Below are 69,769 nucleotides of genomic sequence, written 5' to 3' on the forward strand. Positions count from 1 at the left end.
CCATCGTTCCAAAACATCGGCCCTCTCTCCTACAGGGAGTTCCCCTTTGAGAAAAAGAGAGGTCTGTAGATGACAGAGGAGAGAGGAGGAAAGGGCAGAGGTGAGGCGGGTGAGGAGGTGAAGAGGAGGCTGGGAGAATGGGTGGAGGTGAGGTGGAGAGGATAAAGGATTTGATGGAAAGGAAGAATGAAGGAGGAATAGAGCCTTGGTTAGACAAATAGAGCCTTTGTTGCTTACTTAGTAAATATAAAAAATATATACACGTGTACACAGAGTATTAAGGAAAGTGGGATTATGGGAAAAAGGAATGGAGAATGGAGTAAAGACGGACCAAACCAATGGTTGAGATATGACTATTATTTACAGATTAGGTCTTAAATCATTTTATTGCCACTGAATTACACCAGGAAACTGCTCTGCTACAGTTAGCATCCAACATAAAACAAAGCCATGTGTGTACTTGTGTCACAAGTACACACATGTATACACACACACACGCGCACACACACACAAACAGAATTTCCTAAATGTCTGGACAGCATTACGTGGTGCAGAGAGGAACCCCCCCACCACCACCACCACTTCCTAATTATAGTCTGCATCATTGGAGACTGAAGGCTCTTACAGGACACGGCTTATCACTGTAAACACACACACACAGCACTCCTCAAACACAGTAATAGAGGGACTGCATTAAAACTACCATATTCAACATAGAGGGGTCTTCTGTTGTGGCAAACACGGTACTCATTTACATGTGACCAGTAAAGAAATGCCACGAGAGAGAGGACAGAAGTGATAAGTAAAGAAAGGCGAGGTCTCTAACTGTCTTGTGGAATCATTCGATTTTGCTTGATGATGATAGACAACAGAAGGGCACTGTGGGAACTGTAAACAACACGCACCGCAAACGATGGTGAGCCGGGTATCATGTGATGGTGTCTGGAACTCTCTCCCTGTGAAGCAAAGCGAGCGGGGAAGTGTGGTGGAAAGGCAGAGGCCCAACTGATAAACAGAGCTGAGGGGTAATGTACATTAAGCCCTGCTGCATTGCTCTCAGGAGATGAATAATGAGCCAGGCTGCATGTAAACTGTGGTTGGAAAACAACAAAAGCTGCTGACTAACCGTAGTGGTGTGTGGCGAGGTGGGGACGTCCTGTCATTTGGGCTCTTGCCTGCACAGGGAGGCCTATCTCACCTAAACATGCTCCCTTTGTCTTAATAAAGCAGGGCCGTGGCTCAAAATGAAAAAACAAACAAATTTGTAAATCAAATCAGTCAATATAAAAGTCAGTCCAGGTCAATCTGGTACAATAAAGCTTGTAGTTGGCTAGTAGAATTGCGGTTATAATTTAGTATAGACTGTTACACTGTGGAAGATTTTAAGTGCCTAAATGAAAACTAATCAAACACAGAAAAAAAGTGAAATACAATATACATTGTTGCATTTGCTTTTTATGTATGCATTTACTGTCATTAAATGAAAATTATTCAGCCTTTTGTCTACAATAACTGAATTAACATTGTGACATTAAAGTTATGGAATATTCATACATTTTAACAGAGAGCCTGTGTTACAAACTGGGTGTGTGTAGCTTGAAAGACAGGCATAGAGGGAGCAATGCTATCAATTTGCATTATGGGAAGTTTAGGATGCATATATTCCTTACTAAGTCAGGATATCTCAGCCTCTGCTGCTTTGATTTTGACCTGTCCTCTTTTCAATCTGCCTCTCCTCCAACCTCTTTAACACTTCATACCGTGTGCCCATATAAAAGTTCTGTTGTAAAATATTATCAAAATATTAACAGGAAAGGACACTTGGATTTTATCCATTTATTTGCAAAGCAATAAGTACATAGGCATAAAAATAATCATAATTAAAATACGGTAGTGAGAAAGATTTTAAAAATTATAACTATAACAAATAAGTTATCAGTTTGTTTCCCTCTTTGAGTCCACTGACAACTATGTCCTGATTCTTGTGCTGGGTTTGCTCTAAAGACACTCAGAGATTTCCTCTGAGCTTCATCTTCGGCAATCAATTCGTTCACTCTCCATTGACATCAGATTTGTTGTCCTCCTTGCCACACCTCTTATTCAGTCCACTGAAATACTTCTCTCTGAAGGCGTTGTGTCCCTGGTAGGGGCTGATGCGTAGGTCTGCTAGATGCGCCAGGCTGTCTAATTCCTTAGACACAGACAAAATGTAGAGGTTATCGCACTGAACTCACTTGACCTGACTGCCTAGAAGGGCTGCCTGTTTTCTGCAAAATGAGAACAAACAAAGAGAACCTCTTACAGCATTTATCCACATTATAAACGGTGGAATACAAACTGGAATACATTTTTCACCCTCCACTGTTTTCAATAGTAAAAAACAAGATTTCATCCAGCTTCCTGATAAATCTTGCTATTCAAATTTTACAATGTGTTAAAGAATGTTATGGGAAAAATGAAATTAATAAAAAATAAATCAGGATGCTTTTTCCCCAAAAGGAGCATGTGTTGAGACTAAAAAAAATGTATAACACCATATTCATATAAAGGTAATTTGGATGTAAAAGTTGAAACAGCTCTAACTTTTTCCAGTCAATGAAGCAACTCCCACTATATATCAGTATAATACTGGCATCACAAGGTTTGCATACTTTTTCCATGTTTGTATTTAGGAACAGGACTGTGCTTGTGTATATTAACAATGTACTTATATGAACTGTTATGAATCCCTACAGTTAAACAGTTTGTCTTGGCTGTAAGGTAGCTGCTGGTCAACAGAGGGATGAAGGGAGGAAGAGAGATGCTGGGAAGAGGAATAATGAGGTGAGTTGAGTTGGAAGTGTTGACTCCAAGGCTGGGCCTGTAATCTGTCAGCGACACCTCTTTTTTGCTTGCTGATGCTGCCAAGCAACCTGGAAGCAGTTTCCATGACCACACTGAGGGAAAACTCCAACAAGACTGACAACATAATCTTGACCCCAAATAAATAAGGATAGAGGGACATAACTACAAACGACTGCCAACAACCATACAGGTGGAGGGTCACATACATTTAGTGTTAAATTGGGCAAATAAGTATTTTATGGCCACCAGACACATTGTTGTCACACCCCATAAATAAGAAAAAGTGAGGTTTCAGAGAGATTTTTCTGCACTAGTTTAACAGGAAACGTTTACAGCAATTAGGCTGGCCCCTTTGTCAAAACACACAAACAGTGCGGACACAAGCACATGCATCATAGGCATACAAACACATTTAAGTGTTGACACACACCAAGCTGTGAACCCTGGTGAATGAGTGCAGATAGGTGCGCATTGAGGCCTATTTGGAAAGGAAAAATTCTGCGACCCAAGATAGATACCAGTCAGATAAGATCAAACAACTGTGTTTGTGTGTGCGTGTCATACAAGGCCCTTTATGGGAGCAATTTGGGGTTTTGAAGTGGAATGGATGTCAGATCCAAAGATGGATTGTTTTTCATGGGATGTGTGATTATGCCATTTAGGGTTCCAGTATAAAAGAAATGAGCCAATCACCGCCAGATGGTGAGGATTTACCCCAGACAGACAGCGAGACACCATCACTTCCATTAGGGTGACATGTAAAAAACACACACATATGCACATACATGAACATGAGACACATACTTATGTGGTTATATATACAAACAATTCTATGAACTACACATTCAAAAACATGAAAGAACAGGCAGGCACACACATGCTTTCATTTTACATAAACTAAGTCATATCTGTGTTGCTGTTCATGCTCACACATACAAGTAAGTACAGTAAACAAATTATGCAGCACACACAGGTTGGTACTGTGCAGATTTGTTGTCATTCATAACTAACTAAAAACAATATATTTAAGAAGTTGTGCTTTCAATGAAAGGATGAATAAAAGTAGATTTTATGGTCAACTTTACAGCCATACACACACCGGAAGAAAAACGTATGTTTTAAATGCTGTAAAATAACTTATTGCACTGCACATTAACCTAATAACAATCCAAGCATACATTTGTGCTACTGTGTGTACAGAACAATGAAAATACCTGTAGGAAAAAATACAGTTGTGAAAACAAAAATGTAGTGCATAATTGCACAGTGTTCGTTAATGAAGCACCCAATTAAAAAAAAGGTCAAATCAAGTGTGCATCTTCCACACGTCCTCAAACTCTTGCAAGCTCAAACACAGGCCTTCATGAAAACTAGGGTGGCAGCTAACAATTACTTTCACTGTTGATTATTCTGCCAATTATTTTCTCAATTAATAGTTTTGTCTATGATATGTCGGAAAATAGTAGTTTTGTAATTTCTCAGAGCCCAAGGTGATTTATTCAAATTGCTTGTTTCATCCAAGCAACAGACCAAAACCAAGTCTGTTCTAAGATATTCAGTTTACTAACATATGACAAAGAAAAGCAACACATTCACATGGGAGAAACTGGCACCAGAGAATGTTTGGCATTTTTGTTTGAAAAATGAAACTATTTAATCAATGGTCAAAATAGTTAAAAAATAATACATTTTCTGTTAATTGACTAAATGTTTCAGCTCTAATGTAAACACATTTCGAAAGTATATGCACACACCTCAGGCTCCTTGATCTTCTCCATGGTGATCAGGCGTCGTGAGGTGTGGCTGGAGAGTGTCTGCTCACAGTTACTGATGAGCCGGAGACATGGATGAAGAGGCACCATCTCCTCACAGTACCTGAAAAGGGGACACATACACACACACACACACAGTTACACATCAGTTGCCATTAAGTAAGGAGCAGAGAGACATCTGGGCATAATACATTTCAACTGTACCACCTAAAGAACTACATGAGAGGAATGTTTAAGGCCCTTGTGAAAACAGTGTACTTCCTATTTTATCTGGAGGCCATAAAAAGGCTGCTGGGATACAGACAGACTAATCCTGTCAAAATTACTATCTAACTTTTGCCAACTCTCTTTGCCACCCATTCCAATGTCTTTCCTTTCTCCGCCCATGCCTCTTTCTGTTTCTCTCTCACCGATCAAATCACTAAACATTCGACCAGTGCAGTGTAACCACAGCTGGTAAAACTAAGGTAGCTCATTTTGTGCAAAGATGAAGGTGGAAAAAGTGACTATGACCTGACAGGTCAACTGCTGGCTGTCATCACTAGCCAGGCCAGGTTAGGGCGGATTATGTATGTGTTTGGATATTTGTGTCAGTAGCACTTTCTCCTAACCATCACAATAGCAACAGTCCCAACTCAAAGCCAGATTTGCCCGTCACTGTTTGTCAGCCCTGTTGCCATGGCCACATGTGCGCCTCTGTGACGACGGGATGTTCGGTCGTCATGGTGACTAGCGGTGATGCACCCAGGCAATAATTCTTTCCTGCCAATCAGGAGTCATAAGTGGAGAGCCCAACCTGTTGACCAAGTGTTAAGGTCTAAGCAGAGGCAGGGGTTGTCTTTCACCTTCAGAGCCCCCCCATTAGAGTCTATGACTTTGTGAAGGACACTTTCACACAAAATTCTACTGCTCACAGGCTTTATATGTCACACTAATTTAAAGTGGAGGGGTTTTTTGCCATGAGGAGGAATTCTGTGTAACCATTGTTTTGGAAATATAAAAATCTCCATATTCTTTATGACTCTTAAACCTGTGAAAATAACAACAGTGGTGAGGCGTAATTATTACACAGGACACAATATTTTAGGACGTAAACTGTATTTATACAAAACACATGATTTAAAATGCATCAAAACCCATTTTCAAATTATATTATTTGTCCCATAACATTGAACTGAAACAGGGGACAGTGGCCTCTAGTAATATGTTAAAATGTCCAGAAACCATTTTTACTGAAGTAAAAAAAATTGACCTGAAAATCAAAACATGGCTCATTTACACTCAATGACGCACGTATCACCTTACTTCTGACAATACAGCCACTTTGTTTCTTCGCTTCACTTGTTTATGTTGTAATTAGGTCACTTTATGGCTGTGATGACTGATTTTCCATCATCTGTCTTGATACTTTTTCTCCTTTCATTTATTTTTTAAGGGGAGAAAGGGAAGGGAGTTGAAGGGGTTTGACCTGGTCTAGACGCTGTCTTTTGCTGACAGGACTTTGTGTCACCTGTCATCACACACACACATACACACACACCCCATCCTCATGAAGCACACAAACTCCCGACTGTTTCTATCACAGCCATGGACGTAGATACACACATATGTGGGGGTGACAGAAACCCGATATCTCCCCTGTAGAGCCCCAGATTAGGCCCAGGAGACAGGCTACGTCTGGACTTATACACACAGAAAACACACATGCGAATGTGTAGAAACACACACGTGCACACACACAGGTCAGACTGCAGAGACAGATAGTTCACATATCTGACTTGCCTGGCCTCAGACGTTTATTTTGGCACGCTGCTCTGACAGGCAGAGTCAAGCACCGGTAGATGAGTAGCAAAGACAAATGTGTGAACATGATGACACACATGTATGCACGGGCTCATACATAAGACCACACGCATTCATGCATATTATGTACGGATGCATATACACACAGAGACAAACACACAGGGATATGAGCAAAGGTCCAAAGGTTTGCAAGGTGTGTTTGCACATGTGTTTGTTCTTTCTCTTGCACACATTCACATACACACAAACTAAAAACCAGAGGATGCATTATTATCTCATCTCCTTCCTGGTCTTATAATCAGTGACCAGAGGGAGTTCCAGCCCTGCAGGGTTTTTCTTCCCCAAACGGCCGCTGTCTGTTGTGGTTCATACCTTTACAGTCAAACACCTGCACTTCACTTTCTGCTAATGCACAGAATATTTAACAATGCACAACTTTGTTTCAGAAGAGCTGTCTTATAGAGCCAACGTATAAAAAGGAGCCGTCAGTTGTGGTTTACTGTAACCCAGGTGTTTTAGTGGGAAAGCCTCAACACACCTGTATACTACTCTGTATCAACACACAGGTGGTTACACACAAAGGACAATGTTTTATGGGAGCGGGAATGCTATAGTGCTACAGGGAAACGGTGGCAGGTAGAAAACTCAAGTAGAAAAGTCCTTTGTGTGCCAGTCTACTGGACTCAAACTGAAAGAGCTACAAACACATTGTAAACACGCATTTAGCAGCTCATTAACTAATTTGCCAAAACTGGTTAATAAACATACATTCACTCCTGTTTGTGTTACATTTACACTTCCCTCAATTAATTTACAAAGCCAAAATGAATTGTATGCAATAATTTTTTTTTTTTAAATGTATTCATGTTTACATTATAATCCCTCTTTGCTTCATGTTGTTTGGTTATTTGGGGAATTAACTAGTCCAAAAACAGACAAGTGTTGTGGTTGTACTCACGATAAACCTGCACTGTACAGTTCTGGATTATGGTATGAGCCTGCCCCCTATTGATGCAAATTATTATTTGGAGAAAGCACCATTTAAGCAAAAAGAGTTGTCAATCTAAGCCTATGAGGACAAAGTCCACTACAAATCTAGTATCAAAATATAAATCTCCATACACCAAGGCATGTTTTTAAACAACAACAATACATTTATCGTTTGACTGTTCAAATAACAGAAATCAGTAAACTTAAACACTAGAACCGACAGCGGGTACAATAAAATATTCAAGTCCTCAGTCTTTGACTTTTCCTAAAAGTGTGTTATGTAGCACCCCCTTTTGTTAAAAATTGTCAAGATAAAGCCAGATTTTAAAAAATTGGCATTTATACCTATAAAAGCGTCAGAGGATAAAATTTACACCTATAGAGAACGCAGTCATTTTTGCACTATTAATTTTGTGCATTTCGATAAACATTTTGCTATTGGCAACGCCTTCTGTCTACTACAGTGTGCATTAAGTCATGGGCTAACCTTCAATTTGGATAAGAGAAAGATAAAGCTTATAGTTAGGGCTGGCTTGGGTGAGTCCTGAACCATCCCTTAGTTATGCTTCTATAGGCCTAGACTGCTGGGAGACTTCCCATGATGCACCTCTCTCCTCTGTCCTTCTCTCCCTCTCCATCTGTATGCATTTTTATCCCATTATTGCATGTTACTAACTCGACATCTTCTCTCTCCCGTAGTTTTGTGCTTTCTCGTCTCTCTCCTCTCTCCTTCTGTCGCTTTCAGCAGGTATTTCTGCCTCCGGAGCTGCAGAGACTGGACCTTGTGGCCCACCTGCTGCCCCCGTGTTCCTGCTCAACAACTGCTACTACAGTTGTTGTTATTGGCTTTGTTACTATTATGTTCATTATTATTCCTATGACTATCCTTCCTATTATTATCATTTCGTTAATATTACCACCACCATTACATTATTATTATTTTAAAATTCTATATGGAATTTACATTGTGCAATGAGATAACTTCTGTAATGAGTTGGCACTATATAAATAAAATTGAATTGAATTGAGAAAGAGTTATGAATGCAAAATGGATATTAGACTTGCTCAATGCAATGAGTGAAAGAGAGTCTTATGGTGGAGAGGTTTCAGGACTGAGCAACGTGTCCTGGGTTGATTCTGCATCTGACGGATCATCATCTGACAGCGATCCAGAGCCTCCGCGATTGAAGATGTGTCACGGCCTAGGCCTACAACAGCACTTGCAGAAGGTATTTTCATTAGCCAACATAGCAAGGCTATATAAATAACTTTTGGTAACATGATCATCAAAACTAATGCTGCAATAGCTTTTTTATTAATTGTATGATGCACTTAAATTCAGACTGTGTTTAGAATAAAACTACAACATCTACAACAGCGCAGAGTGGATGGCTTCAAAAAAGCCCTTCACACATGCAGATCACAGGAGAATGACCTGCATGGTGAAGGCGCAATGCAAACAGAATAAAACATTCTGTAAATGCCTGAAGTGCAGGGATGCTTTTTGTGGGAACTGCACAGGCAAGGTGCTGAATGTTTGTGCAAAGTGCGTTTGAGCAACATGTAGCAGAAATAATCACAAAATCAATGCATTCTAATATCGAGTAAATTTTACCCATTGGCAGTTTTAGGTATACAGCGACCCCTGGCGGTTCTAGTGTTAAAGAGCTGGATGTTACTGAGAGGCTAAAGTTTGTCTTGATGTAAGTAGTTTGAAATGGTGACTGTAGCAGCAGGCTCATCCTTCTGAAGACCTTTATATTATCAGCTAATGACACCATACAATAAGTCTGTATACTCACTCTGGTCTATAGACAGGCAGCCAATAGACGAGCCTCCCGCCCATGACCAGGTGGTGGGCAGAGAAGTTTAGCAGATCTGAGAAGATGTCACTCAGGTGGTACGCCTGTGAGACAGGGACGTGTGACTCTACATAGCTGGGCAGAAGAAAGACCAGAGCAACAAAACATAAACACAACATTTCAAATTATTTTCTTAAGTGTTTCAATTTTTATAAGTTTACCAAAAAAATTACAATGATGCCAAGGAAAAGTTTAAAAGTAGCTGTAAGCGCTAATGGAAATTCAATCTTAGAACAGGGGTAGTCCACCACGTGCCATGGAGAGCAGTCTGCAGGTTTTCATTCCAACCAAAGACTCTGATTAGCGCTTGTCAGTGAAAAAACCTGCTGCAGTGATTGGCTGGAATGAAAATCTGCAGACTGTAGGCTGCCCAGACTATATTTGCTCTAGAGTAAAATATGGCCTTACTGTAGTTAGTAACCAATATTTCATGCCTCAGAACAAATTATGGTCTATTTTGTCATTAAGTCATAGAGTATCAGGTGAACTTACATGCCATCAGGGGGTCTAGCATTGTCTTTGTGGGAGCCTGTTCTCCTTGTGGACTCACGGATACCGTATGGAGCTGACATCAAAAGGACCACAAAGGAATCACAAACAAGAAAAACAAAAGACAAATTGATCTTATTATGAGAGGATTAAAATAGACTGCATAGATGTAGCTGGAGCACATGCTTACTGCAGTACTGCTTCAGTGTTGCTACAAACCCAAGTTTAATACAAAAGCAGGAATAACACAAAAGCTATCGACACATGTATCACAAGGTTTCACACTCAGCATGCCTAAATTGTTAATAGTGGTCTGTTAAGAATAAACTAAGGACCTACGATCAGTAATTATGGCATCAAACAGAGCAGCCTCCCTCCACACAGGCTTGGATGCATCAGACACCATTACATCTAAATACATCTTCTCTGTTCCATACTGCCGGAGATTGGCTCGGATATTCTCATCAGGTCCTCGCCACTTATGGTTTTTACGGCTCGACCTACCTGAAACACAAAAGCACTTTTAGGAAAAATGGATAATATCTGAAATCCAGAGCAGTCAGAGCAGGGCCCTGCCACAACACAGAAATGACCTGAGGCCGTATGTGCACGCTTGAATTAAAATATAACTTAAAACACCATGTAAGCTCTGAGTAGACAAAACTTACCTTTGCCATGAATAGTGTTGTAATCAATATCTGTTCCACAGACATAGGCTCTAAACTGAGAACATGCTACCAACAGGCTCCCTAAAAGAGATCAAGAGACAAAGAACTGAAACCATTTATTGACACAGATTTCCCAGAGTGTGTGAATGTCTATAGCATGCATGTGTGTGAGAGTCAGTGACAGGATTATCTGACCTGTGCCAACAAACGGGTCAAAGACGAGGTCATTCTCTTTGACCCTAGCGTGGTTGGCCATAATGAATGAGAGCCCAGCATCCATACTGGTGTTTCCTATGAAGTGTCTGTTCTTCACACTGTGAGAGCGGATCAGTTCACGCTGTCCATCTGCTATCTGGTGCCGGAGTGTATAAAGATGAAAAGTGTTCAGTTGCAGACCCCTTATTAGTCAAATGTCAACAATCAGTCAAATGTATCTCACCCATCGGCCAAAATAGATGTAGTGTGGATGCTCAGGGATGTTGTTGGGGTCCGTGCCGTAATCTTCCAACAAACAGAAGATGTGCTGAGGGCTCTTCAGGCTCACTGCGCCTTCAAACGGAAGATACTCCATAGCCTGAAGAGAGAATACAAAACATGACACACTGCACATACACACAGGCATTCAAACATGCATATACATACCCCCCCCCGCACACACACACACATCTAAATACTCACATCAATCCTTTTGATTCTGTCTGCAAACTCCAGAGTCTTGTTGAAAGTGTAGACATTGATTCTGTAAGTTGAGTCTTTGTGCATGAATGGTGACTGCGGGGGGATGTGGAGGAAGAGCACAAACAGAAATCAAACATATTAGGTTAGACTCTGTAAGGTTTTCCAAAAATGGCAGGGATTGGTTTGTCCAACACAACAGCACCGTAGCATCACGAACCATGTTCTCCGATGGGTAGTTCAAGAGGGATGTTCTGAGTTCACTGTGTGTTTGCCCGTGGCCCCATAGTTCAAAAGCAGACCTGCAAGGATAATGCAACATGAACTACAGCTACATCTCAGCCACTACAGTACAGAAAATACTGCCATGGGACAGATTCAGATGGATGGCAATATGTGCAGCATGTTAAATGTCATTCCATCTCTACCCTTCCCACAAAGCTAAAACACTTACTTTGCACAAACAGATCTAGCCATGATGCCGCGGACATCCTCCTCAGACAAACCATCCACACACCAGAAAGGAGACTAGAGAGAAGAAGCAAGAAGAGGAGTGACTGAGGGGAAATGGGGTCTACAGGACAGAAACCTTCTGATGTGGCAGCTGTCAAATCATCAACCATCGTATCTATTTATTCGAAACAGGGAAAACAACTGGGAAAACAAAAGGACAAGAATTAAAATAGATACATTTGACCTACAAACCTTTTCTTTGAAGTTTATACTAGGATGGAATGGTTTTCCTCTGAGAGCTAGCAAAGCCTTAATCTCCTGCAAGAATGAGCACATAAATCACAAATACTGACATATACATTACAATCTATTAGAAAACATTACACATATAGGCAGATTAAAGGGAAACAGTAGCAATTTGGTATTGCACTTTTATAAAGTTGGGGGTTTAAAGAAAGAATGGTCAAATTTGTTTCAGCAGAGGCCAAAATATCCTGAATTTTATTGTCTGGTACGAGTCACGCTTTAAAAATGCAAGATCCTACAATTCAGATAATACGATGCAATGGCATCGACCCTTTGTTCGTGCCCCCAGTTCGTACCGCAGGCTGTTATAAATGTGAAAATATTTTTTGCAGATTTTAGAAACCATGCACCTGTTTTTATAAACTGAGCAGTACTCCTTGTGACGAATAAACTGATCTTCATGTGTAAAATCAGTGAAATGCCCCTCTAAAGATCCCTGTGGGGGGAATAGGATATCACAGGAGTACAGTAGCATACATTTAAAAACAAGTAAGGACATCACTAAAACTGGACATGATTCTGCTTATTTACAAGCTGCATCACTGCAAATTAAGTCTATAATGTATATATAATGTATGTCCACTTGTCCAGGTGTGCTAACATGCACATTGGTCCTATTCACATCGTCAGATTTGCAGACTGGTATACATTTATGATTAGAAATAGTCTAGAGATCATGCAAGTGTGAACTACCAGTTTATCAGCACGTCGATAAGAGTTCACAGGTGGGGGTCAGGTGGGGAAACGTGTTAACGTGTTATTATCATGTGATTAAACATCGGGATCTTCTCACGTGAAACCAAAACCTAAATGTAAACCCACCGCACAGATGAGACTGTTTTCACAGTTAGCAAGTAGCTAACGCAGCACACGGAGGGAGGGACTCCTGTCTGTCAAATCCTGCTCTTTTCACGAGCAATTCAACTTAAACATTCACAGTAAGAGCTACATAGAAACTGAGAGTAGTTTATCGGGGTTACCGGCAACCTGAAGTCCAAATTATCTTGGGCCAGATGTAGTAGATACTGGAGGCATGATCGCTTGTTGGAGGTCGCCATATTTGTTGCGGATTCAAACACGTCCGGTTTAAAACCAGGCTCTAACACAAAGTACCGCTTGGGGACCAAATTGCCATAAATGGAAAAGAATGATATCTTCTCTTTCAGTTTAACGTAGCCTACTACATTGCCTGTGCAATGTGTTTGTTTTTTTATACATATCTACAGGCGGATGAATGACTTAGTGTTTCCATTAGCTGTTGTTAGTTTGAGATTTTTAATATAATTTGGTGACTTTGTCCAAATCTAACTAGCTATATTGTTTGTTTGTTGATTGTTTTGGTTTTTTTTTTTACCAAAATAATAACTTGTCACCTATAAGCAACTTTTTGTTATCAATAACTCGCTATTCTGCACTTGCGTGCCCGGATAAACTCCTCTCCCCTCTCAGGCTGTAATCTGGCTTTACTTCAGAGGCACCTTGTCTCCCTGTCTGATCAGTGATTGGCTGCCCGGATCTTCTCTAACAGGCCACTGGCCGAGACAGGTGTCCATCATAGTGGTTTTGCCTCGGGACAGAAAACCACTCTTGCTGCTGTCAGCAGTGTTGCAGTATTGTAAAATTGTACTACATAGTTACAGTGCAACCACAGGATTTGTTTGCACTTTGGCTGCAATGAAACATTATTGCAGGTGAAGTGAGGATCGAGTCAGTGTGTGACATGTAAGTTGGATCATGTTTGATAATTTATTTACTCTAAATCTCGTAAAGGTTATATAGACTTAGGTTACTGTGCAAAGCACTATGTTCACTTCTTCTAGTTTTGATGATGAACTGATATTGATTTAGTAAAATATGTTCACTTTTCTTTAGTTTTTTATGAATTGTCAATTACATTTGTTGTTTAGATTGTGTTAAAACTGCTAAGCATCACTGAACTCTCAGTCATCAGTTACCATAGAGTCATATACAGATATATACAAAAACACACCAGTACAACGATAATTAGGTCAAATATAACATTTAGTTTGAAATCCAAAGATTACTTAGACGATTGTAGGTGGTTGTTTTTTAAATAACAAAGCAATAAAAACAGTAAAGGGCTATAATTCATTGAGTGCAACATTGTATTCCTGTATGTAGAAATTACCAACTAAAGCTATGTAATCTGCAGCTCAGCAGAGCCTGTGATGGAGACAAACAGCCAGAGCACCATCGTCATGGAACCTGAAGATGACGTCCCAGCTCCTGCTCAGTTTAGCGACGACACTGCAGTGTGCATTGTTTCTGTGAAAGGCTTAAAGGAGAACTGGCAGAAGTGGTCTGATGAGCACCAGGAGTACCAGAAGCAGAACCCCTTCAGTCACGACACCAGGCCCAGTGTGATGGTCCCTCAGAAGGGGCAGGACGACTACGGGAGGCCCCTGCAGGGCTCCATGACGGAGCAGCGGGGCAAGGATGCTCACACACACATCAGCAGAGAGGTTCAGGAGCTGTGTGAGGTGATAAGGAACATTGGAGAACCTAAAAACAAAGATGGGGATGGAAGCGGCAGCGATGGGAAAGTGATCACTGTAGAATTTAGGAAACTGTTTGAGCATTATGTGACTATCTCTAATAAACTGGTGGGGATTCTTCTGCGAGCGAGGAAGCAGAAGCTGGTTGACTTTGAGGGGGAGATGCTGTGGCAGGGGCAGGATGACCATGTAGTTATCACTCTATTGCAGTGACCAGAAACTTGGACTAGTGTTTATGCCTTGATTCATGTTACATGCAGTGGCAAGTATAGAGCTACTTCATGGCAGCACTCACTGTAGTATTCAGATAGCAGGGGGATTGCACTAATTGTACTTTAGTCACATGATGGCAATTTTATTTAGAAAACAAAATGCTTTTTTTCTTGCTTACACAAGCAACCTCAGTGGCTAATAATTTACACCATCTCCCTGAGTAATGTACATTAGGCGTACTAATGCATTTTCTCCTCATGCTAAAAACACAAGATCTACTAAATCTACTGTCCGAAGTGCAGATACATGCAGAAGGTAGAAAAAGTCATGTAAAAACCAGAAAGAAATGGACTGACATGAGTTCATCACAATTACAAACACTGTTACGGTTTTGGGTCATACCAGGTGAAATGCCAATTAGCAGCATTTGTCAACAAAAAAGAAGTCATCAGCATGTTGATATGTGAGTTTTCAAAGCAATTAACTAAAACTTAAACGTAAATAAAGAGAAATATTGGTCATACGTTGAAACTTAACAGAGATATGACACATATACTGTATATATGCCTAATATTGGCCACCTTTGTAGTAGTGTTTGCTAGGTTACATTTTCATAAATTTACATTATTTCATATGCTAGATTTCACTCAGTGTTGCTATACCACCCCTGGTCTAAATAACAGTGGGGAAAGTTGCTGAACAAATCCCTTTTGCTATATTTCCTTCACAAGCTTCTCAATGTGGGGAAAGTGGAGAAGTGAGCTGCTGAAATGAAGTCAGAGTGGTTAATGAGACTGAACCAAAGCCAAAGAGAACATGAGGCTGCCTGTGACAGACAATATGGTGCTATAGGATGAACTTGATCCGACTTGCTTCAGAGCATGTATTTATTTAAGTGTGCTTTGTATTTTAGGCAACCACATTACAGTTTGTATACCTGCACCACAATAATTATAAAAAAAAACTAGTGAGAACTACATGGCAAACTATGCACTGACTGATACATGCCATAATATCTGCTATTAAAAGTAATGGCCATGCAAACTAATGAACGTTTTTTTAGCATAAGTCAGTAGTACATTGATCAATTTGCAAGTATTGCTTACAGTATTATAATAAAGAAATAAACAGCGTCCTGTTTGTTATTGTGTTACTGTAGTTGCTTTGTGAACTGTAAGCACTAACTGATGACTGGGAGAGAGAGCGTAAACTGATCTCTAGGACTCATTAAGAAACACACCGAGAAGCAATAACATATTTATTCTAAATTAAATTAATTCTTAAAGTGCATACACTTTTGTACAGTACAGAGTATGATTTTCTTTCTTTACGTGCCTTATTATACAGTAGTGTAGTATAGCATATTCACTTGATGCACCAACCAGTCAGCTTATATTATATTTCTTAACACAATCTTAAGACATTACATCAAATCAAAAATGAGCATGTCTTAACAAATTCCCCATTATATTTCAGTGCTTGTTGAGATCTTTAAGTGTACTTTACAGTGTCAGAGGATTACTTAGTTGCTTCCACTGTAAAAGAGCCTTGTAAATAGTTAATGAAGATGTTACTCTGTGCTTTGGCCCATGTCAGCTTGGCACAAAATGCCCATCAGTAAAGAGACAACTCAACGTAGCTGAGGAACTCATGGTTTACACAACTGTCCAATATGTTGTGTCATATTGAATCATACAAATTCATTTTTCTTACAGAATTTTAAATACATTTCAGTTATACATGCAGAAAATCAGATCTGCAAAGCACTAAGGCAGTCCTGCATGTCAGGAAATCAAACAACTTGTTAATTACATGGGCATTTCTGGCTGTGAAATGACGATAATGAAAATGATACACGTCATTTCAATACATCTATTGTTCTACTCAGCCCACCTTTCCATTCAGTGAAAAGAAAGAATGCCTTCAACATTTCCTCTGGTGATTAACAGATGTGAATCACACTGTATACAACTTGGTCCATTAACTATATACATTTTTATTACGGCAGATTAATGGAGATTTAATTAACTTCTGTAAAAACATTTAAAACACTTTAAGTACTTATGATCCTAGAGCACTTCATTCAAGCCTTTTATGCGGTCTCTTGTTACAAATATGTCACCAGTTTAAAATACTGTCATTAGCTCTGGCCAAACAGCAACTTAATGTGAGTGTGTGTCATCCAACATAACATCTGCAAGAAGGTGGACGTTTCAGTCACTTGATCACAGTCAAGTACTGTAAGAACTGGATCCAAAGCAAGTGGTCAGTTGGTCTCTCCTTTAGTGTTGAGAAGCTCAATCAGCTGGTCTGCCTGAAAGACATTAGCAAATGTGAACAGAACAGAAATTAGACTGACAGCACTTCTGCTTGACCTTAAAACTCCTCCTGGATAAACTAAAGTGTGGTGGCACCACAGGGTTGGTGTCACAAAGAGATTTACTGACCACCACTACCATACTTTTTATACACTCATGAATACTTTCAAATATTGCGAAGGGAAAGGGAACACACTCTTACTGTGTACTAGTTGAGTGGCGTAGAACTATTTATTTCAGAATGAGAGAGAGAAATGTGCAAGAACAGTAAAAACAATGGTGCTGTTCAATAATCAGACATTAAATAATTATGGTCTCACTACGCTTTTAAACCACACTGCCTGCAAGAGATTAATACTTTATGATAAGAGAAAAATACTTTCCATTACATTTCCATTTTCACATGGTAAGTTGACAGTGGACTTCTGTATGATTTAGCTTTCTTGTCACTCTGATGGTGCCACAAACTTGGGATTGAGAAGCAATTAATGTATCTTTATAAATCCTTAAATTGTGTTCAATTGCATTTTTAGTACAAATAACGAAGAGGGGGCTTACTGTGATAAACCAATAGGAGTTAAGTCTGAAGAAAAGGCGAGACATGAAGCCCATTTGACTAGCAGGTGCCAAGACATGAAGGTGTAGGTGTGTCACAGAACAGAATGGGGGCCAATGAAAACCAAACCTGCAGACAAAGAAAAAGGCTTTAATGCACATAGTCTCACTGCTCTACAGGAAGGATGTTGTTCAGTGCCAGTTGCCCAATTGTTACATCAACAAAACAACAGATATGTTATCAAATATAAACATTGAGTTAGTCAGTAACAATTAGACAAGATTATCGATTACAGTTTCCATTAGATTAAGTACTACTGTTCACTTGGTAAATACAGTTAATAGTTTACACTACATTAAAGTAGATACGGTGATAACATGTATCATTTCCTGCCATTACTGTGGATTGTTTGCTTGTTGTTCTGTCTAGACAGGCATAGTGTTGATCAGTAGTATTGATTGTTATTAAAGGGACAATTCACCTCAAATAATGCGTCAGTCACTATTGTAAACAGAAAAACTGAACTGACCCTTGACCTGTGGTTAATGTCATCAAATGACAAAAGCTGCTTCACTGAAAATGTTTGGGGATGTTCTCTTTGTAGTAGTAGCACACTGTGGCACGTACATTCACGAGACATTACTATCAGTGTGAAGAGCTGTGACCTACACAATGTACCACTGAATGTAGCCTACCTGACATCAGTGAGGTCTGTTATGTTGTTTTTCTGGAGGATCTCCTTCCCTGTCTCGACCATCCGCTTCACTGGATATGACAACAAAAACATATGTTCCTTTTTAAACATAATACAATTTGCCATTAAAAAGAAAACTTTTTTCTAAAAAAAGAGCAACTATATTTTATTCAGCTGCCAAATAGTTAACAAGATAAAAGTTTCAGTCCACAGCATTAGTCAGCAATGCAATGTATGTGAAATTGTCTGAGTTGCCATAAACTGAGGACAGCAACATGAAGAAGTCTACACATTTTACATACAGTGCAACCATTTCCGAAAGGCGTGTAGTTTAAACCTTACCCAAAGGCACATGATCTTTGCTGAGGGATTTACAGTTCCCAACATGTTTGTTAGGGACGACCAGGTAATGGTGGGGAGCTCCAGGTTTGATGTCTCTAAAACATGAAATCTCCTCATCCTGCAGTAGCGTTAAATAAATACGTCAGCAAATACAAATGAATAAATCAGCTTCCGGACTGGAACGGTGAAAGGGTACGAGCTGTACGGTTTACTTAAGTGCAACTAGTTTTTTAACTACATATTAAGTTGTCTTTTTTTGTTGGTTATTAAATCACCAACTGAATCACCTTACTGTAGGCTATGTTCAGCTCTTTATCATATCTCCTACGTGAAAACGTTTGGCAAATATGAGCTACGTAAAACAGGACCAAGCTAGCACATGCCTGCACGGGGTGGACACAATACACACGTATAAGAACACCTTGTATTTAAAGGCGAAAATATGAGGCGGACACACAGTAGACCAGCAGATCTATGAAACTAAATAAAAGTGTACAATTAACTTACATAATCTGAACGAAAATTAAATCAGCCACATCTTCCCAAAGCCAGTATTTGTTGAAGCTAATTACGCTGCGTCTACACACAGCTGTTTACAAAAGCAACAGGCTAACGCTAGCTAGCTTGGCACTCAATATTATTTAATTATTACAATAGTCTCACACTGTGAAGAAGGTCCGTGCCGATTTCATTGTTTACAATCTTGCAGAAAATACATTTCTTGTCATATCCTTCAGCTGGCACGCTGCTAGTTTTGGAAATATCAACCTGGGCAGGTTGTGTTGTCTCAACTCCTGCCATTGTTGTACAATGTAATGTCAAGAGTAAGACCTGGACAGTCGATCCCAGAGGTAATCGAGTTGAAAAGGCGAAACCGAAAGATTGTCGATCTAGATTGTTGAAGGAAGAAAACTGCCACCAGAGAGCAATGCGGTTCAACATATAATATTTGGAAACTAACTTACCTGTTGACCAACTGTATAACGTCAACAAAATCCTTCTAACTTTTCTATCTCCCTCTTCTGGCACACTGGTCCCTACCTGGATTCAGTTTATCAGTGTGCTTCATGAAAACATCAGGTTCCCTCAGTATTTTGTACAAACAGTGCTTAGAATTTGCCCTCCCTATGTTTTAATTCAAATTTCAGTCACATTGTAATGAGAGTTGATGACTCTGTGGACTGTTTCCTTACAGCAAAAAGGACCTAGGCTACATTTGAGCCTAGCCTAACTCCAGCAGAGACTTTTGGCCAAAAACAGTTGTTCCTGTGACTATGTGGTCCAGTTACAAAGGGGAGATTGAGAGCTAATTTGGCAAAGGCAGAGTACCTTAAAATAGACATGTGAATAGCAGTGGCCATAAAGATTCTGAGGTCTGAAGCGAACAGCATTAAGGATGGAAAATAGAAATAGGCTGAATAAATGTTTTTGACAGTGTAATGTTTTTGGCCTTTCTGTGGACTTTTAGCAGTTAGCAGACAGTTAGCCCTGGGTACAGACGTAAAAGGCTCCCTCCTACCTACCAGGGCACCCACACTACTGGGTGATTCGTTGTGGTTTTGCATCTTTTTCTATGGTATTTTGCAGGTCAACCTCTAAACTCTCTAAAGTTTTACTGTTGCTTGAAACTATTTTGTTTCTACAAACCTTCCTCAGAGACTTGAAGTGACACCTCATATCATACAAAATACTATAACATGCTATACAAAGCATCAAAGGAAACCTGTGATGCAGGTTCTGATATCTTTAAGTAGGACTATTCTGCTGTCAAACATACATTTAAATTGTTTTAATGACTCTAATGTGGTCTTTTTGTGGCCTACATATGCCCTGCGATTTAAATTGTCACTTCAAACAGAGGCTCTCGCTTAAAGCCCCGGGGCCCCTTGGCTCATCTAATAACTCCTCCCTGCCTGTGTCTTCATGGGTTTCATCTGGGCACGCAGGTCCAAGTCATGCAAGTCAGGTAACATGAAAATGCCCATAGGTGTCAATGTGTTTGACTGTGTGTAAGCCCTGTGATAGACTGGCAGCCTGTTAGAGTGTAGTCTGCCTTTCACTCAGTGCATGCTGTTATGGATGAAGAAACAGTAACGTGTAACAAAAGCACCAGCAATTCTGATTTGCTTTGTCTCAATATTTCTATTCAGATCGTTCGGTGGCTGAAGACTGAGTGCAGGCCATTGAACAGGATCGTTCCATGTATGGTGTCCCGTAAGCGTGTGACACTGCAAACTACACTCCCTTCGTTGGATGGGGAGTCCCTTTTCAGCTGCCTGCAGTTCCTAAAGTTGCAAAGACCTATTGTGTGGGAAACTGCAAGCTTGCAGTATTACAAATTTACTATTTACTTCTACTCTATTGTTCCCTCTTTTTGTGTGAATTTTCGACAAGAAAAAATATTTTGTGGTTGTTCTGTTTATCCTAATATATGCTTGTGTGTTTGTTCTGTCTGTACCTATGCCATATTACAGCACAAGTACAGCAGCAGTGAGACACGGACGCAGCTAGAGATTAGAGTCACACAAATATGACAATTCGTATATGTAGTCTATTCCGTAGCGTTATTTGTAGCATGAAAAACAGCTTCCTCAGTGGAAAAGCGATGTTGTTTTAAGGGGTTTATTCATAATAAAAAAAGGAATGCTCTGAAGTCTTTGTCTTTCACCAGGAAAGACAAAGTTTTAATGTGGTTCCACAAAACAACTTTGGCAGTGCCAGCACCGCCTGGTAGACTCTGGTTTACACACAAATATAAAGAAATGCAAAACAAACAGACAAACAGGAACAACACAAAATTTGGCTTAGCTTTCCTGTTACATTCTTTAAAATGCATTTAAATATATAAATAGTAAAAAGATGTAAAAGATTTTAAATGCTTCCATGAGTCTTGAGTCTAAAAACAGACATGACAGTTAACAGTTGAGGTCACTTCCTCCACAAACGGCACAAATTACAGATAATAAGCTGTTTATAGTGCAACTCTATACTTTTATTTTTTAGCCTGAGTGGATAGTTCTTCATCTGCCCTATAGTTTTCAAATAAAGAACTTTAAAACCAGACCTCATGTAAGAAAAAACTGTACGATTAGAGTCCAGATAGGCCATTGTGGGTCCTATCATGGTACAGTGTTTTTACCACGAATTAATTATTTAACCTTTTCTGTCTTAAAGATTTACATGGCCCTCTATGTGCTAAGTATGTTTCATAAACCTTGGGGCCATGAAAGCAAATAGAACACATGCACACTTATACACACAGAGATACATACTGTAAACATACATTTTAAAATTTCACAATCACATTCATGTTAGACAGAAATTAAGAAAACAATTTCCTTAAATCCTGAATGTGCTTACAGCAGTTCCAAACGTTTTATCCAACAGTGTTACTGTGAACAACCCAAGCTTCAGATGCCAGTTACTTACTGGGCTTAGCACACGGCTACTGATGAATAGCCAGTAGTTTAAAGCAGCAGGACCCTGAATCACAGGATTTCATCTTGCCACTTGTCTTCATCAGGCACAGACCAAACCAGCATGAACACAAAGTCCAGCCCAAGAACCACTAGAACAGGCTTCATACTGTATGTGGGCTTCTCTGAGCCGGGTGCACAGATGATAGCAGCCGCTCCACGTACAGATTTTGTACAGTAGTGGCTAAACCACACGAGCCCCTTGAAGTCTAGAAGTTTGTAACTCCAGACAGGATGGTGGCTCCTTCTTTGTTTTCATCTCGTCTTTTCAGATTTTCTCCCTCAGTTCTGCACAGTCCAAACTTCGAGGTCTTGTACAATGAAGTCTTCCTGTGTGGAGAGAGACTCGTTGTGGAAGGTGGGACAGGAAAAGCTTGAACCATGGTACAGATCAGCATCCAGCCACAGGCCAAATCCGCCCCTACAGACCAAGAAAAGAAAATAGCACTTTAATGTCAAATCTTTTAAAATGTGTTAATGTTCTATGCTCTCAGATAACAGGTACTGTAATCCCATATATCTCACAGGAAGCAGTTAAATAATTATTTTATGGTCTTGCTTTTTATTACTTTATGACACTAACGGACATAACTGCTGCCTTTTCCTTTGGTGAGCACGTCTATATTTTATAGGGGAAATCAATAACCCGATAACTTACCCTCCTCCACCAATCTGCAGAGATTCCAAGTTGCCGCTCACAAAGTAGTCGTTCTCGCCGCTCCACCTGTATGCCTGGGAAAACGCCAAATATGAGACATAAGAAACTTCTACTCAAACCCAGTGCACAAGTTTCAAAATATGTGAAATTCTTACATAACAAAAATGTCTTTTTTATCCTTCTCTGAAAGTTAGTACTTTCCTGAGATTGTATTTAGTTTCCTACGATAGAGAATTGCTCTTAAATGGTTGCAAACTTTACTGCAAATGAGTCTTTTCTTGTCATAAAAATACACCAGTTCTCAGACTTGCTGGTAGATATGATTTTGTAACCAGACTATAGGTAACAAAAACAATTCCATTCTTACCTGGAAGTCGGGGTTGAAGCTGAACAGGAAGGTTTCTCCTGTGCCATAGCAGTATTTACTGACTCTGAATGGATCGGAAGAAAAAGCCCCAAACACCTGAAAAGACCAAGACACCAGGTCATTAAAGGAGTACCCACAGATATACTGTTAATCAGTGTGACTACATTTGTGTATTGAAAAGTGTTGGAGAGTTAAGCTAAAGATGCAAACCTTTTTGTGCATGTCTTTGATGACCAGCAGCACGGGGCTGTCCAGGTCAGCCATATTCCTGTACAGAGTCTTCAGGCTGCTCCCATGGGTGGCTGTGCTGTAGACCAGTTGCCATGGATGGCCCTGGGTCCTTGCTGGCATGTGAGGAGCAAGCTGGTGGAAAAGGAGTTGTCAATCAAAGGATGTCGTACTAAAAAGGTATAAAAATAATTATCACAATTCATCAAGTCGGAACGTTTGTTGATGGCTGTAATCATTGCCAAATCGTTAGGTTAAGCCGCTTTTCCACCAAACACTCGGTTTAGTGGCCTACCCTTAAACCCGTACCTAAACCCTAGATCTGCTTTGCGTTTCCACCGCAGACACTATTCTTAAAATGCAAGCGGGGCGGTCGCCGGTGCTTCGGGGCTAACCCCCTTCACTTTTCCTGCAGTTGGAAAACAACAGACGAGACTTTGCTTGGTCTTGAGAAGCTGCAGCATTTATTAAGTGGCACACTGTAACCTACACTGTACATTTACTGCCAGATTGACAGCTTACTGCTAACCTTTGCCTCTGCTCCCTTCACCATCACTTCTCTGCAGCTCTCTCTCTCTCTCGCTCACTTGTACACACACTCGCTACGCACATATGTGTTTGTTTATTCGCCTACAACAAGGAGACAAGCTTTGTTTGACAAAAGGCTGCAGGCAGCCAGACAAAAACTGCTGGAAAACACAGGAGAGAAATCCTCATCAGAGCGCAGACGACGAGACGACTCTGGCTGCAGCCTCAGCAGAGCGCTAAGGAAAGAACGGGACGGAGTGGAGTGGTTCTGTTGGTGCCATCCACAACTTTTGCCAATGGAAACGCGAAATATCTCCGGGTATAACTTACTCTCTTTGGGTGGTGGTCATCCAACAGCTGGCTGTGGTCGCCCAGGACAGGGAGAACTTCGTCAACTTCGTCCTGGTACTCGGGCTCCTCTGCCTCAGAGTCCTCCGAGCTACACAGACTCAGGCGGCGCTTGGAGTCATTCACTGTGATAATCTGGAGGACACAACATGCAACAAATCGGTTAGGAAACACATATTATCAAACTTTTTCCTACTCTCACTTTTCACATGTCCTACTTTTGTTTTTCTGAAAAAGTGGGTGGTTGGAGGCTGACAAAACAAACATGTTTACCCCCAAAGTAAAGTTTATTTTACCCCGTAAATGCAGTATATCTCCTGACATGATAACATGCACCGTAGTAGTCCTACCTCAACATAGGGCTCCACACAGTCACAGGCAAAATAAAGAACCTTGATATTTTCTGACATCAGCTTCATAGCTCCTGATTTCTCTGTTAAGCTCTGCACTCTGCAGTACCACATCTTTGTTAACCAAATCCCTTTTATACCCTCTGGGCTTCTTTAACTCGCTGTGTTTGAAATGCCATTGGTTGGAAACTTGAGTGCAGGGGCTTCTCATTGCTTAGCCCCGACAATGAACAGCTTTTCTCAAGAAAATGAAACCGGTTCTTGGACGCTGGGGAGGGAGAGGATGTCCATATATAGAGGCGGTGGGATTTCCCATAACTGCCAAGTACTTTAGTGCCTCAGTTACTGTAAATCAGGATAGGTTTTTCTTCACATGTTTAAACTGTAGAGAGTGCTTCTGTCTTGCCCTAATGTTAACCTGTAGTTAAAGAGCCACAAAGGGCTTTTGTTTCATCTTAAATCACGTGTGTGTGTGTTCGTGCAAACCTTACCTCCCAGTTTTTAGCAGTGGGGTTGACAGGGTTACTGAGGAGCTTGTTGATCACAGCCACCTTGTTCTTCTCCACTACCAGATAGCGGTTCTGATGTTTCTCTCTAATTAGGAAGCGGGGCTGGCAGTGCTTCTTGTTTCCCTTAGTGTAGATTTCTGGTGACCACTGTACAAAGAAGGTGTAGAGGTGGTCAACCCTGTAAACAAAGGACAAAGTGCACGTTTCAGAATCAGCTTTATTGCCAAGTTTTAGATTTAGCATAGCCTATAAGGAATTTGCTTTGGTATTTTGGTATCCCAGCCTTACAGTAACTGAGGCACTAAAGTACTTGGCAGTTATGGAAAATCCCACCTGCCTCAGTTACTGTAAGGCTGGGATACCAAAATACCAAAGCAAATTCCTTATAGGCTATGCTAAATCTAAAACTTGGCAATAAAGCTGATTCTGAAACGTGCACTTTGTCCTTTTGCTTCTACAGGGTTGACCACCTCTACACCTTCTTTGTACAGTGGTCACCAGAAATCTACACTAAGGGAAACAAGAAGCACTGCCAGCCCCGCTTCCTAATTAGAGAGAAACATCAGAACCGCTATCTGGTAGTGGAGAAGAACAAGGTGGCTGTGATCAACAAGCTCCTCAGTAACCCTGTCAACCCCACTGCTAAAAACTGGGAGGTAAGGTTTGCACGAACACACACACACGTGATTTAAGATGAAACAAAAGCCCTTTGTGGCTCTTTAACTACAGGTTAACATTAGGGCAAGACAGAAGCACTCTACAGTTTAAACATGTGAAGAGAAAAACCTATCCCGATTTACAGTAACTGAGGCACTAAAGTACTTGGCAGTTATGGGAAATCCCACCGCCTCTATATATGGACATCCTCTCCCCTCCCAGCGTCCAAGAACCAGTTTCATTTTCTTGAGAAAAGCTGTTCATTGTCGGGGCTAAGCAATGAGAAGCCCCTGCACTCAAGTTTCCAACCAATGGCATTTCAAACACAGCGAGTTAAAGAAGCCCAGAGGGTATAAAAGGGATTTGGTTAACAAAGATGTGGTACTGCAGAGTGCAGAGCTTGACAGAGAAATCAGGAGCTATGAAGCTGATGTCAGAAAATATCAAGGTGCTATATTTTGCCTGTGACTGTGTGGAGCCCTATGTTGACTGTTAACTGTCATGTCTGTTTTTAGAAAGTAACACACCTGCTTGCCTATTTGCATAAATGGACAATATTTTCAGGAAGACTCAAGGAAGCATTTAAAATCTTTTACATCTTTTTACTATTTATATATTTAAATGCATTTTAAAGAATGTAACAATCCAAATTTTGTGTTGTTCCTGTTTGTCTGTTTGTTTTGCATTTCTTTATATTTGTGTGTAAACCAGAGTCTACCAGGCGGTGCTGGCACTGCCAAAGTTGTTTTGTGGAACCACATTAAAACTTTGTCTTTCCTGGTGAAAGACAAAGACTTCAGAGCATTCCTTTTTTTATTATGAATAAACCCCTTAAAACAACATCGCTTTTCCACTGAGGAAGCTGTTTTTCATGCTACAAATAACGCTACGGAATAGACTACATATACGAATTGTCATATTTGTGTGACTCTAATCTCTAGCTGCATCCGTGTCTCACTGCTGCTGTACTTGTGCTGTAATATGGCATAGGTACAGACAGAACAAACACACAAGCATATATTAGGATAAACAGAACAACCACAAAATATATTTTCCTGTCGAAAATTCACACAAAAAGAGGGAATAATAGAGTAGAAGTAAATGGTAAATTTGTAATACTGCAAGCTTGCAGTTTCCCACACAATAGGTCTTTACAACTTTAGGAACTGCAGGCAGCTGAAAAGGGACTCCCCATCCAACGAAGGGAGTGTAGTTTGCAGTGTCACACGCTTACGGGACACCATACATGGAACGATCCTGTTCAATGGCCTGCACTCAGTCTTCAGCCACCGAACGATCTGAATAGAAATATTGAGACAAATATTCAAACCCTCCATACATTTAAACCTACTTTGACAATACACACAAAAACCATCTTCAGCTTCCAGATCAAGATGCGCTGCAACAATATCTTTCTACAATGGAAATAAAATAAAAATAACGCCCACTTGCTTCCATGCACATATAAATTTAGAAGATTGGATTTAGAAATCTGACAATCAAACTTTAGTTAGGTGTCGTTATTGATCACAAACAGCAGCCAGTCAGTAATGACGAAAAACAAGAAGCATTCTTTGTTCCAATGGAAAACAAGAGCAGTCTACCAAGGATAATGCCTGAGGCTACTGGAAAAAGCAGGATTTATCTTAACTTTCAAAGGAAATAAGCTTAATTTCTTTGAAAATTAGTGTGTGTTAGTGTGAGCCCTGCACTTGGTGGTTCTCTGCCAGTTTCTTCACTGCAGGTTGCAGAGAGGTTAGCCATTAACTGTAGTGGCTTGAGGCCACTTGTCCAAGTCTAAGCGTAGGCTACTTGAACTGGATGACCTGGCTGAAGTCCTGCTCAACGAGATACTGTATGTTGTTGGGAAAGCAAGAAGAAGCAGTCTGGTCTTCTCCCAGTGAGCCGGGTAATACTTGGCATATTTGACCCACATGCTGCCCCATGCACCTGGAGGTGCAGAAAGTAGCCCGGGCCTCGTCGTGGAAAAGATGCTCCTGGATAGCTCGCATTCAGTCAAGTCATTCAGCCTGAAGGGTCTGCACCACCCAGACGGGAATCCCTGAAGCGGATCTCCATGTCTTCAGGTGGTCGGTGACACCTGCAATGAGTAGTCTGTAACCAGCAAATTGTTCTCCGTGCAGATTTTTAGACTATCCGATTTTATTGCTAATTAGTCTACTAGTAAATGTTTCTTTATATTTTTAATGCATATATAGACATATATTTTCAGGCAGCCTAGCTTTTGGCATTAAATAGGGTTGAGAACCGCTAGTGTAAGGGATGAAAACTGCCACCAGAGAGCAATGCAGGTCAACTTATTGGAAACTTGTTTTACCTGTTGACCAACTGTATAACGTCAACAAAATCCTTCTAACTTTTCTATCTCCCTCTTCTGGCACACTGGTCCCTACCTGGATTCAGTTTATCAGTGTGCTTCATGAAAACATCAGGTTCCCTCAGTATTTTGTACAAACAGTGCTTAGAATTTGCCCTCCCTATGTTTTAATTCAAATTTCAGTCACATTGTAATGAGAGTTGATGACTCTGTGGACTGTTTCCTTACAGCAAAAAGGACCTAGGCTACATTTGAGCCTAGCCTAACTCCAGCAGAGACTTTTGGCCAAAAACAGTTGTTCCTGTGACTATGTGGTCCAGTTACAAAGGGGAGATTGAGAGCTAATTTGGCAAAGGCAGAGTACCTTAAAATAGACATGTGAATAGCAGTGGCCATAAAGATTCTGAGGTCTGAAGCGAACAGCATTAAGGATGGAAAATAGAAATAGGCTGAATAAATGTTTTTGACAGTGTAATGTTTTTGGCCTTTCTGTGGACTTTTAGCAGTTAGCAGACAGTTAGCCCTGGGTACAGACGTAAAAGGCTCCCTCCTACCTACCAGGGCACCCACACTACTGGGTGATTCGTTGTGGTTTTGCATCTTTTTCTATGGTATTTTGCAGGTCAACCTCTAAACTCTCTAAAGTTTTACTGTTGCTTGAAACTATTTTGTTTCTACAAACCTTCCTCAGAGACTTGAAGTGACACCTCATATCATACAAAATACTATAACATGCTATACAAAGCATCAAAGGAAACCTGTGATGCAGGTTCTGATATCTTTAAGTAGGACTATTCTGCTGTCAAACATACATTTAAATTGTTTTAATGACTCTAATGTGGTCTTTTTGTGGCCTACATATGCCCTGCGATTTAAATTGTCACTTCAAACAGAGGCTCTCGCTTAAAGCCCCGGGGCCCCTTGGCTCATCTAATAACTCCTCCCTGCCTGTGTCTTCATGGGTTTCATCTGGGCACGCAGGTCCAAGTCATGCAAGTCAGGTAACATGAAAATGCCCATAGGTGTCAATGTGTTTGACTGTGTGTAAGCCCTGTGATAGACTGGCAGCCTGTTAGAGTGTAGTCTGCCTTTCACTCAGTGCATGCTGTTATGGATGAAGAAACAGTAACGTGTAACAAAAGCACCAGCAATTCTGATTTGCTTTGTCTCAATATTTCTATTCAGATCGTTCGGTGGCTGAAGACTGAGTGCAGGCCATTGAACAGGATCGTTCCATGTATGGTGTCCCGTAAGCGTGTGACACTGCAAACTACACTCCCTTCGTTGGATGGGAGTCCTTTTCAGCTGCCTGCAGTTCCTAAAGTTGCAAAGACCTATTGTGTGGGAAACTGCAAGCTTGCAGTATTACAAATTTACTATTTACTTCTACTCTATTGTTCCCTCTTTTTGTGTGAATTTTCGACAAGAAAAAATATTTTGTGGTTGTTCTGTTTATCCTAATATATGCTTGTGTGTTTGTTCTGTCTGTACCTATGCCATATTACAGCACAAGTACAGCAGCAGTGAGACACGGACGCAGCTAGAGATTAGAGTCACACAAATATGACAATTCGTATATGTAGTCTATTCCGTAGCGTTATTTGTAGCATGAAAAACAGCTTCCTCAGTGGAAAAGCGATGTTGTTTTAAGGGGTTTATTCATAATAAAAAAAGGAATGCTCTGAAGTCTTTGTCTTTCACCAGGAAAGACAAAGTTTTAATGTGGTTCCACAAAACAACTTTGGCAGTGCCAGCACCGCCTGGTAGACTCTGGTTTACACACAAATATAAAGAAATGCAAAACAAACAGACAAACAGGAACAACACAAAATTTGGCTTAGCTTTCCTGTTACATTCTTTAAAATGCATTTAAATATATAAATAGTAAAAAGATGTAAAAGATTTTAAATGCTTCCATGAGTCTTGAGTCTAAAAACAGACATGACAGTTAACAGTTGAGGTCACTTCCTCCACAAACGGCACAAATTACAGATAATAAGCTGTTTATAGTGCAACTCTATACTTTTATTTTTAGCCTGAGTGGATAGTTCTTCATCTGCCCTATAGTTTTCAAATAAAGAACTTTAAAACCAGACCTCATGTAAGAAAAACTGTACGATTAGAGTCCAGATAGGCCATTGTGGGTCCTATCATGGTACAGTGTTTTTACCACGAATTAATTATTTAACCTTTTCTGTCTTAAAGATTTACATGGCCCTCTATGTGCTAAGTATGTTTCATAAACCTTGGGGCCATGAAAGCAAATAGAACACATGCACACTTATACACACAGAGATACATACTGTAAACATACATTTTAAAATTTCACAATCACATTCATGTTAGACAGAAATTAAGAAAACAATTTCCTTAAATCCTGAATGTGCTTACAGCAGTTCCAAACGTTTTATCCAACAGTGTTACTGTGAACAACCCAAGCTTCAGATGCCAGTTACTTACTGGGCTTAGCACACGGCTACTGATGAATAGCCAGTAGTTTAAAGCAGCAGGACCCTGAATCACAGGATTTCATCTTGCCACTTGTCTTCATCAGGCACAGACCAAACCAGCATGAACACAAAGTCCAGCCCAAGAACCACTAGAACAGGCTTCATACTGTATGTGGGCTTCTCTGAGCCGGGTGCACAGATGATAGCAGCCGCTCCACGTACAGATTTTGTACAGTAGTGGCTAAACCACACGAGCCCCTTGAAGTCTAGAAGTTTGTAACTCCAGACAGGATGGTGGCTCCTTCTTTGTTTTCATCTCGTCTTTTCAGATTTTCTCCCTCAGTTCTGCACAGTCCAAACTTCGAGGTCTTGTACAATGAAGTCTTCCTGTGTGGAGAGAGACTCGTTGTGGAAGGTGGGACAGGAAAAGCTTGAACCATGGTACAGATCAGCATCCAGCCACAGGCCAAATCCGCCCCTACAGACCAAGAAAAGAAAATAGCACTTTAATGTCAAATCTTTTAAAATGTGTTAATGTTCTATGCTCTCAGATAACAGGTACTGTAATCCCATATATCTCACAGGAAGCAGTTAAATAATTATTTTATGGTCTTGCTTTTTATTACTTTATGACACTAACGGACATAACTGCTGCCTTTTCCTTTGGTGAGCACGTCTATATTTTATAGGGGAAATCAATAACCCGATAACTTACCCTCCTCCACCAATCTGCAGAGATTCCAAGTTGCCGCTCACAAAGTAGTCGTTCTCGCCGCTCCACCTGTATGCCTGGGAAAACGCCAAATATGAGACATAAGAAACTTCTACTCAAACCCAGTGCACAAGTTTCAAAATATGTGAAATTCTTACATAACAAAAATGTCTTTTTTATCCTTCTCTGAAAGTTAGTACTTTCCTGAGATTGTATTTAGTTTCCTACGATAGAGAATTGCTCTTAAATGGTTGCAAACTTTACTGCAAATGAGTCTTTTCTTGTCATAAAAATACACCAGTTCTCAGACTTGCTGGTAGATATGATTTTGTAACCAGACTATAGGTAACAAAAACAATTCCATTCTTACCTGGAAGTCGGGGTTGAAGCTGAACAGGAAGGTTTCTCCTGTGCCATAGCAGTATTTACTGACTCTGAATGGATCGGAAGAAAAAGCCCCAAACACCTGAAAAGACCAAGACACCAGGTCATTAAAGGAGTACCCACAGATATACTGTTAATCAGTGTGACTACATTTGTGTATTGAAAAGTGTTGGAGAGTTAAGCTAAAGATGCAAACCTTTTTGTGCATGTCTTTGATGACCAGCAGCACGGGGCTGTCCAGGTCAGCCATATTCCTGTACAGAGTCTTCAGGCTGCTCCCATGGGTGGCTGTGCTGTAGACCAGTTGCCATGGATGGCCCTGGGTCCTTGCTGGCATGTGAGGAGCAAGCTGGTGGAAAAGGAGTTGTCAATCAAAGGATGTCGTACTAAAAAGGTATAAAAATAATTATCACAATTCATCAAGTCGGAACGTTTGTTGATGGCTGTAATCATTGCCAAATCGTTAGGTTAAGCCGCTTTTCCACCAAACACTCGGTTTAGTGGCCTACCCTTAAACCCGTACCTAAACCCTAGATCTGCTTTGCGTTTCCACCGCAGACACTATTCTTAAAATGCAAGCGGGGCGGTCGCCGGTGCTTCGGGGCTAACCCCTTCACTTTTCCTGCAGTTGGAAAACAACAGACGAGACTTTGCTTGGTCTTGAGAAGCTGCAGCATTTATTAAGTGGCACACTGTAACCTACACTGTACATTTACTGCCAGATTGACAGCTTACTGCTAACCTTTGCCTCTGCTCCCTTCACCATCACTTCTCTGCAGCTCTCTCTCTCTCTCGCTCACTTGTACACACACTCGCTACGCACATATGTGTTTGTTTATTCGCCTACAACAAGGAGACAAGCTTTGTTTGACAAAAGGCTGCAGGCAGCCAGACAAAAAACTGCTGGAAAACACAGGAGAGAAATCCCTCATCAGAGCGCAGACGACGAGACGACTCTGGCTGCAGCCTCAGCAGAGCGCTAAGGAAAGAACGGGACGGAGTGGAGTGGTTCTGTTGGTGCCATCCACAACTTTTGCCAATGGAAACGCGAAATATCTCCGGGTATAACTTACTCTCTTTGGGTGGTGGTCATCCAACAGCTGGCTGTGGTCGCCCAGGACAGGGAGAACTTCGTCAACTTCGTCCTGGTACTCGGGCTCCTCTGCCTCAGAGTCCTCCGAGCTACACAGACTCAGGCGGCGCTTGGAGTCATTCACTGTGATAATCTGGAGGACACAACATGCAACAAATCGGTTAGGAAACACATATTATCAAACTTTTTCCTACTCTCACTTTTCACATGTCCTACTTTTGTTTTTCTGAAAAAGTGGGTGGTTGGAGGCTGACAAAACAAACATGTTTTACCCCCAAAGTAAAGTTTATTTTACCCCGTAAATGCAGTATATCTCCTGACATGATAACATGCACCGTAGTAGTCCTACCTCAACATAGGGCTCCACACAGTCACAGGCAAAATAAAGAACCTTGATATTTTCTGACATCAGCTTCATAGCTCCTGATTTCTCTGTTAAGCTCTGCACTCTGCAGTACCACATCTTTGTTAACCAAATCCCTTTTATACCCTCTGGGCTTCTTTAACTCGCTGTGTTTGAAATGCCATTGGTTGGAAACTTGAGTGCAGGGGCTTCTCATTGCTTAGCCCCGACAATGAACAGCTTTTCTCAAGAAAATGAAACCGGTTCTTGGACGCTGGGAGGGGAGAGGATGTCCATATATAGAGGCGGTGGGATTTCCCATAACTGCCAAGTACTTTAGTGCCTCAGTTACTGTATATCGGGATAGGTTTTTCTCTTCACATGTTTAAACTGTAGAGTGCTTCTGTCTTGCCCTAATGTTAACCTGTAGTTAAAGAGCCACAAAGGGCTTTTGTTTCATCTTAAATCACGTGTGTGTGTGTTCGTGCAAACCTTACCTCCCAGTTTTTAGCAGTGGGGTTGACAGGGTTACTGAGGAGCTTGTTGATCACAGCCACCTTGTTCTTCTCCACTACCAGATAGCGGTTCTGATGTTTCTCTCTAATTAGGAAGCGGGGCTGGCAGTGCTTCTTGTTTCCCTTAGTGTAGATTTCTGGTGACCACTGTACAAAGAAGGTGTAGAGGTGGTCAACCCTGTAGAAGCAAAAGGACAAAGTGCACGTTTCAGAATCAGCTTTATTGCCAAGTTTTAGATTTAGCATAGCCTATAAGGAATTTGCTTTGGTATTTTGGTATCCCAGCCTTACAGTAACTGAGGCACTAAAGTACTTGGCAGTTATGGAAAATCCCACCTGCCTCGTTCGGTGGCTGAAGACTGAGTGCAGGCCATTGAACAGGATCGTTCCATGTATGGTGTCCCGTAAGCGTGTGACACTGCAAACTACACTCCCTTCGTTGGATGGGGAGTCCCTTTTCAGCTGCCTGCAGTTCCTAAAGTTGCAAAGACCTATTGTGTGGGAAACTGCAAGCTTGCAGTATTACAAATTTACTATTTACTTCTACTCTATTGTTCCCTCTTTTTGTGTGAATTTTCGACAAGAAAAAATATTTTGTGGTTGTTCTGTTTATCCTAATATATGCTTGTGTGTTTGTTCTGTCTGTACCTATGCCATATTACAGCACAAGTACAGCAGCAGTGAGAGACACGGACGCAGCTAGAGATTAGAGTCACACAAATATGACAATTCGTATATGTAGTCTATTCCGTAGCGTTATTTGTAGCATGAAAAACAGCTTCCTCAGTGGAAAAGCGATGTTGTTTTAAGGGGTTTATTCATAATAAAAAAAGGAATGCTCTGAAGTCTTTGTCTTTCACCAGGAAAGACAAAGTTTTAATGTGGTTCCACAAAACAACTTTGGCAGTGCCAGCACCGCCTGGTAGACTCTGGTTTACACACAAATATAAAGAAATGCAAAACAAACAGACAAACAGGAACAACACAAAATTTGGCTTAGCTTTCCTGTTACATTCTTTAAAATGCATTTAAATATATAAATAGTAAAAGATGTAAAAGATTTTAAATGCTTCCATGAGTCTTGAGTCTAAAAACAGACATGACAGTTAACAGTTGAGGTCACTTCCTCCACAAACGGCACAAATTACAGATAATAAGCTGTTTATAGTGCAACTCTATACTTTTATTTTTTAGCCTGAGTGGATAGTTCTTCATCTGCCCTATAGTTTTCAAATAAAGAACTTTAAAACCAGACCTCATGTAAGAAAAAACTGTACGATTAGAGTCCAGATAGGCCATTGTGGGTCCTATCATGGTACAGTGTTTTTACCACGAATTAATTATTTAACCTTTTCTGTCTTAAAGATTTACATGGCCCTCTATGTGCTAAGTATGTTTCATAAACCTTGGGGCCATGAAAGCAAATAGAACACATGCACACTTATACACACAGAGATACATACTGTAAACATACATTTTAAAATTTCACAATCACATTCATGTTAGACAGAAATTAAGAAAACAATTTCCTTAAATCCTGAATGTGCTTACAGCAGTTCCAAACGTTTTATCCAACAGTGTTACTGTGAACAACCCAAGCTTCAGATGCCAGTTACTTACTGGGCTTAGCACACGGCTACTGATGAATAGCCAGTAGTTTAAAGCAGCAGGACCCTGAATCACAGGATTTCATCTTGCCACTTGTCTTCATCAGGCACAGACCAAACCAGCATGAACACAAAGTCCAGCCCAAGAACCACTAGAACAGGCTTCATACTGTATGTGGGCTTCTCTGAGCCGGGTGCACAGATGATAGCAGCCGCTCCACGTACAGATTTTGTACAGTAGTGGCTAAACCACACGAGCCCCTTGAAGTCTAGAAGTTTGTAACTCCAGACAGGATGGTGGCTCCTTCTTTGTTTTCATCTCGTCTTTTCAGATTTTCTCTCCTCAGTTCTGCACAGTCCAAACTTCGAGGTCTTGTACAATGAAGTCTTCCTGTGTGGAGAGAGACTCGTTGTGGAAGGTGGGACAGGAAAAGCTTGAACCATGGTACAGATCAGCATCCAGCCACAGGCCAAATCCGCCCCTACAGACCAAGAAAAGAAAATAGCACTTTATATTACTTTATGACACTAACGGACATAACTGCTGCCTTTTCCTTTGGTGAGCACGTCTATATTTTATAGGGGAAATCAATAACCCGATAACTTACCCTCCTCCACCAATCTGCAGAGATTCCAAGTTGCCGCTCACAAAGTAGTCGTTCTCGCCGCTCCACCTGTATGCCTGGGAAAACGCCAAATATGAGACATAAGAAACTTCTACTCAAACCCAGTGCACAAGTTTCAAAATATGTGAAATTCTTACATAACAAAAATGTCTTTTTTATCCTTCTCTGAAAGTTAGTACTTTCCTGAGATTGTATTTAGTTTCCTACGATAGAGAATTGCTCTTAAATGGTTGCAAACTTTACTGCAAATGAGTCTTTTCTTGTCATAAAAATACACCAGTTCTCAGACTTGCTGGTAGATATGATTTTGTAACCAGACTATAGGTAACAAAAAACAATTCCATTCTTACCTGGAAGTCGGGGTTGAAGCTGAACAGGAAGGTTTCTCCTGTGCCATAGCAGTATTTACTGACTCTGAATGGATCGGAAGAAAAAGCCCCAAACACCTGAAAAGACCAAGACACCAGGTCATTAAAGGAGTACCCACAGATATACTGTTAATCAGTGTGACTACATTTGTGTATTGAAAAGTGTTGGAGAGTTAAGCTAAAGATGCAAACCTTTTTGTGCATGTCTTTGATGACCAGCAGCACGGGGCTGTCCAGGTCAGCCATATTCCTGTACAGAGTCTTCAGGCTGCTCCCATGGGTGGCTGTGCTGTAGACCAGTTGCCATGGATGGCCCTGGGTCCTTGCTGGCATGTGAGGAGCAAGCTGGTGGAAAAGGAGTTGTCAATCAAAGGATGTCGTACTAAAAAGGTATAAAAATAATTATCACAATTCATCAAGTCGGAACGTTTGTTGATGGCTGTAATCATTGCCAAAACGTCTACTTAGATTATTTTGAACTGTTAATGGTATAACTTACTCTCTTTAGGTGGTGGTCATCCAACAGCTGGCTGTGGTCGCCCAGGACAGGGAGAACTTCTTCAACTTCGTCCTGGTACTCGGGCTCCTCTGCCTCAGAGTCCTCCGAGCTACACAGACTCAGGCGGCGCTTGGAGTCATTCACTGTGATAATCTGGAGGACACAACATGCAACAAATCGGTTAGGAAACACATATTATCAAACTTTTTCCTACTCTCACTTTTCACATGTCCTACTTTTGTTTTTCTGAAAAAGTGGGTGGTTGGAGGCTGACAAAACAAACATGTTTTACCCCCAAAGTAAAGTTTATTTTACCCCGTAAATGCAGTATATCTCCTGACATGATAACATGCACCGTAGTAGTCCTACCTCAACATAGGGCTCCACACAGTCACAGGCAAAATAAAGAACCTTGATATTTTCTGACATCAGCTTCATAGCTCCTGATTTCTCTGTTAAGCTCTGCACTCTGCAGTACCACATCTTTGTTAACCAAATCCCTTTTATACCCTCTGGGCTTCTTTAACTCGCTGTGTTTGAAATGCCATTGGTTGGAAACTTGAGTGCAGGGGCTTCTCATTGGTTAGCCCCGACAATGAACAGCTTTTCTCAAGAAAATGAAGCCAGAACGCTGGAAGGGGAGAGGATGTCCATATATAGAGGTGGTGGGATTTCCCATAACTGCCAAGTACTTTAGTGCCTCAGTTACTGTAAATCGGGATAGGTTTTTCTCTTCACATGTTTAAACTGTAGAGCGCTTCTGTCTTGCCCTAATGTTAACCTGTAGTTAAAGAGCCACAAAGGGCTTTTGTTTCATCTTAAATCACGTGTGTGTGTGTTCGTGCAAACCTTACCTCCCAGTTTTTAGCAGTGGGGTTGACAGGGTTACTGAGGAGCTTGTTGATCACAGCCACCTTGTTCTTCTCCACTACCAGATAGCGGTTCTGATGTTTCTCTCTAATTAGGAAGCGGGGCTGGCAGTGCTTCTTGTTTCCCTTAGTGTAGATTTCTGGTGACCACTGTACAAAGAAGGTGTAGAGGTGGTCAACCCTGTAGAAGCAAAAGGACAAAGTGCACTTTTTATTTACAGATAATCATTGTATCTGGTATCTAAATAGATTATGGTTTGTTTGTTCATGTGACTTGCTATGGCTAAAATGAATAGTTTTTCATTTGAAAAGCAAAGCTTCATCATTCCAACACAGCTATGAAGTTACAAAGACATAATGTAATCAGAAAATAAAAGAAAATAATTCAACTAAAGCAGAATCACTGTATGTTACATCATCTTAACTGCAATACAGTAAATAATTCTTATACTTATACTGAGCATGTAATGTTGTTGCAATTTCAAAGCATTAATGACAGTTGGCCCAACCTCTATTTCCCATGAAAGAGAAAACTAAAAAAGTTGCGCAAATGCCACTCTAGTCTCTAATATCTGTTGAGACATGCCTGGATATGAACAGCAGGAAAGTGAAGCATGCTTTGAATGTTTTAAGCATTAATCATTCCAGACTGAGGATATCCGAGAGCATAACTGAAAGTTAAGAACCTCTTTTTTTGAGTTATTTGTGATGTATTCTGCTGCATACTACTGTACAATGTTTAACCTCAATCAAGTCTCTCTCTTTCTCTTTCCTTCCATTTCTTCCTCTCTTCCTGTCACACACACACACACACACACACACACACACACACACACACACACACACACACACACACACACACACACACATTATCTCAAAGACTGTGGCCTCCAGATCAATCTGTACTGCAGCAACCTCTTTCTACAATGGACTGACAAGATTGGATTTAAAATGCTCTAATTAAATGGTTTATGCAATTCTAAGCTCACATTTTCTTGCTTCAATTGGTTGAAAGAGGCAAACCAAAATACTGTCTGTTTCAACTCCAGATAACAACACCATATTCAGGACCTCTTGTTGATTTGTTTCACTTACTCTCCAACACTGTACGCAACTCCCATGGTTGAATGAAGAGGAAGGCGTTGATGGTAAATTGTAAGGAGAAGGAGAGAGTAGATGGTTTGAAGGTTCAGCGTTGAAGCAGCATGTCCACTGAGTCTCTGCCATCGGCAGCATTTTATACCAGCGGATCAATTGCTGAGATAAGCCCCTTTGAACATAAACCCTCCCTTTCTCCCTTGAGAGCTCTACATGGCCTGCACATATTCACACAAGGATTTCACAATGGCGCCTGAAAGCCAATGTTGGTAACACATTAACTTAACCTGCTCTGGGTCCCCGTCCTTAAGTTTGGCTGGAGTTCAGACAGTTACTGTGTCAAGGTAGTGGCTCAGTGACTGAATGAGGTGGCTTGACAGAAAGATAAAGGCCTGTCAGTCTGTCAGTTTTATCGTCTTTTCATTGTGCCTTCTTGTCTGTGTTTCTGTTTCTCAGTCTTCCCGGATGTCTGGTCTTTTTTCCCATCCCATCAGCAGTGAAAAGTAAATTAATTACATTTCCATTTAAGTGAATTCTGAGGTACTTTTACTTTACTTGTGCATCTCCATTTTCTGGTTCTCCACTACATTTCAGGGGAAATTACTCAACTAAATTCATTTTACAGCTACAGTTACGGATTAGGTTTAGATTAAAGACCTATAATAAGCATATAAAAGACAATGCATTGTTATACAGTACATTAAAGTAACAATATTAATGAAGTAGTTAAAATTAGCTTAATCTCAACCAGAGACAACATGAAAATGCTGGTTACATGTAAATGCATCAGTAAAAACATTCAAATAATATATAATAATACGACAGTGATAGAGGCCTTTCTGAATAATGAGTACTTTTATACTTTTAGTTAAGGGAATAGTTTGACATTTTGTGTAACAGCACCTTTGAAGCTCACTAATTTACACATTATATCTTGTTTGTTTAATCTGTACAAAAACAGAAGTGTGAAAATAACACGTTATGGTTTTACCGGGGCTTGTGTTATTATGTATGTTTAAGCCTACATGAGTCTTCAGGAAGTCACTGCGCCCAGCCAAGAAATAATCCCGCACATAACTCTCAGTTGTTTTTACACTTTGGTTTTTTGTGCAGATTAAATAAACAAGATGTAACGTGTCAATTAGTAAGCTTTAGAAGTGCTGTTACCTTTATACAGAGCCAGGCTAGATATTTTCAGCTGTTTCCAGGATTTGAGCTAAGCTAAGAGGCTGTAGCTTCATATTTATCATACAGACATGATAGTGGTATTTATCTTCTCATCTAACTCTCGACAAGAAGGCGAATAGGTGTATTTCCCCAAATGTCTATTAACTATTCCTTTAAGTACAATTTTGAAGTTACATTTACTTGTAATTGAGTATTTTATACATCACATCGCATTGATCTTGCATCCGTGTCTTTTTTGTTTGGCCAGTCTTATCCTGTTTTTCAGAATAGGGATGAACAGTGCATAAAGGAATGGTTGTAGTCTGAATGTAGAGATCATTAAGAAGAGATGCACTCAGAGCAAGGCTGTCATTAGATTTGGAAGTTTTTAAGGATTTCAGGATTTTTTAATGATAAATGGTTTGACAGGAATGTGTTGGCTTAATTCAACAGCAGACAACTACTGTTTATGTTCATGGTGTGTATATGTATGTGTGTCTGAGTTTACTTTGCCATTGGTTTTTTGTGTGGTGATTGAGTGCACACAATGACACTGATGGTTACATAAACTCATCTCAACTCTATCTCCCTGCATCTTTTGAGGCCTTTATCTTAACAGTCTCCACTCTATCAGGATTACTCTCAGGCTCAAGCCTTCATACCAAGATTTAATCAAAGCAGCAAACAGCAGTGTTGCAGTGTTGACCATTCATAAATGATCAATGTTCAATACTAGTCATTCAGACTTGATCAGTTTCCAGTGTTGGCTACTATCTCTCTATGCTAATGCTCAAACAGAATCACAAAGTTGTGTGTTTCTTCTGTCTGTGGTTATAAGGATTAACAGGGTAAACACAAATAAACAGACTTCTCAATGGGCCAGATCTTCTGAACACGCTGAGCTGCTGAAGTAGTAATCGTATTTGCGAGAGCTGCTTTGAGGGTGTTATTTCCAAATATCTTCACTTTTATGACTAGATCTTTGTACAGTCTTCTCTCTACCTCAGCAGATAATATTTTACACACACTTTATGAAGTATTTTTGATGGAAAAAAACGTATTCTACTAATTTAAGACATTTACAGTAAAAGGACAAGTACAAGTACATCTTCTTTAAAGTTATATTAATTACAATGACAGGACTTGCTAAATTACAAAATGATAGTGGTTCCAGTGCTCAAACACAGGTTTGTTCATGTAGCTATCAGGTCAGGAGATTACAATAGGGACACATCAGGGTCAACAATCAGCCATGATGTTCTTACACAAGAGAAATAGCATGGAGGAGATCAATTTGAGACAGTGTCCAGTCTGATACTCAGACAAAATCCTTAAGTAAACACACAGGCACATAGATATACAGATAAACACACTTAAAAAGACAGATGCATACGTGCAAACACCAGCAGACATGCATGCACCCATACTCATAGATGCACACCTCATGCATGTATACGTGTCAGTCTTATATATGTGCACACACATATGCAGAAGAACTCTCCACTGTTACTGAATGACCCATTCAAGTCCGTTTTTATTATTTATCAAATTAAAATTTATCATGTAATTCCTAATTTGCCGGGTGATGCTGATGACATTATGTTGAGATTATGTTCTGGTTCCTCTGCATTGCTGCTCTGGGAGCGTATTTTGAGCGTTGTCTGTCCAATGCACCATATTAGTGGGAAGACTTGCCTGTTTAAAATTTCATGGCATTGAGAGAGGCATTTGTTGCTTATAATTTTGGAAATCTACCTTCATCTTCAAATCAAAATTAGGACTCTGCTCTCCACGACAGCTTAAGTTTCTGTTTTGGTTCCTACTAAAAATGTGATTTCATCAAAATTGTAACACACCTACATGGCTTGCTGCATTTCCTGTCATCAAAGCAACCAAGAAAATTTTTTGCAGCTGAACTCTGCAACTGAACTTAAAGAAGATGAAAAATGTTGGACAATTAATGGAGAAATTAATTAATATAATGTGAAACATTAAGGATATATTCCAACAAAAGGCGAGTCATAGAATGATAATCCACACAACCCTACCCTCTCTTTAAATTATAAGTTAAATACTCTATCCATTATATGTCCAATGTCTGCATCTGTAAATGACGGAGGGAGACATATGTATATATTGATAAGTGTGATTGTGTAATTTTTTTATTTTACTCTTTGTTTGTTTTTCACTCATGAGGTCATATAGCTGTTGGGCCACTCTGAGTACAGCACAAATGGTTTTTAATCTTTTGATGAGTTCTCTTTTTAGGGCAGGATAGTGAGACAAAGTGACTCAGAGATAAGGTAATGGTCATATTGATAAAAGTGGCAAATTCCTTCCACTGTAACTGCAAACAATTGTGTCCAAGAAAATGAAAACGTTTCTGTATAAATGTGCACATATCATTAGATATTGTTTGAGTCTTGTCCCAGAGGCTATGGGCGTCCAGGAAATGGTGTGTGTATTCAGCACATGCACACATCCTCACACACACTACACAACACGCCTTCGTCATTTTCTTGGCAGTAGGTTGTGCTATTAGTTGTTGCAGAGCCGTTGTTGCTTCACCTCTCCTCTAATTCCTGTAAATCCTCTCTGTCCCGTGCACGCTTCCAACCAGACATGGGAAATACCTCTAAGAGCCAGCATGCTCGTTTCTCTGGGTTCAGTACACATACGCACACACACAGACAAGCATCACTGTATGATGTATTAGGGCTTGTTAACTCCTACAGGCATTTGGTTTTTGGAGCCTGGAATATCAGTGCATTTGATGACTTGTAGATACAAGTTGGGCCATTCTTAGGCCCATGCATAGTTTATACAAAAGAACTCTGAAAATATTGGACAAAAAGCCTACAAGTTATCATCACTGTCATATAATTACCAAGTACAACCTTTTTACCTTTGATAATTTTGTCTACTTTGCAAACTCCTGATTAATGTACAAAATTAGTTTGTTTCACTATGCTCATATTACATCAGGCAAACAAGAGCATCTACCACACCACCGGTCCACTGAATTTGTCTGGTCAGCTTTCTCCATTAGAGCTGCAAACTTTAGGAACACAATACCCAGCACTATCAGACAATGCTCTACTCTGTCTAGTTTTAAATCACAATTGAAATCATGGCTGAGGCATAAGCAATCACGTGACCATTAACTACAAAGTACTAAAACATAGAGTATTCTATTTCATTTTTTGTAATGTTTTAAATGGAAAGTGCTTTATTCTCTGTACCCCTGTCTGAATTATACCATTTGATGCCATAATTATTTTTTGGATTTGCCCAGGGACTGCTGATGAAATTTAGCTATCTAGCTAACTCTGGGACAGTCAATGACTTTTCACTGTTCCTGTTAAATAAACAAATAAAAGAAAATATTTTTTATTTCATTTGTTTATTATAAAAATAGAGTTGAAAGTAAGTGTGCTTCTGCAACATTAACAGTTGTGCATGAGTAAGCTGAAAGAGTATGTTGGCTTTTCAGAAATCTATAGCCAGAGTGACTATCAATGGTAGATAAATCCAAAGATTGATGCCATTGTTTTGTTTGATAGAGATTTAAGATACCTCATAGGTCTCTATGTGCTGTTGCAAGACCACCCTCTTACCACCAACATTTAACATAAAATCACTGTCATTTTGTTTTGAAAAATATCAAGGGTATTTACAAGAAAGCCAGCAAGATTTTATGATAGTGAAGATTATTCATTTCACATTGGCAATTTTTCATTGTTCAAATGTTCAAATGAAATTGGCCCTGCAGTGCAATGCAATCCATTAAGCTGTTACTTGTTTGATTCTGGTAATTGTAGAAAATGACACAGTGGCCAAATTATGTAATACTAAAGGCCCAAAGTGCAATGTATTTACTTCAATGTTTTATTCTAAAATGAACCAGCATGTAGCCTTATCACTGTGGAAACTGTCTTCAAACCCAGTACATTAGATCAGTCTGTGCAGCTGTAGAAGTTAGTGAGCCACCTAGAAAGCAAGAATCACTCAATATATACAGAGAGCACACGGTATGTCTAAACAATAAAAATAATAATTGTATTTTGCTTGTTGAATACATCTTGTGCTGTAGGCGATAATACTGACTACTAACTCCCCTCAACATGGGAAGCAAATGACTGTGATACAACATAACCAACATCAAGCTTCAAATTCTACATATTGTAACACCAGACACAAGCAAATACCTCTCTGACCACTACTGCCTGCTAAATATGGTCATTGTTTTTTATTTTAAAAGCACAAAGTTTATCACCTTTGTGGTTTGTCTGAAGAGCTATGTCTATTCAGAGATGCAGAGAAAGCAAAACAGGAGAGCTCATTGCTGTTCGTCTGTTACTAACGCTTTCTCCCACTGCTGATATAATGTCACAAAAGGCATAAATATTTTTTATAGGAAAAGATAAATGAATGTTGGTTTTTAATTAATTGCTTAGAATTAGTAAAAGGCAAAAGTTCTGTTTGTATCATGCATTGTGGGTGAGCATGTGGACGATGCGATGCGCATTCCTGCTGTCTTTTTCATGCTGTTTCGCTGATTGACAGTTAGTGGCAGTAACACGCAAAGAAGTATAGCAATGTGCCCGCAAAGGCAGTGAATACGACTACTGGAAGCTAAACATGAATGTTAACAATGCATGATTTTTTTAAAAATCTAATAATCAGCCTTGCAAATGTTTTACGAGAAAGGAAATGCATTCAGCACATTATTTAGATCTAACGGATACAAACTATGCATTTTAGTGAGTAATAGTGAATGTATCATACAAGACAACTCTACATGGAACTTAAAGGCCGAATTTTCACACGGAAAATCATTATAACATGTTATAACAATGTAGATTGTCTTGTTATGATGACATCTTTTTCTCAATAAAACACAATACCACATCAGCTTTGTTAGAACCATATAGAATCATATTTTGTTATAATGACAGACTAACTTATCTATAATTAGTAAGGTTTCATTCTTTCACCTACAGTGACATCACATGCTACCCACAATACCGCTCAATATCATCCGCCATATTGTTGGAGGTGAAAACAAAGGAGGTGCCTTTTTGAGAGTGCAAAGAAGATACTGAGTTGATATTTATGCCTTTTTTGCGGTACATATGTCAGCATGTCATCTGATTACATTTCTGTGCTCCCTCTTGATTGATAAAACATCTAAAATAAGTGAGTTCACTCCGTATTTCCATTTCAGGACATTGGCAACCCTAGTACCGACACTTTGCCTGGTGACGTTTGGTTAAATGGTCCTCACGGTCCTCTGCAATTGAAAATTTATTACAAACTGTTACCTCTTTTTTTCTTTACTTATGATTTTTTTGTCCTAAAAGGGGCACATTTAGCAGATGACTACTTGTTAGAAAATCTGACTGCTAATAAATGACTGGATTTTAAATTTATTATGCGCTTGACAAAAATAGAAATACTTCAGTGATAACCTGAATGACGTCAACGCAGATGATCTGTTTGTTTGCACCTCCAACAACATGGCGGATTAGTCACCGCCCCCCCCAAATACCTGTATGTGTGTGTGAAAGAAGTGAAATAAATTGGAATGTTATAATAATCAGAATATTTGTCATTATAACATTTTAGTATCTTATTATAGAAAAAGATACTATAATCAACAACCACAATGGATGCGATTAGATTATTTTAAAATTATTGTGTGAACCATATTTCCAAAATTATTAAAGTGGACCCCAAAGATTTTATTTTTGAGCCTGTGCTTTAATCATATTTTATCATCTTCAAGTATCCATCTTGACTGCAATATTTAGCTTTGTGTGTTTCTGGAGTCAGCATGAAGCTAAAATGAAGCAGTGCAGAGGTCATTTAAAGTGACATGACCACAAGTTGAACCCTGCGGGGACATTGATTTCCAACTATCCAAAAGTCCATTAGGGGTTAGTGCTGAACCTCACGTAGTGTATGCATGTGGGTAGGTGCAGGATGTGTGTTTGTCTACGTGTGTGCTGCCTACTTAGATTTGATCTGATTTGAGTGTGTATTTATACGTAAGTTATCCTCATCTGTTTAGGTGTACATGCATGCAAGTCAACAGTGTACGTGTCTAAATGATAATAAAACAGGACTGAACATTTGTCAGTCAATTCAGAGAGTATGGCCACAAAGTATTCCAGTTTAATATGTAATTCCAAGGAGAACTGAAGCTATCCTGGAGTCTAAGGATGGCTCTAACTTGTTTGGTTCTTGATATCCTAATTATGTGTTGATAAGTGTTATTATTTTATCCACTCCCTTTAGTTCAATACCTCTTACCCTGTTCGGTTGTGCATAGTCGTAGACGTTTTCTCCTTGGCTGCTCTTTGGGATTTATTAGTGCTCAAAACCACGTTAATGCAATGTTGAGAGGCCAAATCTCAGAGCTCACAGAAACTGGTTTGGACCGGATAAGGCGCTGCTTTTGTACTGTGTGTGTGTGTGTGTGTTTCTGTCATAGACTATGTTTTAGGACAAGAAAATACACTAGCAATAAAAAGCGTTGGCATACAGTACATGCTATACCTCAGGATTGTAAATATTCTTTCTCTCTCTTTGTCTTATTATCTTTTCCTTGTCTCTAACCCAGTTGCGCCCCCTTCCCTGAGGTAAACTGCTTACTGAGGACTTTGCTCCCAGAGACATTTAACTTTAAATGCCATTTAGTGACACTCTGATGCAACATGTGTAGTGGCAGGTGGTAAAGGACAGGTTAAGGCCTGATGAAGGTTTAATAGTTCTGACTCTGCTGTGTCAGTCAGGGTTAATCAGTGATGTTTCTTAGCGAGCAAGGTTTCCATTGACCCACATACAGGACAAGTTGAAATGTGGGACAGAGAGCTTAAGAAAGACCACAAGTGAGCACTTCTTGACATGTTCTCTGCAACTGGGGCCTTGCTTCAAGGGAAACTCAAGTGGGTAAAGACAAGATAAAAGAACGGTTTAACCAAGCAAATGTGCATCATTTCTTACTGCATCCACTAAAATAAAAAAGTCCTTCCTTTGTAGAATTAAACTGAGACCCATTAGCATGTTTCCAAATTTTGAAAAGGTCAAAGGAAAAAGTTGACCTACAGCTGACTTCTCTTAATTTACCAATGATTCCATATATTTCTCAATGAGTGTTGAATGTTGTTTGATTGAGGATTCCATGACAAACCATATAACTTATATTTATTATGATTATGAAAAATATTTAATCTTAACAATGGGCTAAAATTACCAAGAAGCCCTCTTATCTTAAAACTCTATTTTAGCTCTATGGGTTTTGGTTTATCAGTAGGTCCACCACTGAAACATCTCAACAACTATTGGATGGATTGCCATTACATTTTGTACACACATTCAAGGTCCCCAGATGATGAATCCTAATGACTTTGGTGATCACCTGATTTTTCCTCTTGCTCCACCATGAGGTTGACATTTGTGGTTTGAGTGAAATGTCTCGACAATTTGGGACAGATATCCATGGTGCCTGCTAAATATCAGTATGTTAGAAATGTTATTGTGAGCATGTTAGCATGCTGACGTTAACATTTAGCTCAAAGCATCGCTATACTGTACATCGCTGTACAGCCTCACAGAGCCGCTAACTTGGCTGTAGACTCTTGGTCCTGTAAATGTGTCCCTAGCATAGTTTGGTGGCAGTGTGTGGCTTATTTTCAAGAGGTTTAGTTCTCTTAAACTAGATAGCAGTGACTGGCTCTCTCATCAAGTGCACAATGCCTGCATGAATATGTGGACAAGTTACGGATGTAGACTCCCTGCATGTTAAAGGCCTTACAATGTTTTATTAGAAATTAATAGAGAAACGTATCTGTCTCCGGGAGCAGTCACAGCATTTAAGACCAATAATACTCAGCATCATTGTCATCTGTCAACTGTTGCCTGTATTAAAATCTCGATTTTTTTAAAAGTATGTTGTATCTTTGTCAAAATGTCAGATTAACAGACTCTGGTGACCTGCCAAAATTCTCAGACTCAGCAAACTGAACAAATGTCACTTCTGCACTTTAAACACCAGACCAGGCTTTACATAGCAACAGCCAAGGCCAGCATTAAGCTCCCTGTCCAGTTTGCAGTTGCTGTGCAGTTTCCTATGGACTGCCATAAAACTAGACAGGTTTTTTTATGAATAGATGGCCCAGTGGTACAATGTTGCATCAATTTACATTGTTATATGAAGCTGCAGTAAATATATAACTTTTCACATGACGAAGTAACTCTCTTTATCTAAGTTACTCACTCAACGCAGCAGAAGCTGATAAGAGAAGAGATACGACAATCAGTACAATTAATGACGCAGAAAGAAAGTTTCTGAAGAGAGAGAAAATAAATCTTTTGGTGGGTGGCAGTGGGGTGGGTGTATTTTTTGGAAAAACAAGAGTAGTAGGGGTGACTGAAATCTGAGTCAGTTGCACATCCCTCAACCATGACCCATTTTTTACCCTGACTTTTAGCTTTAGAAACTTTGTAAATGAATCATCCACAGCACTGCAGGTCTCTTTGTGTGGGCGATTCCAAGATAAAAAGACCCACACAATGTATATCCTAAGAGTAGTTTAAATTTGTCATTTATCCAGTCAGACATGTGAAAATATGCCTAACAAAGTTCATTCATCCAAATTTGATTTCACACTTGAGGTTAAAAGTCAGTGTTGCCAGTGTCCTGCCTGCTCTGCTGCCATCTCATGTGTTTCACGTACACTATGCTGGCATGATTTCAGTCCAAATCAGAATCTGCTCTACACACAAAGACGATACTGACCCTAACCTAACCCAGTTGCACAGCATGTATTCAGGTTGCAGTGCTATGTTCTCAGTTTAAACTCATAAATGTTTATGAGAGTATGTTTGTGTAAAACCAACTAAGAAACATTTACAGTATGGTCTCATCAAGTCCTCTTATTTTGCAAAATTCAAACTGGGTCATCCTTGCTTGAGTTTCAGCTGTAGTAAATACTGTAAATACAACTGTACCCCTGTTTGTGAATGAAGATGTATACAGTGCATCTGTCATGACAACATGAAAGAAATTTGTCTTTGCAAATTTATTAAAAATAAAAAACAAAAAAATCACATGTACATAAGTATTCACAGCCTTTGCCATGTCACTCAATTGAGCTCAGGTGCATCCTGTTTCCACCGATCATCCTTGAGATGTTTCTACAACTTGATTGGAGTTGACCTGTGGTAAATTCAGTTGATTGGACATGATTTGGAAAGGCACAAACCTGTCTATATAAGGTCCCACAGTTAACAGTGCATGTCAGAGCACAAACCAAGCCATGAAGTCAGACATGAAGGAATTGTCTGTAGACCTCTGAGATAGGATTGTATCGAGGCACAGATCTGCGCAAGGATACAGAAACATTTCTGCAGCAATAAAGGTCCCAATGAGCACAGTGGCCTCCATCATCCGTAAATGGAAGACGTTTGAAACCACCAGGACTGGCCGCCCGGCCAAACTGAGCTATCGGGGGAGAAGGGAAGTGACCAAGAACCCGAATGCCACTCTGACAGAGCTCCAGCGTTTCTCTGTGGAGAGAGGATAACCTTCCAGAAGAACAACCATCTCTGCAGCACTCCACCAATCAGGCCTGTATGGTAGAGTGGCCAGACGGAAGCCACTCCTCAGTAAAAGGCACGTGACAGCCCGCCTGGAGTTTGCCAAAAGGCACCTGAAGGACTCTCAGACCATGAGAAACAAAATTCTCTGGTCTGATGAAACAAAGATTGAACTCTTTGGCCTGAATGGCAAGTGTCATGTCTGGAGGAAACCAGGAACTGGGAGACTAGTCAGGATCGGGGGAAAGATTAATCCAGCAATGTACAGAGACATCCTTGATGAAAACCTGCTCTGGACCTCAGACTGGGGCGAAGGTTCATCTTCCAACAGGACAACGACCCTAAGCACACAGCCAAGATAACAAAGGAGTGGCTACAGGACAACTCTGTGAATGTCCTTGAGTGGCCCAGCCAGAGCCCAGACTTGAACCTTACTGAACATCTCTGGAGAGATCTGAAAATGGCTGTGCACCGACACTCCCCATCCAGCCTGATGGAGCTTGAGAGGTCCTGCAAAGAAGAATGGGAGAAACTGCCCAAAAATAGGTGTCCCCAGCTGCTAGCGTCATATACTCAAAAAGACTTGAGGCTGTAATTGGTGCCAAAGGTGCTTCAACAAAGTATTGAGCAAAGGCTGTGAATACTTATGTACGTGTGATTTTTTTTCGTTTTTTATTTTTAATTATTTTGCAAAGATTTCAAACAAACGTCTTTCATGTTGTCATTATGGGGTATTGTTTGTAGAATTTTGAGGAAAATAATGAATTTAATCCATTTTGGAATAAGGCTGTAACATAACAAAATGTGGAAAAAGTGAAGCGCTTTGAATACTTTCTAGATGCACTGTATGTACTGCAGGTTGTGGTACTTACGTATCTATTTCAGCAGAAATGACAATTCAAACATCAAATTAAACCAAAATGTTATGCTATAAGTTGTGCAAGACAAGAGTGCAGATGTTTCTACATGCAGAATCCAACACTGATGGAAACTGTTTTGTTAATATTCTACCAAACACAACTGAGATTGAAAAGATTAGCTGACGTGGCACTCAACATGGTTTTTTTGGGACACTATTATTAGTCCAAAATAGATAATAAACACTGCAGTCAATCAGTCTCTCTTTAGTGAATATTTCACTTGTAATGTTGATAGAACATAAGAAAATGGATTAGTTATTTCATTTCAGTAAATTCACTCTAAAGGGGAACACCAGCAATTTTACAATTAAAGGTCAGTATACTAGTCATGGGAAATTATCAGCCTGCGTGGCTCTAGAGAAGCTTTCTTTTTAAGTAAAATCACTTACTGTGAGTGATATCATCTTGGACTTAGAGACAACACATTTATAACAGACATTCTGTGTGGCAAACTGGGGACATGAAGTTCTAAAGACATGAGCATTTACCAGACAGGGAGCATTCATTTAAATTGCATTTCTTCTCATTTGGTTGTTGTCTACTATGCACATTGACTGTATTGTTATTATTATTACTATTGCACATCTCTTTGGAAGAGATATGTTGTTTCATAACTGAGCTACACATTCAGGGTGTATCAACAAGTTTGGTAATTACTTGACCAGTTCTGGTGAACTGTGATGCTGCCAGCAACAGCACTGCTGTTAAGGTCAAGGGGAATTTTGACATACGTTTTCAGCTAAACCACTGCATTGTAGCGGGGAAACAAACAAATAAATAAAATGGGTCATGTGCATGTTATTAAGCATTGTTCATAACCACATACAATCAAACTCTCCAAGTTTACTAAATTGCCATACTGAATTATGAGGATATGCAACCAATAAGACATTAAGAATTATCCAATATTATGATTGATGCAGCCATTAAAAACATGGCATCTAAAATTTGCCTCAAAAAAGGCAGAAGGACAGAGTACACCTCCCATCTCCACCTTGCTTCATCAGCTGTACAGGTATACAGCAAGACCTCCGAGAAGATGTCAAGTCCATAAAACTGAGAAAAAACTGCTGTATGAAATGTACTGCTATGTAGCTCTTGTACGTCATACCTCAAGGAAGATAAAGTGCAATCTAACAGTTCCTGTGACTATGTGGACCAACACAAAAGGTGAGCAGGATCTTTTGACAAAGTGTGTGCTTACCATGAAGGATAGGTTCACAATTTCAAGTCTGTCTTAGACGATATTCACATGTCCATATGCACAATGAACGAGTTATAGGTCACTGTAATCATTCATCCCATACTGGCGGTGAAGTGAATTAGGGAATTTGACTTCATTTTTCTTGGATAATACTTTAAAGGTCCAATGTGTAACATTTACGAGGAGCTATTTGCAGAAATGGAATATACTATTTATAAGTATGTTTTCATTAGTGTATAATCATCTGAAAATAAGAATCGTTTTGTTTTCATTTCCTTAGAATAAGCCGTTTTTATTTACATAGGGAGCGGGTTCTCTGCCACAGAGGTCACCATGTTGCACCGCCATGTTTCTACAGTAACCCAGAACGGATGAACCAAACATTTGCTATATAGGGCCGTTCGCGTTTTTTGCGAGTTTCTCCTACACGCTTGGAAGGGGAGGGTGAAGCAAGCAGTATTCAAAAGGTTTCCAACTGCAATTTCACCGCTGGATGCCACTAAATCCTACACACTGGACCTTTAAAATAGCAGTACAAATGTACCATATTATTACGAAGAGGTTTATTTTATCATTGGAATATTTAGAAATTCCCAGTATCAATAGATTTTGTTTTTTGTTGTATTGTTCTGTCTTTTTGAAATGTGTCACATATTAGATTAGTGGGATAAAATAATAGAACAACATTTTTTTAATGTAATCTTTGGAGCTTTTCAACTAAGAATATTATTGATAATGATTAAAATGATTGAATGATGTGTAAACTAGAGACCATCTTGCAATGGGATCTCACCAGCACCTGCATCTTACATGGTTATGATGCTATCGTGTCAAAATCTGTCCACAAACAGACCTGGCAAATACCCTTCTGTGGAATTTCCTAGTACAGTAGGTGTCTCCATGACCACATTTTGCCTTGATGACACATACACAGACTTACAAGGTGAAAACAATACCACCCCACGCTGTTATGGCTGGTAAATATGAATTTTGCTCTTTGCTCAGCATGGTTACTGTTTGCTTTGAAGAATGGTTTGAAACTGATTGCAGTTTTAAAGGCAACACTAATATTTTTTGTTTGCCTCATAGTATTTTTCTGCTGCTTCCTCTGCTTTGTATGCGTAACTTAAATAAAAGAAAAGAAAAAGACAGAAAAAAGACATAGTTTGTGTTCACAAACAGTTATCATAAAAGGTGGATAAATATATCACTTCCTGTGGCAGTTGTGTTAGCCTAGATTCAGACACCGAAGCAGACAATTTGAGGTTTAAGTAAAAAGACAGTTTACTTTCATAATTTAGACAGGCTTAAAGCTGATGTCATGCAAACACTGCAGCAAGACCTCCGCAACTAGTGAGGAACAATAGCACAAAATATTGCGTTAGCTTGGACGATGTGACAAACTACAGGGTAACACTGATCTCTACAGTAGTATATACTGTATACTGCATGGCTCATTAATGGATGAACAGCTGTGCATGCAGATCAGAAGCTCAATGAGGACATCTACTTGTGGAGGTGAGGCATGACAGGACACAGGGAGTGAAGTAGAACAATCACCTTTTATCATTCTTTCAAATGAAACACCTTAGCTGGTTGCAGCCAAGTCCTCTGTAATGACAGATATATGCCATGCAGGTGGTCAGACAAAGTGTAAACTATTTGGTATTAAGAAGTGTTTCCAAAATGCTAACTTAACTAAAGATTGTGCCACACTTTAAATAAAGGTTTTCTCAAATTTTTCTCACTACCTGACCGTTAAGTCATCACGCATATCAAATAAATTAGAGCAGCATTTAGGGGCCACTATGCTTCAACATAAGTGCTTGTCGGATAGTCGAAAAGCTTCAGAAGACCCCTCCCCCCACACCTTTCCAATGTCATAAGTTGGGGGGCTGCCTCTGACAATTTCTGTAACTTTCTGAAAGTGTACAAAAAATGACAGACAGATGACAGATGTGTGTAGTAATTGTCTGGAATTAGTGTTTTGTACAACACTTACGTACGTATTACTACGTATGTGGCAACTTGTCAAAAATGTTCAAATAAAAAATACAAATAGCTACATGTCCTGCCACAATTAATGACTAACACACATGTAATAACTTATACAGGTAAATGAAGTCAACTAATAATAGTGTGATACTAACATGCCATACAATACAGCGGTGAGCTCCGTACCTGTAGGCCTACCTAGTAAAAGCTGCTGACCAATAGGGACGCAGCCCTGTAACACCCGCCCACATGAGAGCATAATGTCAGAACTGAAACTGACAGAAGTGACAGCAAAAGAGAAATCCTGATCAGAGAAAGAAAAGTGGAGAATACTGTAATCCAATTTAGCACTCTTGTCTATAGTTTTATTGTGTTTTTTTTATTCGCTTTCAATTACATTTTTTTTGTTTGATTCTTGAGAGATTTTGTCCAATTATTGTGAAACAAAACTAATCCCATAGGAACCTGCAGTCAATCCTAAACTGACTCTCAGGCCCGTTGATACAGAAATAACTATTGGAGTAGACAACAAGTGCTAAAGCACTGAAGTATTTGCCAAGTATAAATACTTTGTTTTTGTTAATCTGCATTACGTCACCTCTGCTAGAAGGGGAAGTGGGCCACGGTGCGAACTACAAGGGAAAGTCATAAATCCCCCCCCACCCAAAAATATAATACAAAAATATAAGACTACAACCAAATAATAAAATATACAACAAATGAACAATAGATAGATAACAATGATCATTATTATTACGAATACCATTACTGTCACTATCATTTTTAAAAAAAACATGCCATAATGTCATGTCATAGCCACATGGGCTTATAATGAGTGTATAATGGTGTGTATAAAAAGAACCATCAGCCTCCGGGTCAAAGACTTGAAGTTTATTGGGAATTTGGCAAATGTTAATCGTGTGTTTAAGCATAAACACTTACTACAACTTAAACACACTTAAAGACTATATTACAGTACTTCATGAGACAAGAGAGGTATTTTCTCTCTCTTCCTTTTCCTCTTCTCACAAAAGAGGTGAGGACCTGTGGTCTATTTGTAGTGCTAAGGCTCGGACTGATTGGTGTTCAGTTAGTGTTTAAATGTTTTCGTGTGTGTGTGGGTGGGTGTTGCCAATTTCAGGCATTTTGAATAGAAGTGTTTTCCCAATGATTGCAAGAGATTTCATACTTGAACGAAGTGTCAAACGTAAGAAACAGTGTGTAGTGTGTTGCAGAATTGTAAACAAAATGCACAGCAGAAAATGTGTTTGTACATTTGGTGCCTGGTTACAAAAGTTAAGGTTTTGATGCTTTTGTCTAAGCATTCACTTTCGGTGTGTAGCAATCAGCAAAAACTGTAAAAACCAGATTTGTCTTCTCACGGACAAACCTTTGGGTTCGGATCCAGAATAGGAAGCTGCACATTTGCGGTTTGTAAATTAGCAGATTTATTAGTTTGTGTCATGGCTGGTTATGCAGATCAACATGGAAAGGACCCAAACACAGACAGTGGCAGCAGGATGACTTTTAGTAGTTTATTTGGCATTCAGGCTTACAGGTAGAGAGGCAGGATGGTGCAGGTACACACATGTTTGTTTCACTATCCCTGTAGGGGACAGTCATTGACATAATGCTTTCTCTAGCCCCTTACCCTAACCTTAATCATCACAAATAAATGCCTAACCTTTACCCTTACCCTAACCATAACCTAATTGTAACCTGAACCCTAAAACCAAGTCTTAACTCTCAAAAAGCAGTCTCTACCCATGGGGACCTCAATTTTTGTCCCCATGGATAAGTGTGCATTCAGGTTAAAGACCCCACGGGGATATAAGAACATGAAACACACACACATACACAAACATTCCTTCCTCCTCTGACAGCTGAACAATAGCACACCTGTTTTTATTTTGCTAACAGGCATAAGGTTCTGGGAATTTGAAATCGAACCAGGAAGAGAGTTTGTCATTAAGTTCAGCAACATATTTTGCACCACACGTATGGGAAAAGTGAGGTATATCTATTGCATTTGTGCTTTACTGACTTAAACCAGTTTGTAAACCCCATCTCTCATGAATCTGAGTCTCATAATTTACTAGCCAATTAAGTTTTAAATGAGTGGAGCTGTTACATTCCTGATAAATTAATAGTTTGCTTCTCAAACCATTGTAACATTATTTTGATTCAGTTTCCATCACAAAAATAGAATTTCAAAGTTCATTATTGACTTTGGAAAAGTAGTTGGCAATGCAATCTCCCCTCAAGGTCCATTTCGTAGCTGTTTCTGAGCTTTCGATCATATCACACAATTAAAAGCACTGAAAGCAGATGGAGTTTGCCCCGTTGTCATGGAAATGTTGATGTTCAAATTTCCATTTTGTCTGAGCACTTTAAGGACTTCTCAGCCATGTTGGCTTGAGTTGAGTTCATTCCTGACCTTGGAAACAGCATGGACTTATCTGCAGATACCCCCCACCCTGATTAGTTTCACCTGTGTCTAATTATCCTTCCCTCACTTGTGTATTTAGTCTGTGTGATTCCTTTGTTCTTTGTCAGTTCATCCTAGTTGCTTTGCTGGGTTTGGTTTTGTGCTGCTTGTTCAAGTTTTCCGTTGCCTTTGTGTTGCCAGGACCTGTTTGTGTGTGTGTGTGTGTGTGTGTGTGTGTGTGTGTGTGTGTGTGTGTGTGTGTGCGCGTGTCTGTGTGTGTGTGTGTGGTAAGGGGGCCAGGTATAGATATATAAGTGTTACCATGTCACAGTGTCCGCTCATCCTCTGCTCAGGACTCAAGCTGGTTTCAGGAGATCACAACTGCAGGTGAGTTTGAACATCTGTATCTGCATGTGTTAACTATGTGGGTCTTAACTTGTTTTACAATGGACCAACTTTAGCATCTTACTGTGCCTGCGGGCACTGATTATTGAAATTCTAATTATTTTATTTTTAGTTACACTGACTTCAGGTCATGTAGAGATTGTTGAGTTACTGCTTCTAAAAACAAATTTGTTTCATGTCAGATTTGTTTCATGTCTAAAGAAATGTATAAAGCTGTTGATAATTACATGATGATGATGATGATGTTTACTGAATTGGTTTCTGATTCCAGTGTTGACACCTTCACACACCAGAATGTTTTCCTTCCTGTTCTTTGCTGTACTCTGCGCCAGCTGCCTGGCAAAATGTGAGAAGTTAACCCATCTTGTTGAGTCCTTTTCACACCAATTTTATACTTTTTACACAAACATCTATCTTCGAATAAGATCTTAGCATATAAATGGTTAAGTCAAGCTGATTCCCCTTTTCCTTCACATAATAACTTTTTTTTACCTCTCCAGCTACCATGGTGGACTACTCCTACTCTCATACTGTTGAAGGTGGGAGTGGCACTTCCTTCTCCACAGAGGGAGAGGGTCAGTCTTACCTCCTTTTTGTCTAGATGAGATAGGGATGTACGAAAATTATTGGGGGGGTCAAAAAAGGGGGAGGGTTATGTATTTTTTGTTTTAGCTGAATGTAGGGTGGCCTGAGACTTTCGGAAGCAGGCATGGGTCATTTATTTTTTTCTTACCCCAGATTTATGTTTTATTTCAGATTTCCCTTGAGCTGCATATAGCCTGCACCCAGTGCATTTAGTCACTGACTGAGCACTCACTGAGCTCTCAAAAGGAGGGTGGCTGGAATACACTCTAATATGCAATGTGGTGGATATTGTAAAAGTTATTTACAAGTTTTAGTCTGAGCACCTTTAACTTCTACCCAATCCACAAGGACGCAGAGCTCAGACTGTTAAGTGGCCGCTTCACTACCAGTGGGATTACTTCACTGGGAAAAGTGATAATAATAATCCAATAGTGATTAATAATCATAAACTGAGAATATGTTTCCATTAAGAAATGATCAGTGCAACATGTATTAACATATGTGCACTGGATAATATTATACCACTTTTTCTATCAATACCTCTGGAAAATTGTGTCTATGGAACAATGATTTATTAACAATGGAAAAAAAAATTAATTAATGGTGACTAAATCTAAGCTCAGTTTGTGACCTTGATGCAGTTAAACATGCAGGATCTACTATACATGTACAATATAGCCAACACTTTTTCATGTATCAAAGGAAGGGGCAAGTGGTAAAAGCATGTTGTACATCTGCAGCACTTAATCAAGATCACATGTATTTTGAGGAATTATATAAATGTCTAAATTAATTTTATTTCTGCGTATTTTTAATGGTTGATGAAATGTCCAGTCCGAGTCATTAAATTGTCGTGCATGTGACAAACTCTTTGATTTCGAGGTTTTTCCTCTTGTGACTGTGTGCAAATTATTATTACTGTTTAGTTATACAGTCCACAAAAACTTGTTGAAAGCAAAAGTGTCTCCCTCTGCCTTTATGTCTGCCTGCTAAAAATATGACATGCAACAGTTTTGCAATTTTTAATTTGACTGAAGCCTTGTCCTGGACCAAAGAATCTCCATCAGACACGTTCCTCAGAGACAGTCTGAACAATGTTTCCTTCAAACAGCAAGTAACAAGACTACTGTCCCTCTTCTGTGGTTTTCCAGGCACGGTAGCTCAGGTAACTGCTTCCTGCATAGCACAGTGTGGTCAGAAATGCAAAGAACTGAAAAGGGGGGAAAGATGAAAAAAAAGAATATGGGAGAATAGAGAGGGACAGGGAAACAATGAGAAGGACTAAAGCTGAATTTTAATATCTTAAAAGCAAAATTTTACTCATTATCCACTCACTTCAAGTCAAAGCACTAGTGAAATGTGTGTGTCCACATAACACACAGCTAATGAGTTCACACACAACAACTGCCGAGGCTGGTAATTGTTACGTCTTCAAAACAAAATGAACCCTGAATTTAGTCCATTGCTATTAACCAAGTGGAACACAGCTACGTCTTGTTACAATGACAGAATGAGGACGAGGACACGTGGCTAATGCTGCTGTAGCATGACACCTGAAAGTTACTGAAACTGTAACATCTGGCATCTTGGGTACTATATGTAAGACTTTTCCATTTGTAGTTGCTTTACTTCTTCATTAATTTATTTGATTTGTTTAGTTTACTTTTGAGTGTTTGTGGACAGAAAATGTTTCCACAAATTTTCGTCAGTGGTCCTTTTAATGACTTTGTTTCTATAATCCTCGACTCATAATCACAGTACAGTGTCAGCCATGAAAAGACCAATCTACACTAAATACACTTTATTTGTCAATATCATTATAAAATTCTGTGTTTTTGCTACCAGTAACATTTATTCCATCATGACAGCCAATCGACTCAGGTTTTAGTCCCACAGCAAGCCCTGGCCTCATGATATGTTACATAAAAGTGATTCCAGTAAATTTCGACTATCGCCAACAAAAGAAGTCGATAAAATATTTGGGTTGCGATGTATTATATTTTTATACTAAGTGATTGATTAAAGGCTGTTTCAAAACGTTCTCCCAACTGCCAGGAATATAGTTCTGGTGGAGAAATACTAACCATAATAATTAAAAAATACCTTTTTTTCTAAAAACACTTAAAGGGGCATTCCACCAATTTTACACACAAAGTCCAGTCTACTTATCACGAGGAGTACTGCTCAGTCTGTTACATAACAGTTACATAATATTTTTTGTGTCTCTGAAGGGAGCTTTCTAAAGTTTGGAAGATAAGCCTGATGATGTCATCATCAGTGAAGTCTATTAAAGACACTATCCTGTTGCATTATGGGAAATGTAGGATCCAGTGTTTTTGAAGATACACTCACACTAGAGATTAAAGTTAACATATCTGTGCAAATTAAATTTTGACCTTTTTTTTTTTTTTTTTTTTTTACATAATGTCTCTTGTGAGTCTCCCAACTTGATGGAAGTGCAAAACTAACTCACTGAAGTGCCCCTCCAAGTTTAAGTTTATTGAGTCTAAAAATATAAGAATCAGCTTTGAAACCCACTATGTATATTTGTGCATATTTGTAGAATGTGAACTACCCTTCAGGACATTATTCCCAAATCAATAATACTGAAGACAGTATCTGCTTTTGCACAGTGTAATCACTTTTTTGCACAGATCCTAGATTACACTGCACATGTGGATGTTGTAATATTCCTCATTTTCTTTTGAAAACTCATGGAAGCAGCCTGCATTTCACTTGTTTTTCAGACACTGGGCTGCTCCTGTATTGTATGTATTGTGTGTAATGTGGACATACAAACTTCAGTGATGTTTATGATATACATGGATAATAACAAAACCTTTCTTTCTGAAAAGCAATAACAAAAAGCAAGAGAAACAAAAATCTTGGATAAAGACAAGCCTGTAACAATGAGTTTAAAGCATGAATTTAAAAGAAGAGAGATCTGGGTAGCCCATTCTCTTTAGAATCTCTTTTCAAAACCACTGAAGTCTTGCAGGACCACTTTTACGCTCTTTTCACACATATGGACTCAAACATTTGACAAGATGCCATTCCTTGTGAGTCTAGACCTGCTCTAGGAAAAGTGCAATAAGATAACTTCTGTTATGAATTGGTGCTATATAAATAAAATTGAATTGAATTGAATTGAATGAATTTCCCTCAACAGATCATATTGACAGAAGTGCTCTTACTGCAGATGCTGCCCAGCAGTTGTAGTTGTGTCGCCCTCTAATGGCCTGGTTGACTGAGTGAGCATCTACTACTGCCGTCACCAGGTACAGAGCCGTAGCACTACAGTTCAAACACAGCGACTAGAAGAAAGAGACACAAACCGTGAATTACAGATTAAAACACAAAGCAGAAAACAGATTTAAGCAAAAGGAGTGAACCAGTCTGTGTGTGTGTGTGTGTGTGTGTGTGTGTGTGTGTGTGTGTGTGTGTGTGTGTGTGTGTTACCAATGTAGTCCAGGGGACCTGTGGTATCCTGTTGTGGGCTCCAGTGAGGTAAATTATAAACAGGCAAATGGTCAGAACCCAGCACAAGATGGCAACAAACATCACCCAGCAGAGAGCAGGCAGATGAAAATACTCTGTACCCCCTACCAGAATCCACACCAACATACCACACACCTGGAGGAAAGAAGAGGATGAGAATTAAGACCATAAGATACATTTTAATTTACTTGAGACTGAAAGAAGAAAATAAAAGATAAAGAGAGGCAAAAGATAGAAACAGGCAGAGAGGAGAGACAAACGAGGTATGACACAGGTTTTTGGGTGTATTTTTACACTGACCAAAGTACATTAATTATTAAGAAAATATTTTGCACATTTGTTTTCTCTATGAAATACTGAAAATAGAGGTCAAGGCTATAAATCTTCATTGATTAAACCAGATAAATCTTTTAAAGTCAAAGGAGATGATACGGGACATGAAATGTGGCATTTTGAGGCAGTTATGGGCAACTTTGCCAATAGGAAATTCAAATAAACCAAATTTTAAAAAAACACAACATAACACAAAGTAGTGTTTCATGTCATTTATATTTTTAAAAGCCTACTGTGCTATTCATTTGTTGTTCCATGAGTAATTTCCAAATTCTCCAAACACCCAACATTCCCCATCTCCACTGAATCACTGTGGTGAGTAACTAAAGCTCTTTCCTCCAAACATGATTCCAAACCCACCCTTCCTGTTTCACAACAAAAGATTCCTGCTGGATGTTTCATATCACAGGAAGAAAACGTTTTCTGGTGTGAAACATGACTTTAAGCAGAGTTAGCTTCTTTTGAAATGAAATATTTTATAGATTACCAATTTAACATCATAATCTTCCGAGTTACCGAGATGTTTCGGTGCACCTGTCACTTTAATTTAACCCAAAAGCCAGAATATGCAGATAAATGCATTTTCAGGATGTAATTTTTATTTTTTTTTATCAGCATCTGATGTGTCTATGAATTTATTTATAAATTATGCTAACACAGTACATAGTATGATCCCGCAATCTGTTTTATAATTTCCAAAATAAGCATCTTTAGAGTGTGTGTGCGGTTAGATTATACTTTTGTAAATCTTGTTGCAGTCATTTGCAATTAGATTATCCAACTGTGGCCTGCCCAGCCTCTGCATGGCAGCCAGCCAGACTGTATTTACACAAAGGCTGTCCTGACTTTTTCCCTCATCTGATTTGGAAAGGAAGAGACACAATGAGGGAGAGAAAGGAGGAAGAGTTGATTTTCTTGGTGTGTTTTTGGTTAACTTCCGATTTCCACAGAAAAATTGTTCTTAGGTTTTCTAGTTTTTCTTAAACTCTATTAAATGCAATCTAAGGAAAACCACAAAAATCCATTCATGCTATTATTGCTCTCATGAATTTCAGATCCATTTTATAGAAAAATATAGTAATTAATGAATTTCTTTTTTCTAACACAAAACCTTCATATGTGTACTACTGTAGACGAGAAACAATTCAAACACAGATCAAGCTGTCTCAAGTGTCTAGGTGTGTGTGCGTGCGTGTTTCTGCATCACCTGTTGAGAACATGTTCACATAACCAACATAACTGCAACGTACTTTTAAGGTCCCTCATGAATATCAAAATCATTCCCACTTCCTGACAATGATTATTTAATGTATGTATCAGTTGTTCCAGTAGTAATTTCTTGTCATCATCTCTGTTGTGAGGATCTGCTGAGCATTTTTTAATGATACAGTCTTCAAACACTGAACATCTTATCAAATCCATGTTCACACTTACTATCTCAGCCATCAGGAGGATTCCTTTGGCAGTTGTGGTGAAGTGCTGGTCGAAGGCCAAGGTGGAGGTTGAGATGTTGCATTGTGGTACTGACGGACTCCTGCGGGCTGACAACACAGCGGCTCTCTCCATTGTGCACTGACGCAGACAGTCTGTGTGGTTTCAGTCAGATTGTCGCTGTTGCAGAGGAAGTTGTGTTCCTGTCTAACAAGGACACCCCTCAAGAATCACTGACTGTTTTCTCTGTTGGGTATTTAAAAAGTACACTGTAGAGCCAGTTTGGTACTAGAAAAGATAGTTTTATTTATTGTTCTGTCCCTTTTTTTTATTATTTTATTGTGTGGTCAAGTAATAAATGCTATGTAGGAGCCACAATGTTACATTACACATTTGAACTGGCACAGAGGTGACAATAAATAAGGAAATGGAGATGGCAGCCCCTTCAGAAGTATTTACAGGTTAAGGCAAGAAGAGGAGCGCTGTATGAAATCTACTTCATGGCCACACTGATAATGACTGCTACTGGTGATAAATAATGTTGGTAGGCAAGAGGAAGAGGTGGTGTCTATATGAGGCACCAAAGTAGCACTGCTTATAGTTTTCCATGTTTTAGCTCCATAACTACAATTATTGATTATTTAGGTTGATATGTTACATTCCAGGCTGTCATTTGTTTTCAGCAATACTGTGAAAATCAATCTGCAGAGACAGGCTTGCTTGAGTTAGATAATCCACCACAATGAACAATTTATTTTTGTGGTGCATTTCACAGAGGCTGCGATATCTAATAGATAGAGGGCTGCTAAAGCAGAATGGTAACATTAGAAAGAAAAATCCTGGAAGAGAAACAAAGAAATGTTTATGGTTTAAAGAGTAATGTGAATATACTAATTTTACTAATGCATTAAAAAGGCAGCTCTTTATTACATCAGAAAAGGAAGCCTGCTCTAATAAATCAGAGATGGATGGTGATGCATCCTTGAAGACACTAGCAGAGAACATCACACTTGCATCACCATCAACAATAATGTGATCTGTGTTTTTGTCATATGAAAATACTCATAATAATAATTTGTTCTCCCTTAAATTACATCTAGTCCTTCTCCCTCACTAAAAAATGCTCTTTGAATATGCAAATAGTGTTCATTTCAAAAGTTTAACTACTGGATACAAGATGTTTCCTACTTCACTTAAAGTCTATTCTGTGTAAGTGTATGTGCACTTGTGGGTTTAAGTTTCCATATCACACTTGTGTAAAGTTGCATATGGGACCACGATTGGCTCCAAACTAGCTTTGATGTCACAAAATCCAGCTAATATGTGCTAATACGTGTTAAACTGAGATTTAAGGTAAGCAAAGACAAACGTTCCCCCCTTCAGCAGATGAATGTGAAAACAGCCTTCTAGTGTCAAACTCTGCACACACATCATTCTGCAGTGGCACTCAAACATCCAAGTGAAGTAACAAAACACATATTTGAGTGTAGGGGGGAATTTAAGTAAAGTATTTTCTGACCACTAAGAGAGAAGAAAGATTTCTGGCATAATTAAAACCCTGTCTATCAAAAGTGTGCCCCTGCTGCAGTGGAGCCAGGGAGGCAGTGAGTAGCTTTGACCACTGGGGGGCAGTCGTTACACATGGACAAAAAGTAAACCTCACTTCAGGAAACTGCAGAGTACAAGGACAAAAGACTCAAGGTTGAGGCCAAAGAGAGGCTCTAGGCTGGTTAACTGTCGCCACTGTGGGTGGGTGTATTGTTGTTTTCACTCATTTATTCTTTATTTTTTTGTAAATAGGAGAAGGCAGCACTACAGTCATGAAAACATAGCTGATTCAACTGATAATCTGAATTCTTACTCCCTACAGAATCAGGTGTGCATTAGGCCTGCCTGCATTAAGCAGAAACTTGGATGACTGCATGTTTCATTCTGCTGTGACAATTGCATGGACATTTATAACTGCATGTCTGTGCTGATGGTGGTCTTTTCCCTCATAAAAGAATAGAGTAGTAAAGATGAGAACAGTATGTATATAAAAGTATACCAAGGTATACATTGATAAACAAATATTTAATCAGTGGGATTATGTGTTTCAAGGCTCTGGCAGCAGTTCCACCTGGAAGCAATTCTAGCTTTAACTCTGATTGGACAGAAGTGATTGAAACAACCAAGTGGCTATAAATTCAGTCTAGCCACAAAAAATCTAATGGCGATGAGACAAAACAAGTTTTTTTGAGTAAAATTAAAATAACTCTCCCTGCCCAACACATTCAAACAAACATAACAATAACCTTCACATTAAGATGCTTTTTGGTGTAATGCTGCAGTCAGTAGCCTGGACCATGCATTATCTGACTGGATATTTTGCATGCTTTATCATACTTGAGACTAATTCTGCCCTTCTGAGCACATTCTGCTCCGTATAGCAATATAGCCACTGCATCAATCTATACTGTCCATTACTCTCTCTCTCTCTCTCTCTCCATTTACTGAACCTGAAGGCCAGCTTTTCTTGACTTCCTTGAGCTGTTCAGTGGGCTACATGTAGCCAATACAATAAAAAATCAAATGGCCAACTGAATGACCATTTCTGTATAAGGGATTGCACCCAGAGACATTAGTCTTTCTTTGAGACCAATAGATTTTCTATATGAGCTGTTTAACAGCTAATTATCACAGCAGGACTGAGGTCATTTCACTTTCATTCTATTAATTAAAATGGAAACATAATCTCAATGTAATTTACTAATGTCAGAGCACATTCTTAATTATTTCTCGACAGACTGAATGTGACCACCTTCCAAAAGATTTAGGTTTTACCCATTTAGGAATTCCCTTTGTCAGACTCTGTACATTGTAGTCTACGTTATGTATGCATGTTTTTTTGTAATTAAACTCAACAGAAAGGGACAAAAAGTTTTTGGCTTTATAGAAATCATCCTGTGTTGTACATTTTTGTGTGGAATATTCAGGTGTAGATGATCAGTTGCTATTATGATTGATTTTATTTCATTTTCCTTTTTTTATAAGTTATATCTCCAATATATAGTATATTGTAATATAGTGTTTTGGTCTGACATGAATACCTGGGTGTATTTGTATTCCTACTCTGCAGAATGAATGGGGAAAAATAATCCCACTTGTTATGGGTGTCCAATAAAGTGCACTTACAGTCCTACAGTTCCTTATCTTATATAAGAAACATTAAGCAAGCTTTTTAACGAAGGCGTGCTCTACAGAATGTGCTGCCAACACAGTATCTGTACTGAATGTATGAATAATGGAAGCTACTTGCTAATGCGCTCACATTAGAGTGGACTCTCTCCTCAGCCACGCACACGGGTAAACCTTGATTGATGATGTGGTCAATTGGAGTTGCTCTAAAGTTATTTGATAGTTTTTTTACTCAATGAATACATCTCCATCTTCCTCTGCTACCCCTTTCTCCTCCTTTTCTTCCTGCTTCACCCACTGTAAAGCTTCATGACTCTTCTTTTTACATCTCTAATTATCTGGTGCCATTATTTATCCCTGTGCACAGTACCCTTCATAACAACATGGTGTGATTTCAGTTTACCATTAATCACACTTGTGGCATGTGCTCAACCACTCACTAAAATGAACTGGCATGAAGAACTGGCTGGATAAATGGGATTTTTTTGGCTGACTAGAGTTACATTTTCATGTTTAAAGGTATGTAGAGATGGATGAAATTTTGCTAAATGGCCCAAAGCTTTGATATTTTCATTAGTCGTTGAAGGAACAGGTACAGTAGATTATAAAATGTACCAGTGATTTGGAGGGAAACCTTTTAACACCAGAAAATCCTCTCATCACTGATGAAAATACAGGTGTTAGTGGGATGATCATATCAATGAATATCTGGTGGATGTAGCTAACATGATCTCACATAGTCCTAAGCATAATTAGTAGCAATACAGCCGGCTTTCCCACTCATCAATAAGGTAGTACCTCCTGTAGTAGCCGCTTTCTTAGATTCTCCAAAGTAATTATCATGCTTTATTGTCTCAGCAGCTCAATTAAAATTGGGTTTCTCCTTTAATTCCCTGAAATACCACAAATGCTTAGAAACACACAGGTGATTAACGGTTATTTCCCTGATGTTGGCCTATTTAAGGTATTTGCTAACCACAGAATTTGTGTTATTAGCTGACTTTATATGATCCAAGTAGGAAGTTAGGAAACAGCAAACATAAATGTGACGATACACTATCAGATCAATTTAATGCTCCAACCATAACCAAATTACAGAATCAGAATCATACTTACAGTAAATTTAGTTTGGGACAAGAACTGTCATTCCCCTACTATAATAATAAGGAAATAACAAAACTAAATATTTCTTGAAGGAAACTCATAAATTCATGACAGTATCGTGGACATAAACTTGATGTTGTGGTATTTCACTTCCTGTGTTGATTCAATTCATTTAAATATAATTGAACCCAGACGCACAACTATTCAATCAGCAGTCAAGTAATCATCTCAGAGTGATTTAACTGAAAAAGAGAAAATAAAATGAATAGGATTAGTTTTCCACAGACTCCAGAGGGAATTATGCAATAGACTAAAAATGTGCAATTATACCTTTTGTTGCTGGGGTTACTTTCTCTCTGTAACTTCTTTTCTGAGAGTGTGGACAGAAAAAGAGCAAGGCGTCACATCTCTGCTGGAAAAGACAAAGCTTTTATCTAGTTTTTCTTCCTTAAAGTGTCTTTTCCATTCTCACCATTGTCTTCATTGCGACACTGTATTTACTCTTCTGTCTTTCCCTCTAATTCTCTCTCCCCTCTTCTGTTCTTCTTCTTCTTCATGGTATGTGTTTAGATTCTGCTGCTGTGACACAAAGCCTCACCACTGTCACTCACACACACACACACACACACACACGCTGCACCATTTACCGAAACTCTACATGCTAAGTTGTAAATAATCTGAACTCTGTCTGAACCTCTCTACACACACACACACACACACACACAAACCCACACACACTAATAAATGTGTGCTAGCCCAGATGCTGCACTGTAATTGGCTACTGTGGCTTCCTGCTGTGACGAAGATATTTTTAATGCACACACTTAAAGACACACACACACACACAAATTCTTGCCTCTGCAACAACTGCCATATCCCCCAACACATGTGCTGGTTAAATGCAACCACACACACACATATACACACACACACACACACACACACACACATATACAGACATCATGCATGTACCCGGTGTCACCGTACGGGCAGCCCCTCCCTGTTAACCACCAGCTCTGACATCAGTTCTAAATAAAATGATGCGGTTGTTCACCGAAAGGCACAACCTCGCCCTCTGAGACTCCAGCTGCTGTTTTTTCATCTTCAGCAGTGTTTCCCTTGGATTGTTTTCTTGGCTGTGTGGAAAGGCCTCTGGAATAGTGTTTGGATCATGTGATGCTAAACATTTCCACTTAAACCTGTAGTGCAAGTGAATAAATATGATTTTGAAAAAAATACATTTGTCTTGTGACAACAACATCCATCAGAGCCAAGTAACTATTTCTTGAAATATGTGGGCTGTGGGACACCAATATTCTCATTTAAACAATGTTTTCAGTCTTATGTCAGTCTTGAAATCTTAAAATTTCTTTCTGTGTTGCTCTCATACCTGCCTTTTTACTTCTCATACTTATGTATATTGTTTTACCTTCTAATATGTGTAATGCAGCTTATGTTTTGGAAATGTGACCTGAAATGGCATTTTAAATTTTTTTTATTGATTGATTTTTTAAATAATATTAAACTGATGGCTGATAGAAATGGGTGACATGCTTACAATTCCCAATCATGGTATATATTATATATTGGGACATCAACATATGTCATAATACGAGGAATTTAAAATCTAAAACATTTTATGGATAAAATAGCCAGATAGGAATGTCTGTTTCTGTCTAATCCCGTGAATTAAATACCTGTCAAATCAAAAAAATCATCACATTGATGCAAAAAACATACAAAAATCCCTTATTACCATGCAGTAGTATTGCCACAATGTTCAGCATTCAGCGAGTGATAGCCACCATGGTATAATGTTATGTCAAAATCACTGATAGGAGACACATTTATATCATCTCCAGGTATATATTGTCATATCGTCCACCCAGAGCAGCTGATAAGACTGTCTAAATCCGTTCTATACTGTCTATGGTCTAAATGTTGGTCATTTAGGGATTTCTTTCTCTCTAAGACAATTAATTAGCATCAAAGGGAGACATGTGTGCAGAAGCTTTGATTTCCAAAAGATTTGTTACATTTTTGGCAATATTATGGAACATGAGAAAGCTGAGAGGCAGTACTGCTTTGTCCAGGTTGGGGGAGAGATCGGCCCTCCATCTCTCAATGAGCATTTGCTATCTACTAACCTTACTAGTTAAGAGAGACAGAGGGAGGGAAAGAAGGAGGAAGGAGGAGGGAGGGAGAGAGGGGAGAGAGAGAGAGAGAGAGAGAGAGAGAGAGAGAGAGAGAGCGATGGATGTATCAAACAGCAGCCCCCTGCTGAGCGGGAATGGAAAAGCTGCTGGCACCAACATGAATATTTCAGCAGATAGCTACATCTCTCTGTACCCTCTCTCTCTCTCTCTCTCTGTCTCTCTCTCTCGCTGTCTCTCACCTTTTCCTTCTCTCTACTTCCCTCCCTCTTAACCCTCCACCACCCCCACACCCTGCTTCTCTCCCTTTACTCTCTTGTGGAGTGGACAGTGATAATGAAGGGAGTGACAGAGATGGAGGGAGTGAGACAGAGAGAGAGAGAGACTTGGTCGGACTGAATTCTGGTTAGCAGAATCAGAAAATGGCTCCTGAATGTAAATCTGGGAAAGCAGCAGCAGCAGAGAGTTGCTTCAACTTGGCTGCTTCCCCAACCCCCCCCCCCCCCCAGCTAGACACTGATGGTTTGGCCTGGGGTAGTTAGACAATAAAAACAGAACGAATGGAACAAAATAAATATCAGCAAGCAGGGGGTTTCTCTGGAGACCTAAATAGATTTTTAACAGTCTGCTATTTTTTTTATTTAACAACCCATTTCGTTATCTGTTGTTTATTTTTAACAATCTTGTTATCTTTTCAGTTTAGAGTGTGTGTTTATTCATATGTGAGTCTGTAGAGCTGGTCTGTGTATTGGGGCGATGATAAAGACTAAGGATTGATCAATAGAAATCCCTTGATCAGTAATAACTAATGTTTCTGATAATTGCATACAGCTACGGTACAATATCTGGATGCGGAAAACACAATAAAGGTGAGCTGTTGCCTGGAGGAGCACTCTGTGAGATCTGAACTTGTTTTTTGTTTTTGCAAAAAAAGAAAGAAAGCGCTGTCGTAAATTTGTCTAGAAAGTGTACGCTTTAAGCTTGAGTAAAACAAGCCACTTGAGATTGGGAAATTTATTTGAATAATATTCAGACTGTGTAGCAGTGTCTCGCTCGTATTTTTAGCATCATACCCAAAATAAACAAAATCCTTGGGTTGCCTGGAGATTGTCATCACAAACTTTTGGGGAATAGGGATTTAATGTGTCTCTTGCATCCCATTTAAAAAGCTTCTGCCACTGATTTGCTCAGATTTAGGAGTTCAGCCATCACCCGAAAAATTTAATATGGTTCTTAAGGATA

At 39.5% G+C, this 69,769-nt stretch overlaps 7 protein-coding genes and 1 long non-coding RNA gene across 14 annotated transcripts; 1 reads left to right on the forward strand and 7 right to left on the reverse strand.

Annotated features, from left to right (window-relative positions):
• Positions 1–1,816: 1,816 nt before the first annotated feature.
• Positions 1,817–13,060, reverse strand: trmt11 (tRNA methyltransferase 11 homolog). Of its 3 annotated transcripts, none has more exons than XM_044206595.1 (13): positions 12,843–12,994; positions 11,809–11,874; positions 11,558–11,631; positions 11,324–11,405; positions 11,107–11,199; positions 10,868–11,002; positions 10,624–10,780; positions 10,429–10,509; positions 10,100–10,264; positions 9,764–9,836; positions 9,212–9,346; positions 4,599–4,719; positions 1,817–2,191 (listed from the first exon to the last, which is right to left on the reverse strand). In XM_044206595.1, the coding sequence occupies exons 1-13, from the start codon at positions 12,918–12,920 to the stop codon at positions 2,051–2,053; spliced, it is 1,401 nt and encodes a 466-aa protein (XP_044062530.1). In that variant the 5' UTR covers positions 12,921–12,994; the 3' UTR covers positions 1,817–2,050. The 3 variants fall into 3 exon arrangements, with proteins under 3 accessions (XP_044062530.1, XP_044062532.1, XP_044062531.1); XM_044206597.1 differs by lacking the exon at positions 12,843–12,994 and adding an exon at positions 12,685–12,817; XM_044206596.1 differs by having other exon boundaries at positions 2,157–2,267; positions 12,843–13,060.
• A 279-nt stretch (positions 13,061–13,339) lies between these two features.
• Positions 13,340–15,724, forward strand: si:dkey-29b11.3 (actin-binding Rho-activating protein-like). Its single transcript, XM_044206608.1, has 2 exons — positions 13,340–13,584; positions 14,036–15,724. Exon 2 carries the CDS (start codon positions 14,052–14,054, stop codon positions 14,589–14,591), a length of 540 nt encoding a protein of 179 aa, XP_044062543.1. The 5' UTR covers positions 13,340–13,584; positions 14,036–14,051; the 3' UTR covers positions 14,592–15,724.
• Positions 15,725–15,832: 108 nt separating this feature from the next.
• On the reverse strand, positions 15,833–19,383 carry hint3 (histidine triad nucleotide binding protein 3). The gene is made up of 5 exons (XM_044206606.1): positions 19,165–19,383; positions 18,502–18,619; positions 18,161–18,230; positions 17,468–17,594; positions 15,833–16,905 (listed from the first exon to the last, which is right to left on the reverse strand). Exons 1-5 carry the CDS (start codon positions 19,300–19,302, stop codon positions 16,858–16,860), a joined length of 501 nt encoding a protein of 166 aa, XP_044062541.1. The 5' UTR covers positions 19,303–19,383; the 3' UTR covers positions 15,833–16,857.
• Positions 19,384–21,107: 1,724 nt separating this feature from the next.
• LOC122880995 (nuclear receptor coactivator 7-like) lies at positions 21,108–24,683 on the reverse strand. 2 transcript variants are annotated; one of them, XM_044206605.1, is made up of 6 exons: positions 24,499–24,683; positions 24,089–24,241; positions 23,213–23,365; positions 23,003–23,098; positions 22,636–22,709; positions 21,108–22,398 (listed from the first exon to the last, which is right to left on the reverse strand). In XM_044206605.1, the coding sequence occupies exons 1-6, from the start codon at positions 24,568–24,570 to the stop codon at positions 22,260–22,262; spliced, it is 687 nt and encodes a 228-aa protein (XP_044062540.1). In that variant the 5' UTR covers positions 24,571–24,683; the 3' UTR covers positions 21,108–22,259. The 2 variants fall into 2 exon arrangements, with proteins under 2 accessions (XP_044062540.1, XP_044062539.1); XM_044206604.1 differs by having other exon boundaries at positions 24,457–24,649.
• Positions 24,684–29,599: 4,916 nt separating this feature from the next.
• LOC122880993 (nuclear receptor coactivator 7-like) lies at positions 29,600–33,846 on the reverse strand. 3 transcript variants are annotated; one of them, XM_044206600.1, is made up of 7 exons: positions 33,794–33,846; positions 33,440–33,635; positions 32,580–32,732; positions 31,703–31,855; positions 31,493–31,588; positions 31,126–31,199; positions 29,600–30,888 (listed from the first exon to the last, which is right to left on the reverse strand). In XM_044206600.1, the coding sequence occupies exons 1-7, from the start codon at positions 33,829–33,831 to the stop codon at positions 30,750–30,752; spliced, it is 849 nt and encodes a 282-aa protein (XP_044062535.1). In that variant the 5' UTR covers positions 33,832–33,846; the 3' UTR covers positions 29,600–30,749. The 3 variants fall into 3 exon arrangements, with proteins under 3 accessions (XP_044062535.1, XP_044062534.1, XP_044062536.1); XM_044206599.1 differs by lacking the exon at positions 33,794–33,846 and having other exon boundaries at positions 33,440–33,718; XM_044206601.1 differs by lacking the exons at positions 33,440–33,635; positions 33,794–33,846 and adding an exon at positions 32,949–33,426.
• A 409-nt stretch (positions 33,847–34,255) lies between these two features.
• On the reverse strand, positions 34,256–38,678 carry LOC122880994 (nuclear receptor coactivator 7-like). 2 transcript variants are annotated; one of them, XM_044206602.1, is made up of 7 exons: positions 38,522–38,678; positions 37,412–37,607; positions 36,558–36,710; positions 36,251–36,403; positions 36,041–36,136; positions 35,673–35,746; positions 34,256–35,546 (listed from the first exon to the last, which is right to left on the reverse strand). In XM_044206602.1, the coding sequence occupies exons 1-7, from the start codon at positions 38,545–38,547 to the stop codon at positions 35,408–35,410; spliced, it is 837 nt and encodes a 278-aa protein (XP_044062537.1). In that variant the 5' UTR covers positions 38,548–38,678; the 3' UTR covers positions 34,256–35,407. The 2 variants fall into 2 exon arrangements, with proteins under 2 accessions (XP_044062537.1, XP_044062538.1); XM_044206603.1 differs by lacking the exons at positions 37,412–37,607; positions 38,522–38,678 and adding an exon at positions 36,927–37,361.
• A 16,256-nt stretch (positions 38,679–54,934) lies between these two features.
• Positions 54,935–62,303, reverse strand: cmtm8b (CKLF-like MARVEL transmembrane domain containing 8b). The gene is made up of 4 exons (XM_044206609.1): positions 62,097–62,303; positions 60,291–60,464; positions 60,026–60,145; positions 54,935–58,041 (listed from the first exon to the last, which is right to left on the reverse strand). The coding sequence occupies exons 1-4, from the start codon at positions 62,226–62,228 to the stop codon at positions 57,955–57,957; spliced, it is 513 nt and encodes a 170-aa protein (XP_044062544.1). The 5' UTR covers positions 62,229–62,303; the 3' UTR covers positions 54,935–57,954.
• A 4,063-nt stretch (positions 62,304–66,366) lies between these two features.
• On the reverse strand, positions 66,367–67,519 carry LOC122880999. The gene is made up of 3 exons (XR_006379080.1): positions 66,847–67,519; positions 66,705–66,744; positions 66,367–66,616 (listed from the first exon to the last, which is right to left on the reverse strand). It is a non-coding gene; the product is annotated as an uncharacterized LOC122880999 (long non-coding RNA).
• Positions 67,520–69,769: the final 2,250 nt, after the last annotated feature.

The sequence above is a fragment of the Siniperca chuatsi genome, linkage group LG9 (assembly GCF_020085105.1).
Source record: "Siniperca chuatsi isolate FFG_IHB_CAS linkage group LG9, ASM2008510v1, whole genome shotgun sequence".
NCBI classification, from domain to species: Eukaryota; Metazoa; Chordata; class Actinopteri; order Centrarchiformes; family Sinipercidae; genus Siniperca; species Siniperca chuatsi.

Bases quoted from the DNA above. Each gene is read 5' to 3' on its own strand.
- trmt11 (XM_044206595.1), bottom strand. From the start codon at position 12,920: ATGGCGACCTCCAACAAGCGATCATGCCTCCAGTATCTACTACATCTG. The intron at 11,003-11,106 runs GTGAGTATTTAG...TTCTCTCTTCAG, and splicing joins ACAGAATCAAAAGGATTGAT to GCTATGGAGTATCTTCCGTT. The intron at 10,510-10,623 runs GTCAGATAATCC...GATCTCTTTTAG, and splicing joins TGACCCGTTTGTTGGCACAG to GGAGCCTGTTGGTAGCATGT.
- si:dkey-29b11.3 (XM_044206608.1), top strand. From the start codon at position 14,052: ATGGAGACAAACAGCCAGAGCACCATCGTCATGGAACCTGAAGATGAC.
- hint3 (XM_044206606.1), bottom strand. From the start codon at position 19,302: ATGGCAGGAGTTGAGACAACACAACCTGCCCAGGTTGATATTTCCAAA. The intron at 18,620-19,164 runs GTGAGACTATTG...ACGCTACTGCAG, and splicing joins GCACGGACCTTCTTCACAGT to GATGAGGAGATTTCATGTTT. The intron at 18,231-18,501 runs GTAAGGTTTAAA...TGTCATATCCAG, and splicing joins CAAAGATCATGTGCCTTTGG to TGAAGCGGATGGTCGAGACA.
- LOC122880995 (XM_044206604.1), bottom strand. From the start codon at position 24,570: ATGTGGTACTGCAGAGTGCAGAGCTTAACAGAGAAATCAGGAGCTATG. The intron at 24,242-24,456 runs GTAGGACTACTA...TGTGTCCTCCAG, and splicing joins GTGTGGAGCCCTATGTTGAG to ATTATCACAGTGAATGACTC. The intron at 23,099-23,212 runs GTTTGCATCTTT...TGGTCTTTTCAG, and splicing joins TCAAAGACATGCACAAAAAG to GTGTTTGGGGCTTTTTCTTC.
- LOC122880993 (XM_044206599.1), bottom strand. From the start codon at position 33,703: ATGCTAAATCTAAAACTTGGCAATAAAGCTGATTCTGAAACGTGCACT. The intron at 31,856-32,579 runs GTAAGTTATACC...CTTTTCCACCAG, and splicing joins ATGACCACCACCCAAAGAGA to CTTGCTCCTCACATGCCAGC. The intron at 31,589-31,702 runs GTTTGCATCTTT...TGGTCTTTTCAG, and splicing joins TCAAAGACATGCACAAAAAG to GTGTTTGGGGCTTTTTCTTC.
- LOC122880994 (XM_044206602.1), bottom strand. From the start codon at position 38,547: ATGGGAGTTGCGTACAGTGTTGGAGA. The intron at 36,137-36,250 runs GTTTGCATCTTT...TGGTCTTTTCAG, and splicing joins TCAAAGACATGCACAAAAAG to GTGTTTGGGGCTTTTTCTTC. The intron at 35,547-35,672 runs GTAAGTTATCGG...CTTGGTCTGTAG, and splicing joins CTGCAGATTGGTGGAGGAGG to GGGCGGATTTGGCCTGTGGC.
- cmtm8b (XM_044206609.1), bottom strand. From the start codon at position 62,228: ATGGAGAGAGCCGCTGTGTTGTCAGCCCGCAGGAGTCCGTCAGTACCA. The intron at 60,146-60,290 runs GTAACACACACA...TCTTTCTTCTAG, and splicing joins AGGTCCCCTGGACTACATTG to TCGCTGTGTTTGAACTGTAG. The intron at 58,042-60,025 runs GTAAGAGCACTT...CCCCCTTTTCAG, and splicing joins ACTGCTGGGCAGCATCTGCA to TTCTTTGCATTTCTGACCAC.